The sequence below is a fragment of the Apodemus sylvaticus genome, chromosome 15 (assembly GCF_947179515.1).
Source record: "Apodemus sylvaticus chromosome 15, mApoSyl1.1, whole genome shotgun sequence".
Taxonomy (NCBI): Eukaryota; Metazoa; Chordata; class Mammalia; order Rodentia; family Muridae; genus Apodemus; species Apodemus sylvaticus.
This window is the reverse complement of record NC_067486.1, coordinates 45,569,311-45,641,399: the sequence shown is the minus strand read 5'-3', so window position 1 is coordinate 45,641,399 and position 72,089 is coordinate 45,569,311. Positions and strand designations below refer to the sequence as shown.

General features: G+C 35.1%; 1 pseudogene; it reads left to right on the top strand.

Moving 5' to 3' along the window:
* The first annotated feature begins 33,018 nt into the window (after positions 1 to 33,018).
* LOC127666412 (uncharacterized) lies at positions 33,019 to 33,140 on the top strand (annotated as a pseudogene).
* The last annotated feature ends 38,949 nt before the right edge of the window (positions 33,141 to 72,089 follow it).

Sequence of the window (72,089 nt, the reverse complement as noted above, 5' to 3'; positions counted from 1 at the left end):
TATAAAGTATGCATTTGTATTAATATAAAATAAAAGTTTATCTTTTAGACCCATGATTTTAGAAGGCAGTAAGTTAAACATATTTCAAATACAAAGAGAATAAAATTAGCAAAATTGAGAAATAATTAGAAGTTGGTAAAAGGCAATCTGTAAGTGCTATGTTAATTATTTTTCATTTCAGGATTTCATTAATTTCTAATTTCAAGATACATCATTTGAAAAATGTCTACAATTTATTTACTTAATTGTTATTATGTGGTTTTGAAGTAAAATGTTGTTTTAAGAAATAACACTTTTAAAATCGTCATAATCAACACTTAGATGCCTTTTCCCATTAAGCACAGTAAGTTTTTCTTTTTTGCTTGATTGGTTATCAGATTGTATTTTAATTGCAACACTTTTCACTACATTTTCCTACCTCGAACATCTGTCATATACCTGCTCTTCTTTAAACTCATCAACTGCTTCAAACATCACCCCCCCCCCCACATATATATACACACACGCACACACACACACACACACCCACACACACACACACACACATACTCCCAAATGTGATCATTTGAGTCCATATAATGTTATTTGTATGGATGTTTTCAAGGTTGACCCTTTGGCACTGGACAATGAACTATGGTGCTAACACAGGAAAGGGCTATCTCCCAATTTTCTCCATTTCCTATAGATATTTTGTGAAGACTTGAGGCCTTGTGAGTTCTTCCCCATGTAGGATAGCATTTTCATTGACAACTTTGCTCTGCTCACATTTGGAAATTCACGTTGGTGAGACTTAATGGGTGTGGCTTATGATATTACTAGGAGACAAAATCTCACAGCAAACTCCCAAGTCTTCTTTTATTACCACTCTGTCCCCTCTTTCAATGTTCCCTGAGCCCAGGGTGTACAAGTGTATTGTAGATGTATGCATTAGACCTGGGAAGCACAAAACTAAATATTGACTGGTTGCTTTTTCCTGTACTCGTCTCCATGTGAAAGAGAAACTTTCTTTTCATTAAAAAGGCGAGAGTTGTTGGCTTGTAGAAATCTTAGCTCTGTATCCCTAGTTTCCTAAGATCAATAATATAAAACAAATAAAATGGCTTCTTTAAACAATTATTATATGAATACAGTTTCATCAATAATTGTCCCCATATCAAAATGAAATTTTCATTCAAGAATCTCCTAACTTTTCAAAGGTGGAACAAATAATCTACAGATAAAAATCTAGATTTCACCTCATTAAACAGGGTGTGGACTAAATTAATTTTAATTGCATTCATATTATTGTAATATATGAACATCTCATAAGACTTTGGTTTTTGTCTCTAGTTTTGAAGGGGTTTTCTTTTTTCACTATGACGACACTATCGTAGATATAAATTGTAGTCCTTGTTCTACTGAGATTCTGTAGTATGTCTCTAACCCTCAGCTGTAATAGTTAGGTAGGAGTATAGTCACAGAACTAGCTTTTAGTCAGTGCTATTTGTAATGTATTTTTTTTCTTCAGGGAAAAATAGCTAACTTCTCAAGAACAAAAGGTAATATATTTGTTTCTGATTTGAAAAAGAATTATATATATATATATATATATATATATATATATATATATATATATATATATATATATATATATATACATATATACACACGTGTATATATACATACACATACACACACACACATACACACACACACACACACACATATATATATGTGTGTGTTTCACTATAGTAGTATTTTTGTTTTTCCCAAAATAAAGATTAAAGTGAAAAAAATCAGCATTCTTCCTTTGAGATAGCTATAGTTCACTATTGTTCAAAATTTCTTTCAATGCTTTGTGATATTTTTTATTTTCATTATAAGTTTTAAAAAATTTAAAGTCTCAGAGAATTCTGGTTTAATTTTTAAACCGCATCCATATACCTGTTGTTGTTGTTGTTGTTGTTGTTGTTGTATCACTAGACATTTATTTAAAGATATGGAAATGATATAGAAATGAATGTATTAAAAATTTGAGTGATTTTTTAAATTATATTTTGGTTTCTTTCATGCTTAAATTCACCATATCCAGTAAGTTTCTTATTATAAACAACATGAAGAGATTGTTTTTTGGATAGTAATAGGAAAATGTTTCATTGCTCATGGTCGTTATATCTTTTTCATTCAATTGGCTTTTATATATTTTGTTTAATTTGAATGATTCATATATGTTCATGTTGTGTGAATATGTATATGTGTGTGTGTTTGCATGTGCATGTATGTAGGAAGATCACTACTAAGCTACCTCTAAAACCATGATGTGCTGCTATGAAACAGATTGAGATAATTATTATTCATTATAATTCATAGAGTAGCATTTACTTATTTTAAACATGAACATCTGATTATTTCTTTATAATTATTTCATGCAAAGAAAATAAACATGCTTTTCCCCATAGCATAGCTAATAGAAATGTAGGGAAAAGGATACTATTGAGATACAAAGAGATGTTAAATATCAACATTACTGTATATTTCATTTAAATCTGACACAACCAATGATGTTTCTTCAGTTAAACTAGGTTGGTAAGAATAACTATTCGTGTCATTCCACCCCCAGCAATCCTATAACCAAAGAGTAGAATAAAAGCATGGTTTATTTGTTTAATGAAAAAGACAGTTTATTCTATAAGCTATTGAAATATCTAAATTATATGAAATTTATATTTGATAAAATATGTATTGATTTATATATTAATCACTATATTCAGTACTAAATATTACATATATGAATCTAAATGTCTATTTATTAATAAACATACTAAATTTAAACATATATTTATAATAAACATACTAAATTTAAACATATTTGAAATTGTCATAATATATATAAAATCAGCTATTTTCCTCAGCAGTATTTTTATTTTTTATCAGTGAGTTTACATACTGCCTTTTCAATATCATCAGATTGCAATAGTAAATGTCACTACTTATATTTTGACAGATTATTGTCTTTATTCTTTTTACCCTGAGTACTGAAATGGACTTCAAAGAAGAGTGTAAACTGCAGGGTGACTGAGAAAATGCTGCCAAGTGACAATGAAAGTCTGCAGTGCCGTAATTCTCCATACAGAAGGGGAGCAAGGAAAATGCAGGCTCTAAGGATGTGCAAGCAGACACAGATGAACAATTGTCCATCAGAAGTTATTATTGTAATATAATGTAACCCTCGGCAACACCACTCTGATGCGATTTCATCCATTAGTCATAGCCAGGAATGACATAATGCCCTCTCTTCCTGGCATCTTAGTAACTAGTAAGCTGTTCTGTCTCATTGTTTGACAACCTTACAAAAGACAATTACTAAAGTATTTCTTTATAACAGAAGGATGACATAAAGATCCAAGACAGCTGATGATACTAAATGCTTGTGTGAAGATGGAAGATGAGGTTAGAAACAAATTTTATATTAGCTCTTAGTGCCCTCTACTCTTTTCTTATCTTCCTGTCTAAACAGTATTAGAGATATAAACTGAATTTAATCAAATGTGCACATAGCAAAACCAAAAGATTCAGTAAGAAATATATGCAGACAATTTGGTACGTATATTTCTGTCTAGATAATGCTACATAGGAAAGGAAATTTAAATTAATATGTTATTCAAATCAAAAGAAGAGACCTGTAGATAAGACTACACAGGCAACGTGCCTTGCAGACATACAGACCTATGTTCAGAACTTCTAAACCCACAGTCTTCAATCGATAGTCATCATCTCTTTGGCAAACCTCTATCTCCAAAAAATATTTACATTATAATTCATAGCAGTAGCAAAGTTAAAGTTATAAAATATTAACAAAAATAATTTTATGGTTGAGAGTCACCAAAACTTTGGGAGCTCTATTAAAGGGTCATAGAATTGGGATGTTTAAGAATCACATGAGAGACCTACACAGTAGTAGAAGCCTTAGGGTTTGGTTATGCATTAACAGGAAATTGGAAAGTGGGGACAAGAAGCTATAGGAATGCATGAGGCCAGATTATACAGAGGAAGAAAGTTGGTATATGAGAAAACAAAGCTATGATGCTATATAACAAAAATATCTTGGTATTAAGAATCTGAAACCAGGACCAAGAAGTTTTCCACCATTTCTCCTTTGATGCAAGGCAGAATTACTAGTAAAAGTTGTCACTGTCATATGCTAAACTCAAATCCTACAAAATCATTAGTATTGATTTGCAAATATTTTATACCAGTATAGTAACTATTATATAATCATTATCTATGACCTAAAGAAAGAATTTTCAGTAGAATATCACAACAAGCACAATAGATACAGTATATCATTTCTTTCACTGATTTTTTTTGAGACAGCTTCTCATGTGTCCCAAACTGTACATTATCTCCTTTTCCTTTGTCTGTCTACCTCTTGCATGTCAGAATTACATGCATGTGTTGGACATAACTCTGCGGCCATAATTCCGGCGAGACTCCACCTGTACAGTCACCTGGGTACTGCCAGGTTTTTCCTGCCCAACAGTTACCTGCCAACAGCAAAGTAACCCAACCCACTTTAAAAGGAGTCTTCTTGGCCCCTCCAAGCTCTCTTGTCTCTTTTCTCTCTTGCCCTTGTTCTTTCTTATCCCCCTGTTTCGCTTCTCTCCCCATTCTTTCCCCTCTTTCACATGGTCATGGCCAGCTCTCATCCCTCTATCTTTTCTTTCTCTCTTTACTTCTCTATCTCTTTTTCTCTTCTAACTTTTCTATAACAAAGCTTTGAAACTATGGACTATGTCTTCTTATCAAAACCCATCAAAACCCACAGTGTAGGATAATGGGAACAGGCCTCAGAATCTCCAGTCACTGGAAAGGACCAAGACTCTTCCCAGCCAGGCTTCTTCTACAGGTACAGGGGAGGGGGGAGGAGAGAGGAAGTGAAAGGCACAATGGCCCAGCCTTCTGAGCAAAGACCCTGCTCCTGCTAGCCAGGCACCTTTCCCTCTACAGATACATGGTACCTGCCATCTCTATACAGGTACATGGTCCCCACCCACCTATTTTCCCCTACATGCATATCCCACCAGTTCTAGCTTTACTAATTTATTTCAACTTAAGTAACATTTTCAAGATGTTATGTTTATGTATTTGTTTAGTATGTATATGAGGGATTGTGTATGCATGTGAGCACATATGCCTTGGTGGAAGTTCAAGAACAAAAATCTGGAGTGAGAATTTGTCTTCTACTACCTATAGAGCAGGGTTTGAACTCAGCTCTCCAGACATAATGACAAAAGTTTTTATCCACTGAGCCATCTGGCCAGTGCCCTATTCTCCTTGGTGTAACAGAATAAGTGATAGGACACACCCATATTCAAAAATACTTTCTAGTGGATAGCTTACTTTTACATCTAATAATCATTAGCTGAATGCATAAGGATAATGAGAGTCTGAGGTTTAGTAAATACTTTACATATAATGTTAACTGATAGCAGTTGATTTTAGAATAAGTTTGTTGGTTAGATGTGAGCTCACATACTAATTACCAGGCAACCCAAAATGTTCAACAGTTGCACTTTTATCATGATGTCAACCCACTCACTGTACTTATGTCTGACAAATGGGAAGGGCTTCATGTTTAGTACTGTTAACCTAGCATGGTAACCAAGACTGGTTTGGCCTTGGAACCAGGGGAAAAACCATGGATACATTCCTAAACTAGTAAAATTTTACACTGTGTTCTAAATACTTACACTGAAATTAATAAATACATGTAGCTATCTCTTCTCATGCAAGAACCTTTATTTTATAGCAGAGAAATAAGTGGGCAGAAATGCACAACTTGTCAGACTGCAGAGAATTAATGTAGAACACACACAACAAATTGTATGAAACTTCATTCCAGTTGCTTAAGCAAGAGCTCAAATATCATTTGGAAAGCATGAAAATGTTCTTATATCATTCCAGTTAAGATGATTAAGATCTCCTTGCTTTAGAAAAGTCATAAAATTATGATCTATATTCAGTTGATATTTTTATAAAAATAAAATAAGATGCAGTTATTTAGCATTTTGTATACTGAAAGCACATTTTCCTACTGAATTGTTAATTCCTTCATATTAGTACCTAATCTTCTCTACTGATCAAGTCTTGAAGCAATGCCATTATTCTTTTCAATATTACTCACTAATTACTAAAGTCAAAGTATTATTAATTAAATGAAAGTACTAGGCCATTTGCACCAGGGAGCCAGGAGACTCAACATTCTGTGCATAGCACAACAGGAGGGAGTGATCTCCCAGCAGGCTTTCACTGTTGAGCACAGAGGTGAGATCTTAACCTTCTCTCTGGAGGGGACCAAGCTAGGAGCACAGGGGGCCTAAGATCAGTGGAGCAGCTGGGACAGAAGACTTCCTGCCCCCCACCATTTATACTGGGGAGCCAGGGATTTTCCACAGTCTTCAGTGAATAGCCCACCAGGAGAGAGATCTCCCAGTAGTGCTTTCACTTTTGAGCTCAGAGGAGTAAGGACACAGGCTTAGAGGCCCAAAGGAGAAACAAACTCCAGCCAGAGACAACAATACCAACTAGCACCAGATGGTGAAAGGCAAACACAAGAAACCTACCAACAGAAACCAAGGCCACATGGCAATATCAGAACCCAGTTCTTCTACCACAGCAAGTCCTGGATACCCCAACACACTGGAAAAGCAAAAGTTGGATTTTAAATCGTATCTCATGATGCTGAAGAAGGCTTCAAAAAGACTTAAGTAACTCCCTTAAAGAAATAGAGGAGAACATCTGTCAACACTTTTAAAGAGGAAACAAAAATCCCTTAAAGAAATACAGTAGATCATGAATCAATAAGCAGATGCCCTAAAAGAAGAAACTCAAAAATCTTTTAAAGAATTACAGGAAAACACACACAATCAAGTGAAGGAACTCAACAAAACCATCCGGGATCTAAAGTAGAAATAATAAAGTAGAAAATAATAGAAGTAGAAATAATAAAGAAATCACAAAGTGAGACATCTCTGGAGATAGAAAGCCTTGGAAAAAATTCAGGAATACAAAACAGAATACAAAAGATAGAAGAAGGATACCTTAGAATACATGCTCAAGATACCATAGAAAACATTGACTCAAAAGTCAAAGAAAATGCAAAATGCATAAAGCTGGTGACTCAAAATATCTAGGAACTCCAGGACACAATAAGAAGACCAAACCTAAGTATTATAGGTACAAACAAGAGAGAGGATTTACATCTTAAAGGGCCAGTAAATATCTTCAACAAAATATAGAAGAAAACTTCCCTAACTTAGAGAAAGAGATGCCCATGAACATACAAGAAGCCTTCAGAACTCCAAACAGACTCGACCAGAACAGAAAATCCTCCCAGCACATAATAATCAAAACAACAAATTCACCAAAGAAAGAAAGAATATTAAAAGCTGTAAAGGAAAAAGGGCAAGTAACTTATAAAGGCAGACCTATCAGAATCACACCAGACTTCTCACCAGAGATGATGAAAGCTAGAAGATCATGGACAAACCTCATATACACCCAAAGAGAACACAAATGCCAGCCCAGGCTACTATACCCAGCAAAACTCTCAACCATTATAGATGGAGAAACCAAGATATTCCATGATAAAACCAAATTTGCACAGCATCTGTCCACATATCCAGCCCTACAAAGAATAATTGATGGAAAATACCAACGCAAGGAGGGAAACTACACCCTAGAAAAAGCAAGAAAGTAATCTTCTTCCAACAAACCCAAAAGAAGATACCCACACAAACATAAAAATAACATCAGAAATAACAGGAAGCAACAATCACTATTCCCTAATATCTCTTAACAACAATGGACTCAACTACCCAATAAAAAGACATAGACTAACAAAATATTTCTCATGTGAATCTTCAATTTTATCAGAAAATGTTTGCAATTCCCCTTTGAATTGAGTAATTTCTTTTATGTCTACCATTTTATCTGCATTATTTTTCATGATAATCTTCAATTTTAATTCTTTTTTATAAGTCTTTTTTCATACCATATATACTATATATAATTATATATAATACTATATATAATATATGCTATATGTATATACTATATACTATATATCTATATAATTTCCATGATAATCTTTAATTTTAACATGTTTTTCTATATATTTCTACAATTTTATCAGAAATATTTTTCATGTAAATCTTCAAGTTTATCAGAAAATGTTTATAATTCCACTTTTAATCAACTTGGGATTTTATGCCTACCATTATTATATCTATATGAAATTTTCCATGATAATCTTCAATTCTACCATGTTTTTCTACATTTTCTACAATTTTATCAGAAATATTTTCCACATAAATCTTCAATTCTATCATAAAATGTTTCCATCACATATTTCAAATAATTTAGCAATGTTTTACATGTCTAACATTTTATTCCTTAATTTTCCAAGAACATTGCCAATTTTAACGTGTTTACCCAAAATATTTTCCATGTAAATCTTTAATTTTATCACAAAGTTTTTTTTACTTCCCTTTACTTTCCTTTTAAATAAATAAAAATTTAAAAATCGAACTAATATAACTATAATATGATAAATACTATTAAGTATATTTGATATTATATATATATATATATAAATAAAAATAATTATATACATTAGGACTTGAGGTAAAATAAAACTATGCTGGTATTTAAGGCAAATTTTCCAGATTTATTGGGATTAAGAAGGTACTTCAGAGTTGGAAAATTAGAGCTATAATTTCAAGTCTCCTTCTGGGAAATCACAAAATATGTCTGTTCTTCTCTACAGTTAGATAATAGATGAGTTAATTTGAAAATGGCTTAAACTTTAATATCTTTAATATTTCATTGCCTCTGACGTATTTAAAGGAACAATGGGGAAACATAACCTCCTGGTTTCTCTCACACATATTGCTAAGTATATGTCTTTACAGTGTCCATTTGTTATCCATCTACATGAATCTATTCATTTGGCAAGTACATTCTCAGTACTTTCTAATCATCTTTTAGTGTCCCGGATTCTCCCAACAAGAAACATATGTTTTAAGGTACTTGGAATCAAATAGCACAGTTCATAATGCTTCTACAACAGGTAGTTTTCACATACATAGCAGATGTGCACTTTGGTATTCATGCAGTTCTGCCAACAACTGGAGCAGGGCTGCATCTTACTCTGTAGCCTACCTGTGAATCCTGTTCTTCTAACTGGGCCCTTTAGTTTGGCCTCAGTGAGAGATGAGTGACTTGATGTGCCAGGGTGGGTTGGTGCCCGGGGGAACTTCTTCATTCTCAGAGAAGGGGAGGAAGGAGAGGAGAGAGGGCGAGGGCGTAGGTAAGGGGAAACTCAGAGGAGGGGGGCTGCAGCCAGGATGTAAACTGAGTAAACAAATGTTAGTGTGAAAAAAAGAACAACATCTTGTTCAATGTTAAGAGCACAGAGGAAGATCACTTTAACTTGGCAGAGCTCTTTTATCACTATTTGAAGAGGTGTGTTATCCAACTGTCTAGACATATTCCCTATCCCAAGGTCCCATGGGAATTTTCTTGTAGAGAAAATACATACTCACCCAGATAAGTTCCAAACATGGAACCATCTCAGTCCTTAGAATTTCTTTGTTTTCATAGTTTGCACTTAAGATTTGGTGGACTTTTCCTTTTATATGTGTGCACATATTTCAAAAAATTTTAAATAATTGCTTCTTAGCAGGGAGGGTTCAAAGTTTTCAAGAAAATGTATAGATTGTGGCATTAAAGGGTAAATTGCTCTCCTCCATTAAATCTCTCTCTCTCTCTTTCTCTCTCTCTCTCTCTCTCTCTCTCTCTCTCTCTCTCTCTCTCTCTCTCTCTCTCTGTTTTTCCCAATGTGATTTTTTAACAAGGTCTTATTTTACCTCATTTAGGTTTTGAAAGTAAGCATCCTAGTATTTATCAACTTTAATAAAGAATACTGAATTTCTGTAGACATCTATATAATGGATCCAGCTAGTGCTCAGCTGGTTTTCCCACAACATAATGGTATGATTTCATGGAGACTGTAAGATCACTCAAAGTTCTTCAGTGTAAGTGGCTATACTATAAATACAAAGCACAACTACATGGAAAAAATAAAATTACCAGAGAGTTTGAGTGCAAGAACCCTGCTTGTGGCCTGTATCAACAAGCCTCTATTTTATTTCCAATAAGCACTTTCAGTACATATTCAGAACACCAATCTTCTGTATGCAGTAGTCTTCACAGAAATGATCATTTTATAAGAACATTACATTCTCATAAATGTCAACCCAACAGATGCAAATCTAATACAAAATTCTAAGTATTGAAAATTGTTGTACTTCTAAATACTCAATGTTTACAAGACAATTGGCATAATTATTCCAAAGAATATCTATTTTTATTCATTTACACTGAACACCAAGCATGTCTTTGAATCTGTAACCTCTGGTTAAACACTGTAATTTATAATTCAATTCAGATATTGGCTTGTTTTACTTTGGGGAAAATTACTTTTCCTACTCTCAGTATTTCTTGTTTGCTTATAGTTTTTGCTAAAGGGTTGAGTACTAGTGGGCTATTTTGAACCTATTTTACTGTGTGTACAATTGTTCTTAGTGTTCATTTCATGTTTACGCAATCATGTTGGTGAGACTTAATGTATGTGACTCCTGATATTCGCAAAAAGATAAACTCACAGCAAACTGCTCCTCCTCCTCTGACTATTACAATCCTTTTACTTCTTTTTTTAGCAATGATCCTTGAGCCTTTGATCAGGGAGTGATTTGTAGATGGAACATTAGAGTTGTACTCCACAGATTTACAGTTTTATTGCTTGTGATTTCCTTTGATAAACAATATAAGTTATCCTAGTTAGTAGACATTGAACTCATTTTGGAGGTAAGGGCGAAATCGAACTGTATATCCCCCTATCTCTGCTTCTTATGTGACTGGGAATTTAGCTAGTTCTGTGACCACCAGCTGTTGTCTATAATTTTATATGTCATTATTACTAAAAGGAAAAACTGATATAAACTCTTTCAACAAGTTAAATTCACATAAGAAGAAGAGATAGTCATTTTACAAAGCAAGGTACAAACTAGCCCTAAATAGTCAATAGGTAAATTATACAAAATAATAACCCTTTTGTTCAGTAGATATACCACTAAGAAATGTTTTTACAAGAAAGTGTCATTTGCCTTAGATTAAGTAGAGTTCTTGGGTAGAGCCCATTCCTCATGGAAAAAAGTACACAGGATAATTGTTAAGGTCAGAAGGTCTAATATAAAATAACCAAAATTTCAACATTCATTTAACTATTTCATTTCTCTTTAGTTAAGAAAGTTTTCTAAATATCTTTATTGAGGAAAGCTCAATTGTTTTCTGAAGTTTCAGACATGACCTCTTTTAAAATCAGTGTTAAAATCACTAAAATATCAATTCAAAAACAGGCATTGAAAGACCTATTTTAAAAAACTCCATTTTCTCTGCACATTGTTGATTTATTTCCATTTCTTTTCAATGCTATCTACATATATATCCACCTTGTGCACCTTTACTGATGTACAATATTCCTATTCCTAATGACAATACATACCTAGTTCTAGGAGACCATACATTCTTCATAGACTTGGACACAGTCTTCATCATTCTCAGAGTTTGAAAACAGAATGATTATTATTGTATGGCTGCTAAATCTGTTAAGTGATAGAGTCTAATTCTACACACAGATAGAGTTGCATATACATACAAGATAAAATATCCCTGTAAAAATATAGATGCAATGCTCCCTATTAGGTGACAGTCAAAATCAAAATTCAGCAACTGTTTTATATTTTAACTTTCATGATGTCTCTGGAAAACATTGTAGTTCTAATAAACCTGAAGTATGTCTTTATTGAAAACATATTATGTTACATTCATAAATGGTACATGGGTCTCATGTGAATATTCTCCACATCTTTTTATATTTAAAAAAAATCACATTTTAAAAATACCTATTCAGATCATCTCAGAATAAAATAAATCTGAGATGTAGACATAAATAATGAAAATCTGAACAAACAGAACAATTAGCAATTAATAATAACCCTAAACTGACTTAAATTCCCACACAAAGGCACAGTCTAGGTGTAGGAATAAGGAAACTCATCTATTCACACCACCCACTGCTCACCAGAAAATATTCACAAGTTTGAAATTGAAAACACAGAGAATGATATTTGAAGCAAACACAGTACAAAGGCCAAAAGGTTTAGATAGAATAATTTTAACAAATCAACCTTCAAGAAAAAAGAAAGAATAAAGAAGCTTACAGCATATTACATATTAGGAAATGATAGAACTCTTTTAAAAATGCAAGAATATTCAATTACCTTGACCCACATGGGACATAACAATCACCTGTAACTCATTTCCAGGGTTCTCATAAGTGCCTATCATTTCCAGGAGACACTATGCACAAGTATAATGTGGGAACCTTATGTCCTTGATAGTCTAAATGATCATATATTAAAAATTTAAAACAAAGAGAAGCTCAACTCCAAATGGATCAAGAACCTCCACATAAAGCCAGACACACTGAAGCTAATAGAAAAGAAACTGGGGAAGACCCTTGAGGACATTGGTACAGGTGGAAAGTTCCTGAACAGAAGAGCAAGAGCTTAAGATCTAAGATCAAGAATTGACAAATGGGACCTCATAAAATTACAAAGTATCTGTAAGGCAAAGGACACCACCAAAAGGACAAATCGGCAACCAACAAACTGGGAAAAGATCTTCACCAACCCTACATCCCACAGAGGACTAATATCCAATATATACAGAGAACTCAAGAAGTTAGACCCCAGAAAACCAAATAATTCTATTAAAAATGGGGTACAGAGCTAAACAAAGAAATTTCACCTGAAGAACTTTGGATGGCTGAGAAGCATCTTTAAAAATGTTCAACTTCATTAGTCATTAGGGAAATGCAAATCAAAACAACGCTGAGATTTCACCTTACACCAGTCAGAAGGGCTAAGATTAAAAACTCAGGAGACTGGAGGTGTTGGCGAGGATGTGAAGAAAGAGGAACACTCCGCCGCTGCTGGTGGGAATGAAAATTGGTACAACCACTCTGGAAATCAATCTGGCGATTCCTCAGAAAACTGGGCACAATGCTTCTGGAGGACCCTGCTGTACCACTCCTGGGCATATACCCAGAGGATTCCCCAGCATGTAATAAGGATACATGCTCCACCATGTTCATAGAAGCCCTATTTATAATAGCCAGAAGCTGGAAAGAACCCAGGTGTCCCTCAACGGAGGAATGGATACAAAAAAATGTGGTATATATAAACAATGGAGTACTATTCAGCCATTAGAAACAATGAATTCATTTAATTCTTAGACAAATGAATGGAGCTGGAAAACATACTAAGTGAGGTAACCCAGTCTCAAAAGATCAATCATGGTATACACTCACTAATAAGTGGATATTAGCCTAGAAACTTGGCATACCCAAGACATAATCTACATATCAAATGTTGTCCAAGAAGAACAGAGGAGTAGCCCCTGGTTCTGGAAACGCTCAGTGCAGTTGTATAGGGAATACCAGAACAGGGAAGTGGGAAAGGGTAGATGGGGGAACAGGGGAGGGAAGAGGGCTTGTGTGACTTTCGGGGAGTGGGGAGCCAGAAAAGGGGTAATCATTTGAAATGTAAATAAAAAATATATCGAAGAAAAAAAGTAAAAAAAATTGAAAAAAATTAAAACAAATGATAATATTTTTAAAAGTAAGATACCTTAAATAATATCATGCTTCACTTTAAGGTACTTGGAAACAAAAAATAAATGAATCTACAACTTAAAAGATAAATAATAATAATAAAAACACAATGTGAAATTGCTAAAATATACACAAAAACCACAATGCTAAGAAAATATGAAATTACCAAAACAATAAAGTTTGAAAATCTTGAAAAACTCTCATCAAACTGACAATAAAGGGGCAAATGAAGACCTAAGATAATATATTGATAGGTAAAATGTGCTTTTTAATCCTGATTCTATTTAAATCCATATAATCATTGGAAAACATATATTTCTTCAATATATTCAAATAAATTAGAAAATCTTGAAAAATTTTTTCTCTTTCAAATATGTAAGTCTCTCTCTCTCTCTCTCACACACACACACACGGACACACACTCACACACACACATACGCACATGCATGCACATGCACATTGATGCATACAAACATATTTTTACTACCAAAAAGGAACTATGAACAGTCTAAAATCAATAATAGGCAAACTTACAGAAACAAACAATACACCCTAAAAAAGGCAAAAAACAGGCATGGAGACAGGGCTCAGCAAGTCGGCACTGGCCGCTCTTCCAGATGATACAGGCCGCATTGCTGGCACTCACTCACGTGGGAGCTCACATGCATCTGCATCCCATGATCCAAGGGATTTAACCCCTTCTTCTGGCCTCCATGTGCACTACACGCACAAGCTACACAGACCACACACTCAAAGAAATACTTACAGATTATAAAATATACCTGTATATAATAAGTATTTTTTAAATTGAAGATTTCCTATATTGAATTATACTACTACATTGCTTTTCAAAAATAAGAAATTCATTTACTCAAGTATATTTGCCTGATACCAAAGACATATAACCATACAATATAATGAAAACCATAAGCCAAGATTCATGAAGTTACAAACAATAATAAAGCACTTACCAACAACCAAGGGCATAACGCTAAAATCTTATTACTATTTTGCATTATTACATCTGTTTCTTCTTAAATGTGGTATATGGGATCACAGAGGTCTTTAGTATTTAAGCAAGCACTACACCGCTGATAAAAATCACCAGCCTGAACTTTCCCATATCATTCTGAATTAATTTTGAATATTTGACTGTTACTCTGTACAATCATACAATCCCTTCACTACATTATTACCAGTTATATTTCTCTTACATATACAGATTGAGAGAAAGTGTATGTATGTGTTTGTGTGTTTGTGTGTGTGTGTGTGTATGTGTGTGAGAGTGAGAGAGAGAGAGAGAGAGAGAGAGAGAGAGAGAGAGAATATCTGACATAAGTACTGTGAGAGATCCTAAGATTAAAAATACAGCCAGAGGACAAAGTCAATTTCCAGACTTAAGCATGTACGCAGAGCATTCCCTGTATTCTTAAAATCAAATACATAAATATGCATCTCTGAAAAATGTATCAGGTATCTCAATACATATAAAAGCTGAAGAAAGGTTACTAAAAACCACAGTATTATAAAGGAATAGATGAAAGATTGCTAATGAAAATAATGTTTAACTTTAGAAATCAATGTAATTCTAAGCAAAATAATCTTGATATTAATTAGCAAACTCATTGTAAACTCTTCCATCTGATTATTAAAATATTTAAGTTTCCTTTTCTTTGTAATGATGATATTATTCCTAATTTCCATCCTTAGCTGACTTCCAAAGTAAAATCTTTAGATATGTTTTACCACAGGAAAAATTATGAAAGCAACAAAGCAATTTCAGAACTTTCATAAGAAAGTACTCTCTTTGCCTTTATGTAGGGTATCAGTGAAATAGACTTCAGCTGAAAGACCCAGTATGAATTCTGAAATGCTTTTAGAGATGTTTTACTTATTAAATTTCTATTTCAAAATTTAACATAAACATTATTGTTATTTTTGAATACTGTAGCACAAAGTCATTTCTTATTCTAGCAACATGCAAATATAGCAAGATTTTTTTATTATAGGTAGGTCATTTTTTTAAAAAACTCAAGTGATTTTTGTATTAAGAATACTATTAACTAATTGTGTCATTGTAAATCATATGACCAATTTTAGTGTCTTAAATTATTCATGTTCATGTTTAGACTATTCAAATGTGGAAGATATAATGGGAACCATTCTAGTTGTTTTAAAAAAAGGAAACCAAGGAAGAAAACCAAAAAAAAAAAAAATGTAAGAAGTTTTGAAGTACTTATGATAGACATGAGCATCTGTGATGTGCCTGAGTTAACATCAAGGACAGTTGGCTAACAACTGAGAAAAGAAGAAGGGAAGAACTCTTCCTAAGGCTGAGCAACTTGGGATATTGGTTCAGTTCTAGTATTGCAGAAATCCATTTTCCACTTCACAAGGGGACTGGAGCCATGCAAACATCTGCAATTCTTGTAAACTTGAGAGCACAAAGACATGTTGGCCCTTGTGGGGTTGTCCTTTAAGGAACACATTTCACATGGCAAAAAAGGAAAGGGACCCTATTACGGGCAATACAGTAATTTCCAGAGAAAACAGACATGGGATTTTTCCAGAGGAGACTAACATGGGATTTGAGGGTTACAGAAAGTGACTTGCAGGGTTCAGATTATCTCCCAACTGCTGTAAATATAAATATGAAGCAACTTTGAAGCTAATGCAAAATTGTTTGGAATTTTTTCGTTCAATAAAAGTCTATAATAGCTAGAGTAAAACAGTTCTCAGATAATGCTTTCTATAAATATGGAAATATTCTGTCTCCTCTAAGATATTCTGTTACATACAGAAATAACATGTAGTCTTTTGATAATTTAAAACTTCTTAAAGCTACTAAAGATCTATAGTTTTACTTTATTTACATCATTTATAAGGCATTAACTGTAAAAAATGTGCATTTCAGATTGTACCATATACCTGTGACATAAAGGAATCATATTAATTGGCATATAAGCAAATCAATCATTTGCTCCTAAGTTATTGAAACAAAAGTTTTGTTTCAGAAATATTTTCTCTGTATTAAAAAAAGAAATTTTTGGTGAGCGATCTCTGTATGGATATATGCTAAACCTCATTGAAGAGACAGAAGAGAAAGAGAAGGTAATGAGAGAGAAAAAGAGATAATATAAGTGAAAAGGAGAAATATGACAGCACATGAAAATTCAGGTAGAAATATGTAGTTGTCTGTCACTTTATCATATATGCCTGTTCAACTTTCTTAGAGCAAAAGGCTGATTGATTAAAAGAGGAAAGAACACCTTCACAAGTTTAGCTAATCAAAGTTCTGCATGACATGGAGCTATTAAAATGAATACTTTATTCCAAAAAAATTCTGATAAAGGCTGAAAGAACAGGGAATACTCTTTAGGAATAGTCCTAAACAGAGCAAACTGTATCCTCATTGGGCTAAAGATAATAGGGTCTCATTGCTCAGGTCTTGGGCTAAAGGCTTTCTTTTTTCTTTTCCTATCTTCAATTTCTTTTCCTTTTTTGGATATATTATTTTTTTTAAATATTTTTATTTGCTAAATTCTTTGTTTACATTCCAAATGATTTCCCCTTTCCCGGATCCCCCCTCCCCATATGTTCCATAAAACTTCTTCTCTCCATCCATTCTCCAATCACCTCCCTCCTTTTTTTCTCTATCCTTATATTCCCCTCCAATGCTAGATCAATTCTTTCCAGGATCAGGACCTTCTCTATACTTCTTCATGGGAGTCATTATTTATGCGATTTGTGCCTTGGGTATTCAGGTCTTCTGAGCTAATTTATATCCACTTATCAGAGATTGCATTCCATGTGTATTCTTTTGTGACAGGGTTACCTCACTTAGGATGGTATTTTCCAGATCAAACCATTTGCCTAAAAATTTTGTGAATTCATTGTTTCTAATTGCTGAGTAGTATTCCATTGTGTAAATATACCACAATTTCTGTATCCATTCCTCCTTTGAGGGGCATCTGGGTTCTTTCCAGCGTCCTTCTATTATAAATAAGGCTGCTATGGACATAATGGAGCATGTGCATTATTGCATACTGGGGAATCCTTTGGGTATATGCCCAGGAGAGGTATAGCAGGGTCCTCCGGAAGTGTCATGTCCAGTTTTCTGAGGAACTGCCATACTGATTTCCAAAGTGGTTGTACCATCTTACAGCCCCACCAGCAATGGAGGAGTGTTCCTCTTTCCCACATCCTGGCCAACACCTGCTGTCTCCTGAGTTTTTGACCTTAGCCATTCTGACTGGTATAAGGTGAAATCTCAGGGTTGTTTTGATTTGCGTTTCCCTAATGACTAATGATGTTGAGCACTTCTTAAGGTGCCTCTCAGCCATTCGAATTTCTTCAGGTGAAAATTCTTTGTTTAGATCTGTACCCCATTTTTTAATAGGGTTATTTGGTTTAGCCCCTGGGGTCTAACTTCTTGAGTTCTTTGTATATATTGGATATTGGCCCTCTATCAGATGTAGGGTTTGTGAATATCCTTTCCTAATTTGATGGTTGCCATTTTGTCATTTTAACAGTGTCCTTTGCCTTACAGAAACTTTGTAATTTTATGAGGTCCCATTTGTCAATTCTTGATCTAACAGCATAAGCTATTGGTGATCTATTCAGGAGCTTTTTTCCCATGCCCATGTCCTCTAGGGTCTTCCCCAGTTTCTTTTCTATTAGTTTCAGTGTGTCTGGTTTTACATGGAGGTCCTTGATCCACTTGGAGTGAAGTTTAGTACATGGAGATAAGAATGGATCAATTCGCATTCTTCTGCATGATGACCTCCAATTGAACCAGCACCATTTGTTGAAAAGGCTATCTTCTTTCCACTGGATGTTTTTGGCTCCTTTGTCAAAGATCAAGTGACCATAGGTGTATGGGTTCATTCCTGGATCTTCAATTCTATTCCATTGGTCCACTTGTCTGTCACTGTGCCAATACCATGCAGTTTTTAATACTATTGCTCTGTAGTATTGCTAGAAATCAGGGATACTGATTCCCCCAGAATGTCTTTTGTTGTTGAGAATAGTTTTAGCTATCCTGGGTTTTCTTTTATTCCAGATGATTTAAGAATTGCTTTTTCTAACTCTGTGAAGAACTGAGTTGGGATTTTGATGGGGATTTCATTGAATCTGTAGATCGCTTTTGGGCAAGATGGCCATTTTAACTATATTAATCCTGCTGATCCACGAGCATGGCAGATTTTTCCATTTTCTGAGGTCTTCTTCAATTTCCTTGTTCAGAGACCGGAAGTTCTTGTCATATAGATCTTTCACTTGTTTGGTTAGAGTCACACCAAGATACTTTATATTGTTTGTGGCTATTGTGAAGGGTGTCATTTCCCTAACTTCTTTCTCAGCCTGCTTATCCTTTGAGTATAGGAAGGCAACTGATTTCTTTGAGTTGATTTTATAACCAGCCACTTTGCTGAAGTTGTTCATCAGCTGTAGGAGTTCTCTGGTGGAGGTTTTCAGGTCACTTAAGTAGACTATCATGTCATCTGCAAATAGTGATAATTTGACTTCTTCCTTTCCAATTTGTATCCCCTTGACCTCTTTACATTGTCTAATTGCTCTAGCTAGAACTTCAAGTACTATATTGAAAAGATATGGAGAGAGAGGACAGCCTTGTCTACTCCCTGATTTTAGTGGGATTGCTTCAAATTTCTCTCTGCTTAGTTTGATGTTGGCTACCGTTTTGCTGTATATTGCTTTAATGATGTTTAGGTATGGGACTTGAATTACTGTTCTTTCCAAGACTTTTAGCATGAAAGGATGCTGAATTTTGTCAAAGGGTTTTTCTGCATCTAATGAGATGATCATGTTTTTTTTTCTTTGAGTTTGTTTATGTAGTGGATAGCATTGATGCATTTCCTTATATTGAAACATCCCTGCATCCCTGGGATGAAGCCTACTTGATCATGGTGGATGATCGTTTTGATGTGTTCTTGGATTCAGTTGGCAAGAATTTTATTAAGTATTTTTGCATCAATATTCATAAGAGAAATTGGCCTGAAGTTCTCTTTCTTTGTTGGATCTTTGTGTGGTTTTGGTATCAGCGTAATTGTGGCTTCATAGAATGAGTTGGGTAGAGTTCCTTCTGTTTCTATTTTGTGGAATAGTTTGAAGAGTATTGGTGTTGGGTCTTCTATGAGGGTCTGATAGATTTCTGCACTGAAGCCATCTGGTCCCATGCTTTTTTTGGTTGGGAGGCTTTCTAGGACCCTTTTTATTTCTTCGGGACTTAGAAGAAATGTTATGGGACTGTTTAGGTGATCTATTTGATCCTGATTTAATTTTGGTGTCAGATATCTGTCTACGAAACTGTCCATTTCCTCCAGATTCTCCAGTTGTGTTGAATATAGGCTTTTGTAGTAGGATGTAATGATATTTTGAATTTCCTCAGTTTCTGTTGTTATATCTCCCTTTTCATTTCTAAGTTTGTTAATCTGGATACTGTCTTTGTGCCCTTTGGTCAGTCTGGCTAAGGGTTTATCTATCTTGTTGATTTTCTCAAAGAACCAGCTCCTAGTTTTGTTGATTCTTTGTATGGTTCTCTTTGTTTCTACTTGATTGATTTTGGCACTGAGTTTGATGATTTCCTGCCTTCTACTCCTCCTGGGTGAAACAGCTTCTTTTTGTTCCTGGGCTTTCAGGTGTGTCATTAAGCTGTTAGTGTATGCTCTCTCCATTTTCTTTTTGGAGGCACTCAGGGCTATGAGTTTTCCTCTTAGCACTGCTTTCATTGTGTCCCATAGATTTGGGTATGTTGTGTCTTCATTTTCATTAAGTTCTAAAAAGTCTTTAATTTCTGTCTTTATTTCTTCCTTGACCAAGGTATCATTGAGTAGAATATTGTTCAGTTTCCAGTTTTCTGTTGTTTTTGTTGCTATTGAAGACCACTTTTACTCCATAGTGATCTGATAGGAGGCATGGGATTAGTTTGATCTTCTTATATTTGTTGAGGTCTGTCTTGTGACCAATTATATGGTCGATTTTGGAGAAGGTACCATGAGGTGCTGAGATAAAGGTATATTCTTTTGCTTTAAGATAGAATGTTCTATACATATCTGTTAAATCTAATTCATCCAAAGGTTCAATGAGTTTCATTGTGTCCCTGTCCAGTTTCTGTTTTCCTGATCGGCCCATTGCGGAAAGTGCAGTGTTGAAGTCACCCACAATTAATGTGTTAGGTGCAATGTGTGCTTTGAGCTTTAATAAACTTTCTTTTATGAATGAGGGTGCCCTTGCATTTGGAGCATAGATGTTCAGGATTGAGAGTTCTTCTTGTTGTATTTTTCCCTTTACCAGCAAGAAGTGTCCCTCAGAGTCTCTTTTGATGACTTTGGGTTGAAAGTCAATTTTATCTGATATTAGAATGGCTACTCCAGCTTGTTTCCTGAGACCGTTTGCTTGTAAAATTGTCTTCCAGCCTTTTACTCTAAGGCAATGTTTGTCTTTGACCCTGAGGTGTGTTTCCTGTATGTAGCAAAAGGTAGGGTCCTGTTTATGTATCCAGTCGGTTAGTCTATGTCTTTTTATTGGGGCATTGAGTCCATTGATGCTAGGAGATATTAAGGAAAAGTGATTGTTACTTCCTGTCATTTTTGATGTTATTTTTTAAATTTGATTGGTTAACTTCCTTTGGGTTTGATGAGAGAAGGTTACTATCTTGCTTTTTCCAGGGTGAAGTTTCCCTCCTTGTATTGGTGTTTTCTTCCTATTATCCTTTGTAGGGTTGGGTTTGTGGATAGATATTGGGTAAACTTCATTTTGTCATGGAATATCTTCGTTTCTCCTTATATGGTGATTGAGATTTTTGCTGGGGATAGTAGTTTTGACTGGCATTTGTGTTCTCCCAGATCCATGAGATCTTCCCAGGATCTTCTAGCTTTCATAGTCTCAGGTGAAATGTCTGCTCTGATTCTGATATGTCTTCCTTTATATGTTACTTGGCCTTTTTCTCTTACTGCCTTTAATATTCTTTCTTTATTTAGTACAATTGGTGTTTTGATTATTATGTGGCGGGGGGTATTTCTGTTCTGGTCCAGTCTGTTTGGAGTTCTGTAGGCTTCTTGTATATTCATGGGCATGTTTATGTTAGGGAAGTTTTCTTCCATAATTTTATTGAAGATATTTGCTGGCCCTTTAAGTTGTAAATCTTCACTCTCCTCTATGCATATAATCCGTATGTTTGGTGTTCTCATTGTGTCCTGGATTTCCTGGATGTTTTGGGTTACAAGCTTTTTACATTTTGCATTTTCTTTAACTGTTGATTCCATGGTTTCTATGGTATCTTCAGCATCTGAGATTCTTTCTTCCTTCTCTTGTATTCTGTTGTTGATATTTGCATCTATGTCCCCTGATTTCTTCCCAAGGTTTTCTATCTCCCAAATTGTCTCCCTTTGAGTTTTCTTAGTTTTTTCTACTTCTGATTTTAGATCCTGGATGGTTTTCCTTAGCTCCTTCACTTGCTTGTTTGTGCTTTCCTTTGATTCTTTAAGAGATTTTGTGTTTCCTCTTTCACGACCTCAGCCTGTTGACCAAAGTTCTCCTGTATTTCTTTAAGTGATTTTTGTTTTTCCTCCTTATTGGCTTTTGTATTCTCCTGAATTTCTTTCAATGATTTTTGTGTTTTCCTTGTAAGGGCTTCTAATTTTTGATCCATTTTCTCCTGAATTTCATTAAGTATGTCCATGTGTTCCTGTACCAGCATCATGACCAGTGATTTTAAATCTAAATCTTGTTTTTCTGGTTTTATGGGGTATCCAGGACATGTTGTTAAAGGAGAATTGGGTTCAGATGCTGCCATATTGTCTTGATTTCTGTTAGTGATGTTCCTGCTTTTGCCTTTTGCCATCTAGTTCTCACTGGTGTTAGTTGGTCTTATCAATGTGGCCTCTGATGCACAGCTGACCTCTTGCACTGCCTGGAGACAGGGTGCTGTGGCCCAGGCTGTTCAAATCCTGAAGCAGACACTTGAAGGCTCTTGCCAGGGCCTGCTGGACTCACCAGAGCACACTGACTCCTCCCATCCAGCCTCCGGGATGCCCCTCTTGCCTCTTTTAGGGCCTGGAGATGTAGCGTTGCAGCCCACGCTGTTCTGGATCCTGAAGTGGAGATCTGAGGGCTCCTGCCATAGGCTTTAAGACTTGAACCTAAGCTCTGTGCTGCTGCAGCAAGCTGTGAGCTCGCAGTCTGCTTCCGGGTGCACACCAGGTCTCTTGCACTTCCTGGAGACCGAATGCTGTGGCCAAGGCTGTTCAGATCCAGAAGCAGACACCTGAAGACTCCTGCCAGGGGGCCTGCAGGACTTACCAGAGCACACTGACTCCTCCCAGCTGGCCTCCCGGATGCCCCTCTTGCCTCTTGCAGGACCTGGAGATGTGGTGTTGCAGCCCAGGTTGTTCTGGATCCTGAAGGGAGATCTGAAGGCTCCCGCAAGAGGCCGCAGGACTGGAACCCAAGCTCTGTGCCGCTGGAGCAAGCTGTGTGCTTCCAGTCTCGGATATATTCTTTATTTACATTTCCATGTTATCCCGTTTCCTAATTTCCCTTCTAGAAAGTCCTATTCCATCTCAACTCCTCTTCCTTCTATGAGGGTGTTTCCCTACCCACCCACCTACTCCTGCCTCCTTGCCTTGGCATTCCTCTACACTGGCGTACCAAGCCCTCACAGAACCAAGGGCCTGTCCTCCCATTGATGGCCAACAAAGCCATTTGCAACTACATATGAGGCTGGAACCATGTGTTTATCCACGTATAGTCTTTGGTTGATGGTTTAGTCCTTGTGAGCTCTGGTGATCTGGTTGGTTGATATTGTTCTTGCTATGGGCTTGCAGGCCCCTTCATCTCCTTCAGTCCTTTCTTTAAGTCCTCCATTGGGGAACCCATGCTCAGGCCAATGGTTGTCTGTGAGCATCTGCCTCTGTATTTGAAGGCTTTTAGTTTGCAGTCAGTGTGATTGAGTTCAGAAAATCTGGTTCAAGAATTTGCCATTGGCCAGTTATTACAGAAGGTGACCCTGGCAAAGGTGTCAGTCTCCTGAGAGGTTAAGGTAAAAGTGTAAGTCTCATATAGAATATGAGAAGCAAAGGTGTCAGTCTCCTGTGGAATGTAAGAGGTGAAGGTACAGCCCTTATCTAGGATCCTGAGCTATTTGTTATTTCATAATTGAAACCATTTGCTTTTTTTTCCTTTTTTCTTTTTCTTTTTTCTTTTTTCAAGGCAGGGTTTCTTTGTGTAGCATTGCCTGTCCTGGAACTCACTCTGTAGACTAGGCTGGCCTTGAACTCTGAATCTTTCTGCCTCTGCCTTCCAAGTGCTGGGATTAAAGGCATTTACCACCACTTAGTCCTCAAAAGGCTTGATGCCACAGTGTAGGGGAATACCAGGACAGGGAAGCAGGAGAGAGTTGATTGGGGAACAAGGGAAGGGAAGATGGATTATGGGATTTTTTTCAGGGGAAACAGGGAAGGGGGCAACATTTGAAATGTAAATAAAGAATATGTCTAATAAAATATATAAAGAAGAAACCATTTGCAAGCATTTAGTATTGTCACTTTAAACTAGAATTTTCTATTGCCATTAAAATTTTATAAAATGTAATTTTAATTAAAATGTATCTTAAAAATCTTAATTTACATGATCATTTTAAACTGTTCATCATGTAGTTTGATATTTAATTATTGTTGCTTTTGATTTATTTGAGCACAGTTTCAATTTTTATATGCTAATCTTCTACAATTATTTTAAAATGTTCTAATTATTTTAATGCTTTGAATAAAAACTCCTAATATTCAATCTGGAAATACTGATTAATTTCAAATCATCTGAAATATATTAGAATATGCAATGAATTACTTTATTATAAATACAGTAATGAAACAGTCCAAATTTAGGTTATAACTAATATAGTGTAAAATTAATTACATAATAAAGTTACCAGAAGAAGAGTGAGGAAAAAAACACTTAATTAATTTTAAGACAAATTGTTTGAAAGTTTAATTTTAGACAAGAAATATTTAAGCTAAAACTACATTATGGTTTTGTCTTATTTTCTAAATCAGAAAATATACTATGAACTGGTAAGATCTAGAATGCAGAATTAAGATATATGGACAAGTTATACTCAGTTTTTCAAGCAAATATGAATTTTGCTGCTGCCACGAAGGGATTTTGTAGATAATAATAACATCTGTAATGAGGAAGAAGTTCATTCTGCTTGATAACTGCATTTTTGTTATTGGCAGAGCTGCTGCCGTGGCCTTCCTGAAAACCTACTACAAGGATGGAAGGACCCTTGAACTCCACAACAGCATATGTTATCATTTCATGTTTCTTTCTGGTTCTGCTTCTTTATAATACAACATGACATGATGCTTACATTTTGTTATTATTGACATAGTTGTACATTGCTATGAGAAGTGTCAGCATACATTGTACTTCTAGAGATAATGCTTCAGTTAAATACCCTTATGTAGCTATTATCCTTTTTAACTATTTTATAGAACCCGGGTCCTAGATCTTTAACAAAGCTGAGCTGTGTTCCTCTTCTAATCATTTTGGCATTATATTTTGTGGTCTATCCATGATTTCAGTTTTGCATTCTATATCCTTCCCAATCTCTTGCCATGCTTCTTTGTTTGACTAACTCTTAACTATTGGTTAATTTTCAACATACATATATCTTTCTTAAAGTCCTTGGTGAAAAGTACAGCCACTATATATACTCATAGAATTTAATTTCTATCATAATTTCTTTCACAACTATATTTGTTATACTGGTTACTTATTCAAATAATGATCATTGAGATTCATATTTTCTTTGGGTGTAAATGTCCAAGCCTGACAAAACAGCAAAAAAAGAAATAACAAACCTGTATAATATGGACTTGTCCTTTCTACAGGCTGTTGTTGCTCTGATTAAATCCATAGATCATTTCAATTATCTAATGAAATGAAAATGACTTTCTACTAGGGAGTGAAATAGATAATTACCAGATCTGGAGCTAGGGTTCAGCTATCAAGAACACTTATGCTCCTGAAGAGGACCCAGTTCAATTCCTATACCTATATGACGCCTCAAAACTATCCATAACTTCAGTTCCTAGGGAGCTGAATCCTCTTCTGAAGAGGAATATACATATACATACACATACACACTCACGCTCATGCACACGCACACGTACAAGTACATGTACACTTACACATACACTTACATGTATACATATACATATTCATATTGGAACTATATGTTCCCAAGCATGTATCCCTTACTTGTTGAAAAAGTGCTTGGGTTTATCCCCAAAATGCATCCATATTGCATACATATGAAGATGATATAATTTCCTCAACTAAAACAAAATGATGAAGATACTTCTGAAGACTATAAGGGACAGGATGAATCAGACAAGCTAAAGGGACTACCATAGTTTACCTGTGTAAATCTCCTCCAAAAGTGTGTGATGTTTACTCCTACAAAAATTCCAGGAATTCTTTTGTTTTAGGTTGAAATGTACTATAGATATCTGTTAAATCCATTGGTAATTAACTTCTATTAATTATTTATAATTAATTATTTCACTATGTCTCAGTTTAGTTTTTGTTTCCATGATCTGTCCATTGGTGAGAATGTGGTGTTGAAATCTCCCACTGTTATTGTGTGAGGTTTGATGTGTACTTTGAAATTTAGTAACATTTCTTATTTTTTTTAAACTGCAGATTTTATCTTTCCAGTCCACCATCCCCTCCAACTGTTCCATATCCTATACCTCCTTCCCTCACTCCTGTCTCCATGAGAATGTCCTCAACCATCACCGCACCTGACACTAAACTCCTTGGGACCTCTAGTCTCTTGAGGATTTGGTGCAACATCTCTGATTGAGCCCAGACCTGGCAGTCCTCTGCTGTCTATGTGTTGGGGGGCCTCATATCAGCTTGCGTATGCTGCCTGTTATTGACTTAGTGTTTGAGAGAGCTCAGAGGTCCATAATAATTGAAACTGGTGGTCCTCCTACAGAGTCACCACCTTCCTCATCAGCTTCTTTCAGCCTTTTCCTAATTCAACCACAGAGGTCAGTAGCTTCTGTCCATTTGATGGGTGTAAATATCTGCATCTGTCTCTTTCAGCTGCTTGTTGGATCTTCTGGGGGGCAGTCATGATAAGTCATTTTGGTGAATGCTCCATAGCCTCAGTAATAGTGTCAGGTCTTGAGACCTCCCCTAGAGCTTGATCCCACTTTAGGCCTGTTGCTAAACTTTCTTTTCTTCAGGCTTCTCTCCATTTCCATCCCTCTAGTTCTTTCAGACAGGAACAATTATGGATGAGAGTTTTGACTGTGGGATGGCAACCACCTCCTTCATTTGATGCCCTGTCTTCCTACTGGAGGTGGCCTATATAAGTTCCCACTCCCCAGTGTAGGACATTTCATCTGAGGTCCCTTCTTTTGAGTCCTAAGAGTCTCTCACCTCCCTGGTCTCTGGTACATTCATACATAAAACAAATACAATAAATCTAATAGAAGAGAAAGGGAGAAAGAGACTTGATCTCATTGGCACAGGGAAATTTTCCTAAACAGAACTCTAATGGCTCATGTTATAAGATCAAGAATTGATAAATGGAACCTCACAATGCTGGATATCTTTTGTAAGGCAAAGGACATAGTCAATAAGACAAATTGGCAACCTACAGATGGGGAAAAACTTCACTAATCTGCATCTGATAAAGGGCTAGTATCCAAAATATATATAGAACTCAAGAAACTAACCGCCAAAAAAAAAACAACTACTAAAAGACAAACAAACAAACAATCTAATCAAAAAATGGCATATAGAATTAAACCAAGAATTCACAGCAGCGGAATCTTGAATGGCTGAGAAACACCTAAAGAAATGATCAAAGTCTTTAGTGATTAGAGAAGTGCAAATCTAAATGACCCTGAGATTCTATATTACACCAATCAAAATGGCTAAGCTCAGGTGACAAAATATATTTCTGAAAAGGATGTGGAGCAAAAGGAATACATCTCCATTGCTGGTGGGATTGAAAACTGGTACAACCACTCTGGAAATCAGTCTGGAGGTTCGTCAGAAATTGGAAATAGATCTACCTGAAGACCCAGCAATACCACTCTTGGGAATATACCCAAAAGATCTTCCACCATGCACAGGCTCATATTACACTGGGTTCATGAAGGCCTGATTTGTGATATCCAGAAGCTGGAAACAACCCAAATGTCCCACAACAGAAGAATGGATACAGAAAATTTGGTTTATTTATACAATGGAATACTAGTCAGCTATTAAGAATGAGAATATCCTTAGTTTGGCAGGAAAATGGATGGAACTAGAAAATATTATCCTGAGTGAGGTAACTCAGAAGCAAAATGACTTGCATGGTATGTACTCACTAATCAATGTGTATTAGCCAAAATAAATAAACAAACAACCCAGAATACACAAGTTACAGTCCACAGAACTCAAAAAGGTCAACAAGCTGAAGGGCCCAAGTGAGGCCCACTTGGGAGGGAGAAGAAAGCAATCTCAAGTGGGTACAGAGGAATTTACCTGGGAGGGAGATTTAGTATCATTTCAATCAACCAGACACCCCAGAACTCTCAAGGAATAAACCACCAACAAAGAGTACACATGGAGGGACCCATGGCTACAGCTGCATATGTAGCAGAGGATGGAGTTATGGGGCATCAATGGGAGGGATGGCCCTTGGTCCTGTGAAGGATCAATACCCCAATATAAGGGAAAGCTAGGGCTATGAGGCAGGAGTGGTTTGGTGGGTGGGTAATTACCCTCATAGATGCAGAATGGAGGGGGATGGAATAGGGAGTTTGCAGAGTGGAAACCAAGAATGGGGATAACATTTGAAATGTAAATAAATAAAATATCCAATTAAAAATACCAGGAATTGAAAAGAATTCTGCAGTGGCAATAATGGAATATTTGATCCTTACAGAAAATCAGAAAATGCCTCTTGAATGAATATTTGAATAAATATTCTTGATAAATATTTGAATAAATATTTGATTATTATCACGTAATTTGTAGAGAGCCATATTAGGGTGCTATGCCACTTGGCACAACTTGACATTCACCAAGGTGAAGTTCCTCTCCCAGTCTTTGAGGAGGAATTCCAGTGCTAGCCATAATCCCGTCCACCAAGGATGGAGTGCTCCAACCAAAGTGAAGCCCATTGTTCTCCAAGGATAGCTGCTTCCCAAGGTCACTAGCAGCCATCTGACACCAACCTCCAGTGGAGCAAGCGTTTTGCAGACCTGTTTCCAGCTTTTGGGGATAGGATCTTGCCCCACCTATATATATGTATTTGGAGACCTCCATTACTTTGAGTCTTGAGCAGGAAATCTTGTCTTGACTCCATGTTTCTCTCGCCACCCTGTTCCTATCCCAAGCTTCCTTTCAGGGAAACTGGTAACCTGTTCGAATGTAGCCGTGGGCGGCTACAGTAATTGTAATCCTTTTATTAGGAAATCATTAGATATTAGTAATATTTAAAATCTATTATGAGGAAATCATTAGTTATTGATATTTTTCAAGTGAATTCAAATTTGTATATAAGAATATATTATAATTAAAATACCATTTATTTAAGATGTACGATATCAAAATTGTGAGCTAGTCTTCATTATATAATAATACTATATAGGAATTTTGTTTATTGAAAAGTATGAATTCAAATTATTATACAACTATAATTTCTTCTTTTTACAAAGTAACAAATTATATTTAGTTTATTCCAGATCAATTTTCTAAGGAATAAAAAAAAAGATAATATTATTGCAGTCTTTCCTTAATATGCATTTGACTTATTTGAAAAATATGCAAACACTATGAGAATTTTCTTATTATCAGTAGCTAAAAATAGATAAGATTCTTCCCATGATGTATACAATGATGCAAAAAATAAAGAGAAAAATTTATACCTGAAGGGGCCAGGCAAAGATAATTTCAACTTTTTTTGTTTTGTTTTGTTTTTTTTTTAATATTTTTATATTCTATATTCTTTGTTTACATTCCAAATGATTTCCCCTTTCCCAGATTCCCCCTCCCCATATGTCCCATAAACCTTCTTCTCTCCATCCATTCTCCAATCACTTTCCTCCTTTTTCTCTGTCCTTATATTCCTCTCCAATGCTAGATCAATTCTTTCCAGGATCAGGACCCTCTCCATACTTCTTCATGGGAGTCATTTGTTATGCGATTTGTGCCTTGGGTATTCAGGGCTTCTGGGCTAATTAATATCCACTTATCAAAGATTGCATTCCATGTGTATTCTTTTGTGATTGGGTTATCTCACTTAGGATGATATTTTCCAGATTAAACCATTTGCCTAAAAATTTTGTGAATTCATTGTTTCTAATTGCTGAGTAGTATTCCATTGTGTAAATATACCACATTTTCTGTATCCATTCTTCCTTTGAGGGGTATCTGGGTTCTTTCCAGTTTCTGGCTATTATAAACAAGGCTGCTATGAACATAATGGAGCATGTGTCTTTATTGCATGCCGGGGAATCCTTTGGGTATATGCCCAGGAGAGGTATAGCAGGGTCCTCTGGAAGTGTCATGTCCAACAACTATAATTTCTTCAAAAATTTATTTTACTTCTTCCTCTTAAAACTTGTATACTCAGATTTAGGGATTACTTCCAAGGAAATCAGAAATTATATAAAATAAATAATGTAATTTTTTCTATTCACTGTTTACATTATTATCATGTACATTGCTCAGTGAAAATGCTGAATCCATATCTTTGGAGAAAATTAAAATGGTTCATTAAAATCTTCATTTTTTTGATAAGTACATAGACATAGTGGCTTTGTGGGATGTCTAGTAAGAGAACAGTCTAGACCTTGAACACACACACACACACAGAGAGAGAGAGAGAGACAGAGAGACAGAGAGACAGAGAGACAGAGAGACAGAGAGACAGAGAGAGACAGAGACAGAGACAGAGAGAGGAGACAGAGGGAGACAGAGACAGAGATACAGTGAGACAGTGAGACAAAGAGACAAAGAGACAGAAAGGGGCATAGTCAGGGAAAGACAGAAACAGAGAGACAGAGAGAGACAGAGACACAGAGAGACTCAGAGAGAGAATTACTGTAACTTTCTACCCAGGAGTTTAGTCTCTGTATAGTAATCACAACAACTCAACTCAAGTAGTCATGCTGAATTTATAGTCTGCTTGTAATCATAGAACTGTGTGGGAGATCCTATCACTTATTTTGTTAGCATCTATGTTTAGTTGATCAATAAATACTTTTTCTGTTTTCAAACATTAGTCAAATCAAAATCTGCACATAAGATGAAGCTTGATATTTTGTTACAATTCAAGAAATATTTGGAGTTCAAAGGGAGGAGAGGCCCTTGGTTCTGGAAAGGCTTAATGCTGCAGTGTAGGGGAATACCAGGACTGGGAATCTGGAGAGGGTTGATTGAGAAGCAGGGGGAGGGGAGAGGGGTTATGGTATTTTCAGCAGGGGGGCAGGAAGAACCAGGAAAGGAGACAACATTTGAAATATAAATAAAAAATATATCTAATACAAAAGAAATGTTGATTCTGGCAACAAATATTAAGATACCTGATGTTAGGAGTAACTTTAGACTGTCCTTCAGAATCTATATAGAGTTCAGTAGTATTCTCATATCCATACATATTTACCTAGAGCCCCAGAACAAAACACATTTGGAAATAGCAACTTTTAAGATATTAGTTGTTAAAATTGACATAGGTTAGATTAAGAATGAAACAATTATTAGGACTCTAATCTCTACAAAAGAGAAGTCAAATAGAGAGATAGGTACAGATAATGAAATAATGTGTCTACAAATGAACCAATATAAAAGGTTCAGCACCAGATACTACAAAAAAGGAATAGAATACCTTCTTCCTCAGCAAGTCTCAGATGATTTGACTGATCCAATCAGTGGTAAATCATACTGGAAAAATAGCTACAGAAAGCTATAAAGTCTTCTGAAAGAAAGAAAATTAGTCTTATCAGGAGCAAACATATATAAATCCTTAATTAATCCTAAGGTGTCAGCCTTGAAATCTCATACATATGAGCAACACTAAACTGAATCAGAAAGTTGCATTTATATTTTCACACAATTATAAACTTGTGTGTGTTTCTGTGTATCTCCGTGTGTATCTCTTTGTGTGTTTGTCTATGTGTTTAAAACAATACCAAGAAAAGATGGCCATGGGTTTGAAAAGAACAAAATGAGAGTCAGATGGAAGTAGCTGAGAAAATTAAGGGGAAGAAGAATGATGTATTATGTACTTATTTTTTAACTAAAAATTAAAATGAAATAAGAACACAATTATACAGCTTTTGTTATTTCTGTTACTTTTTCCTTTTTTTTAACTACCGATATTCCTGTAACGTCCATTTAGCAAATATGTGCCACAAAATGTATTAATCTAATTACTATATTGTGATGCATTAAATGCCTATGATATAATGGTTTAATAAATACTCTTCAATTTGTTCTGCTTTTTGGTTATGCATAATTTTAATGTCCATTTTGATCACTTACATGGATCTCAACTTTTCAAATGTTATCAGGACTACATGTGAAAGTTATGGATGTCAGCTTACAATGTTTCCTAGCGACAAAGTCATCCACACTGGGCTATCTGGGTGTGGCAATGAAATAATCACTTCTCTTTTGTCTTTATCAGGGAATTTCAGATACTGATAGGTCAGAACACTGAATACAGACAAAATATTTCTGTCCCCTACCTACACACATGTGACACATGGTATTAGTTAACCATGCCACACCTGTGATTATTTGTTTACAGATTTACACAGATTCGTTAGATAGACACATTAAGACAAAACCAGAACAAATGATTGTGATGTTAGGCTTGCTATGTTTCTTTTTCAACTTAGAATGAGTCATGCCTCCTAATTATGGAATGTTTGGTTGATATAGTGAGGTTTTGATCAGCTTTCTGCACTCATGGTTTGTTTGGAATATAACCTCATCCTTTATTCTGATCTCTTAGCTGTTCTTACCAATTCTTAGTGTTATATCACACACACACACAAACACACACACACACACACAATACACAAACACAAGCACATATATATGTAATTATTTTGACTTCATATTGAGTACATATTAATTATTTTGATTTGAAGTTCACAGAAAATTTTATTTGATATACCATGCTTTAAAAATAGCTCATTTTCTATACTGCTAATGGCATTGCACATGTGACTGCTGTATCCCATGTATATAGGTAGGTAGCAGAAAGTTTGTATCTATACTCAATGTTCTGACCTATGAACGTCTAAATTACTAGTACCCTAATATTTCCTGAAAAATGCAAGCTTATGACAACCACTAGTCAGTGCCAGAGGGCCTAGTGAGGGAGCTAGCCTAAGATCATCACCACCAGTTCTGAACCACTCAGGCAAGGATGGACTCTCAGAACAGGGACCAGAATACTACCTGGGACCATGGGTCCTGTGCAGGTATAAGCCCAAGGCAGACAACCCTCATAGGGAGCTAGGCAGGCCAGGCAAGGAGAGAGCCATAGATGACCACAAGACCTGTGCCATGGGGGCTGGACAGAGAGCTAGTCTGAGATGACCACCAGTCATTTGCCCTGCAGTACTTGGGAGGCAGACCATGCCCAGTGCCATAATGCATGATCCTGGTTTAGAACTCCAAAGACCATGCCTGAGATTTCCTGGGAAACTCAGAGACCACGGGGACCGCTCAGAGAAACAAGAAAGTGGTAAAGAAATGGAAGAGATAGAGGAACAGAAGGATGTGGGCACTAAGAAGAGAGGGAGAAATGGAAACTCTAGAATAGTGAGGAATAGCCTGATGTGGATGATACTACCTTGGAGATGCTGGGATCCTGGCCTGCGCTGCCCCTGGTGGCCATGTCTGGATCTATGGTACTGCAGTAGCAGATATTTGCTGCTACCAAAGGCCAGGGAAATAGTCCTGATCTGGGCTGCTTCCTGGGGAAAAGTTATTGTCTAAGGGCTGTACAGAACTGGCCCCACCCCTCAACTGGAAGTTCATCCTGGGAGAGTTGGCCTTTACTGATGAGACAAGGAGAAGTGCCCCTACCCCTAGACAGTGTTAGTACTTGAGAAAGCAAGCCCTGCACGTTGGTTGTGGGAATTGAGGGCAAGCCAACTCCTAAGGATAACTATGAAAGAGCCCTCTCCACCTATTGTCTCCCTTATACAGCTGTGAACAAAGAAGAGACACCCTCTTCCCCCTTCACCTCTCACCCACGTCACATAGGAGACAAAGACCTGGGTCGTGATAGGAAGAGAGCTTTTGCTGCCTCTCCTGAGCTGTAGCACTCAGGAGAGCTCGCCCTGCTCCTCAACTTGACAGCACCATAGATCTGGCTCGATGAGAGGATTGCAGGTAAGCTAAGACCAAGGTCATGAGTGTGGGAGAGCTGATCTTGCCTCATGTCTGCTATTTGCTGGCACTTACCAGGGAAAGCCCATGCTTCCCTCCCTTTAGATAGAATAGCAGAAGCCATAGGCGTCATACCATACTGAGTCATTGCAATGAACATTTGCAAGCAAAGAAATATGGACAAAAGACTATACTATGGGACACACTGTGACATATTACAGCTTCCAAAATGAGATTTCTTTTTCTCAGTTTGAGATAGGAGGTTTGCAAGTGGTGTTTATGGAGGTGAAGGGAGCATAGAGATGAATTAAAGTACATGATTTGAAATTTAGAAAAAAAACTAAAATATTTAAAATTAAAAAATGTTAAGTATTAAGATAACAAAGAAATAAAAGAGCTCATTTTTAGAATAACTTAAATCTTGAATGTTTAAATGATTCATTTACTATTTCTACTGTGTTTTCTATATATATATATTTCTAAATTAAGTCTCATTTTATTTTTGTTGGATTTAAATGGTCAAATTTGAGGTTGATTTCCATTCTTTTCAACTTTATTCACCTCAGTCTTCCCATTGTTCAATCATATTTACCTTGGTTAAGCTGATATAACCAATCTCTGGCTGATTTAAAGACTCTTCCATGGGCTTTATTTTACTTCTTGCTTTTGTTTGTTTGTTTGTTTGTTTGTTTGTTTTCTCAGTTTTATCATGATGGACCTGGAAATATGCTGTATCTTTCTGCATGGCTTGCATTACTTGAAGTCTTGAGACTTACAGTCTGTGCTGAACCTGTTTTGTCTTTCTCATCCTTATTAGAATATTCTGAAACATTCTGTCTTTACAGGTTTAAAATGTAGTTTTAGAGCTCCCTTTATCATGGACATTTACAAAAGACATAATAAACCTTTGAAGGGCCTTCATAAAAATTTGGTTATTTTAAAATATTTTCCCTATTGTTTTCTATCCTGGCTATGGCCCCAGACCAGAAGAATTACTAGGGTTTTTCTTTTCTACTTATTTAAATGTAACACTTAAACCAATTTTTAGGTGCTATAATATCCCATCTTATTAGCAGTATATTTAAAATAGATTTTCACATTTGAAATATTTATCATTCTGTTGTCCTGAATATTTTTATTTTTAAATGTTTCCTTAACATTTTCATGTATAAGTCAGTATTAACAATTTGATATGGCTCTTGTTTCCTCATGAATTGTTTTTTCTTGTGTTTATTCTTTTGTTCTGAGCAATTTTTTCGAAAGAACATTGGCCATTGTCAAGAAAATTTTGCAACAATATTTTTAGACTCTGGATGAACTTTACTGTACAAAGCATTTATTTTTACCTGTTATATAGCTTTGTTAGAAGTTGTGGCTATCTTCAGTTTGCTTAGTCACTTTCCTACTGCTATGAAGAGGCACCATGACCAAAGAAACTTACAGAGGAAAACTTTTAATAAAGCTTACAAGTCCAGAGTCCAGAGGCTGAGTCTATGAACGACAACGCAGCTCTAAACTACTCAAAGTAATCTCTGAACTACATGACATAGTCAATATTAAGCTGCTTTGATTTTTCTTCTGACAGTCTAATGAAATTAGTCCAAAACTTTGCAGTTCATCTTTAGCCAGATGCTTAAGACAAAGGCAAAACACATTCACTTCCACACAAGAATTGTCTCTAGCACAATTTCTAATAATGTTCTGCTCTAAATCCTCTTGAACTGAGCCCTATCAGTCCTTATTGCTCTCAACACTACAGACTTCCAAACTCCTACTAAGGTAGCAAATTAAGTGCTGCCTACAGCCTTAATCTACTTCCTAATCCAAAAGTTCCATATTCTTCCACTTTTCTCAAACAATAAAAAACCAGTATACTCAGGGCTGACATAGCAATATACCACCACCTGGTTCTGATACGTATCCTGAAATGATAGTCTTGGCTCAGATTAGCAGGACTACAGAAGGGTTTCTGCTAATTAGATAAAAGGCAATACATCTCAAGAAATTGTGACATTGGTTTTTTCCACCGAAATTAGTCATTTCTTTTCCTCTAGCTAAAGGGACATATAGTTCTCCATTGACATATCTCCATGGCTACATATCAAAGATCACACTGGCATCCAAGTACTAGCTATATGTAACAAAGCCTACACAGACATCATGGTCTGTGAGAACTGTAGAAACGATGGGGTGCAAGAGGTAATGGAGTCACATGATATATGACTCAGGAGACCAGTACCAGGGTGCGCATCTCAGTTTATTGCCCAGCCCATAAGTTTATTTACGGTGTTTGAGAAAATCCTAAGTTCCTAAACCTTTCATCAATTGTATCTTGCTATACCATCTCTATGCTCCAAGAAAATACCTGCCTGATGAGGTAACTCAGAAGTGTGTGTGTGTGTGTGTGTGCACGCGCATGGGTTTGTGGTGGGGTAAATACTGTCACCTGTGAGAATTTCTCTGAAGATAGGCCACTGCCCTGGCCTTATTTCCGTTATGCTGTCTCACCAGTGTGCCAAGAATTGTCTTAGATCTGCTGCCATGAATAGTAGATCTGGACTCTTGATGTGACTTGTTCTCCATCACACATTTTCCTTAGCAAGGTTGACTTCACATCAAACACACTGGCCCCTTTTTCCTCCTCTATGGATTCTCTACCCCACTACCGAGATTTAAACTCCCAAATTACTGAAGTCCTCAAGCTTCCTTTTGCCCAGGTTCCCACTCTATTTAAAATCACTAGATCTTGCACCACACCACACTACTCTAACCATTTTTCCTAAACTATTTCTTTCTATCAAATGTTTTTCTTTGTTATTCACCATAGTCTCTGATCCTAAGAGATAGGCCTCATCCTAGTCTGAATATTTTTCTCTGTAATATGGATTCTCCAAGATGTCTCTGAATGCAATTCTTCAAAAATAAAATCTCCCACAATTTTATATATATATATATATATATATATATATATACATATACATATATACATATAATATTTTATATATATAATTTTATATATAATAACCTAATTATATATATATGTATATATATATATATATGATATATGTGTGTATGTCTTTGCATGAATACAGGTTATATATATATATATATACACATATATTCATTTCAGAGAATGAAACCATGATAATCTTGGCAAGGATTAAGGCAGCAAACAGGCGGGCATTACACTAAAGAAGTCCTTTAGTGTAATTTATATCTCTGATCTATAAGCAAGAGACAGAAAAAAAGACTAAACTGAATGGAATGACGTTTTTTTTTTAAATCTCCAATGACACAGGTATCCCATTGAGGTCATACATCCTAATCTTTTGCAAACAGTTCTATCATCTAGGGACCCATAATTTAAATTCATTGTCTAATGGTGTTATTGTCATTCAAACTACCACATCAGCAATATTAAACAATATTGTCTTTTAGTTTCTGGTGCTCTGAAAATCAGTGTCTTAGTTATGTCCAGTTTTTTTGATGATAAGACACCACATACAAGGCAATGAACCTAAGAGTTTGAAGCTTATAACTTTAGAAAACTAGAATCTATGCTTATTATGCTTGGGAGCACAGCATTCAGAAGAATGTATTAGTCCAGAACAGTGTCTTACACAGTATATCAAGTAGAAGTCAGAAAGTGCTAACTAGAAATGGGTAGCTTTAAATAAATAAATAGATAAATAGATAAATAGATAAATAGATAAATAAATAAATAAATAAATAAATAAATAAACCTCAAAGGCTTCTCTCAGTAAAGCACCACCTCCAATAAGGTCACACCCCATAATCATTCCAAAACTGTTCTAACTAGAGATCAAGGTTTTCCAAATCTACTTTTAATAAGTATACTTAAATGCCCTAACCTCCCTTCTAGCCCACCACCTACTAGAGATAATTGAAAGGAAATGTTAATAGGGCTAAGGAGGATATGGATCTGTTTAGAAAGAGTTCTTTGGGGGAAATCTAATCTGTGTTGTCAGCAGTTCAGTTCACATGAATCAGCCATGGTAACTCAATTCACTGGCAAACACCATTTACAAATCAGCAATGGTAGTTTGATCCAAAAGAAACAGGAAGACTCTGCCAATGGGCTCAGTCTGCAGAAATGACAAGAAGCCACAGTATTCTACCAGAAGTTCTTTGCTGTATTCCTCTCTAGGAATTAATGAGAAACTATGATCAGGAAAGAGTGACAAGGCAAACTTATACCAGTCAGCTTGGTCGACTGTCTGATGGGCTATATTTTTACACTTTCCGAACATCACATGTTCTCTCAAGTGCCCTTTTTAGTAAAATGTCACATTTCCATTTTCCAGACAGATTCCAGAAAAATACTACACCAATGTTGTCAGCAAAACATCTCCCCAGATGTCTGATTCAGCAAAAACATCCTCTCATCAGTTTCCAGAAAGACATCACATGATACAAACATTAGTTGATACTTTGAGTCTCCAAAGTAACCAAAATTTTCTACTTCACAACTCTTATATTACTATAAAGAATTTTTGATAATAATGCACATAAAGGTTGCTAAAACTAAGTCAAAGTCAAGGCTGGAGAGATGTTCCAGTGCTTATAAGAGGTATGGCTGTTCTTCCAGAGGACACAGGTTCAATTCCCAGCACTGCTCTTGTGGCCCACATGCAGTTGTAAGTCTGGTACTCCTAGGTGATCTAGACCTCTCTGTGGCATCTATAGGCCTAGAATAAATATACACAGTATGCATAAAGAAAAAATACCCATACACATTAAATACAATGAAAAATCTCAAAGAGAAAAAAACAAGAAAAATAAACTAAAAGAAGACAGAGGGTATATACCTTGTAAGAAAACATTTAGTCAATTTCTAAGAATTCATTAAAAAAATCTGTTATACTGTGTTGAACTCAATTAATTTGTATTTATCTGTACAATGGTTATTTATTATTTGCATTTACCTGAGTTTTAAAAGACACCTTAGTAAAGAATGCCATATTTCAACATTATTACACAATCCTCAGGATATTCACTTTTTTTAAAATTTGATATATTTTTATTTACATTTCAAATGATTTCCCCTTTTCTGGACCGCCACTCCCTGAAAGTCCCATCAGCCCCCATCCCTCCCCCTGTTTGCCCACCCAACTCTTCCCACTTCCCTGTTCTGGTTTTGCCCTATACGGCTTCACTGATCGTTCCAGAACAAGGGGCCACTCCTCCGTTCTTCTTGTACCTCATATGATGTGTGGATTATGTTTTGGGTATTCCAGTTTTCTAGGTTAACACCCACTTATTAGTGAGTGCATACCATGATTCATGTTTTGAATCTGGGTTACCTCACTTAATATGATGTTCTCCAGCTCCACCCATTTGCCTAAGAATTTCATGAATTTATTGTTTCTAATGGCTGAATAGTACTCCATTGTGTAGATATACCACACTTTTTGCATCCACTCTTCTGTTGAGGGACATATGGGTTCTTTCCAGCTTCTGGTAATTATAAATAGAGCTGCTATGAATATAGTGGAACATGTATCCTTATTACATGGTGGGGAATCCTCTGGGTATATTCCCAGGAGTGGTATAGCAGGATCTTCTGGAAGTGAGGTGCCCAGTTTTTGGAGGAACCGCCAGACTGATTTCCAGAGTGGTTGTACCAATTTGCAACCCTACCCACGATGGAGGAGTGTTCCTCTTTCTCCACATCCCTACCAACATCTGCTGTCTCCTGAATTTTTAATCTTAGCCATTCTGACTGGTGTAAGGTGAAATCTCAGGGTTGTTTTGATTTGCATTTCCCTAATGACTAATGAAGTTGAGCATTTTTTAAGATGCTTTTCCACCATTCGAAGTTCTTCAAGTGAAAATTCTTTGTTTAACTCTGTACTCCATTTTTTAATGGGGTTATTTGATTTTCTGGAGTCTAACTTCTTGAGTTCTTTATATATATTAGATATTAGCCCTCTATCTGATGTAGGGAAGATCTTTTCCCAATTTGTTGGTTGCCAATTTGCCCAAAATTCCATTGGATGTTTTCAGCCTCTTTGTCGAGGATCAAGTGGCCATAGGTGTGTGGGTTCATTTCTGGATCTTCAATCCTGTTCCATTGATCCTCCTGCCTGTCACTGTACCAATACCATGCAATTTTTAACACTATTGCTCTGTAGTATTTCTTGAGGTCAGGGATACTGATACCCCCAGAATTTCATTTATTGTTGAGAATAGTTTTAGCTATCCTGGGTTTTTTTGTTATTCCCGATGAATTTGATAATTGCTCTTGCTAACTCTGTGAAGAATTGAGTTGGGATTTTGATGGGTATTGCATTGACTCTGTATATTGCTTTTGGCAAAATGGCCATTTTAACTATATTAATCCTGCCAATCCATGAGTATGGGAGGTTTTTCCATTTTCTGAGGTCTTCTTCCATTTCCTTCTTCATAGACTTGAAGTTCTTGTCATATAGATCTTTCACATGTTTGGTAAGATTCACCCCAAGGTACTTTATACTGTTTGTGGCTATTGTGAAGGGGGTCATTTCCCTAATTTCTTTCTCAGCCTGTTTATCCTTTGAGTATAGGAAGGGTACTTATTTGCTTGAGTTGATGTTATAACCTGCCACTTTGCTGAAGTTGTTTATCAGGGGTAGGAGTTCTCTAGTGGAGTTTTTTGGGTCACTTAGTTACACTATCATATCATCTGCAAATAATGATAGTTTGACTTTTCCTTTCCAATTTGTATCCCTTTGACCTCCTTATGTTGTCTAATTGCCCGAGCTAGTACCTCAAGTACATTATTGAAAAGATAAGGAGAAAGTGGGCAGCCCTGTCTAGTCCCTGATTTTAGTGGGATTGTTTCAAGTTTCTCTCCATTTAGTTTGATGCTGGCTACCGGTTTGCTGTATATTCCTTTAACGATGTTTAGGTATGGGCCTTGAATTCCTGTTCCTTCCAAGACTTTAAGCATGAAAGGATGCTGAATTTTGGCAAATGCTTTTTCAGCATCCAATGAAATGACCATGTGTTTTTTCTTCTTTGAGTTTGTTTATGTAGTGGATTGCATTGATGGGTTTCCAAATATTGAACCAACCCTGCATCCCTGGGATAAAGCCTACTTGATCATGGTGGATGATCGTTTTGATGTGTTCTTGGATTCGGTTGGCAAGAATTTTATTATTTTTGCATCGATGTTCATAAGGGACATTGGTCTGAAGTTCTCTTTCTTTGTTGGATTTTTGTGTGGTTTTGATATCAGCGTAATTGTGGCTTCATAGAAGGAATTGGGTATTGTTCCTTCTGTTTCTATTTTGTGGAGTAGTTTGAAAAGTATTGGTGATAGGTCTTCTTTGAAGGTCTGATAGAATTCTGCACTGAAACCATCTGGTCCTGTGCTTTTTTTTGGTTTGAAGACTTTCTATGACCCCTTCTATTTCTTTAGGGTTATGGGACTGTTTAAATGATCTATTTGGTCCTGATTTAATTTTGGTATTTGTTATCTGTCAAGGAAATTGTCCATTTCCTCCAGATTCTCCAGTTGTGTTGAGTACAGGCTCTTGTAGTAGGATCTGATGATTTTTTTTTGATTTCCTCAGTTTCTATTGTTATATCTCCCTTTTCATTTCTAAGTTTGTTAATTTGGATACTTTCTCTGTGCCCTTTGGTCAGTCTGGCTAAGGGTTTATCTATCTTGTTGATTTTCAAAAAAACAGCTCCTGGATTAGTTGATTCTTTGTATGGTTCTCTTTGTTTCCACTTGACTGTTTTTAGCCCTAAGTTTGATGATTTCCTGTCTTCTACTCCCCCTGGGTGAATTGGCTTCTTTTTGTTCCAGGGCTTTCATGTGTGTAGTTAAGTTGCTAGTGTATGCTGTCTCCATTTATATATACCATATTTTTTGCATCCATTCTTCTGTTGAGGGATACCTGGGTTCTTTCCAGCATCTGGCTATTATAAATAGGGCTGCTATGAACATAGTGGAGCATATATCCTTAATACATGCTGGGGAATCCTCTGGGTATATGCCCAGGAGTGGTATAGCATGATCTTTTGGAAGTGAGGTGCCCAGTTTTCTGAGGAACTGAGACTGATTTCCAGAGTGGTTGTACCAATTTGCAACCCCACCAGCAGTGGAGCAGAGTTCCTCTTTCTCCACATCCTCGCCAATACCTGCTGTCTCCTGAGTTTTTAATCTTAGCTATTCTGACTGGTATAAGGTGAAATCTCAGGGTTGTTTTGATCCTTTTTTTCTACAGTCCAGTTGTTATCCCTTTCCTGGTCATCCCTCTGACATTTCCTCATCACATTTCTCTTCTTCCATCTCCAAGAGGATGTCCCACCACCTACCACTCCCATAGATTCAGGCCTTCCCTTTTCTTAGGGCAAGTATTTTGACTGTTAAGTGAATCTTCTCACATTGAGGTCAGACTAGGCAGTCTTCTGTTGTATATATATATATCAGGGTCCTCATATTGCATACTAGCATTTCAATTAGAAAATATTAGATTATAGATGATGTATAGCCTAGGAATTATAGCTACCATTTTTAACTCATATACAAATAACAACATCACACATATATGCTGAGAATGGGAAAATATCTTTTCCATGGAAGAACATACCCGTTAAATATTAAATTTCAAGTCATCACCTCTGAAAATGTAGATACCAATAACATCATACAGATTAATGGAGTATTGGGACTATATATGTATAAATATATGCATATTTGAATTTGATAACAATTACTGAAAAAAGAGTTTGACTTTGAAAAAGAAAAAGTTGGATATGTTGAAGAGTTTGGCAAGAGAAAAGAAAAGGGAGAAATGTAATTATAAGCTCAAAAACTAAAACAAATTAAACAAAATACTTTTCAATATAAAGTAAACAATGTAAAGGAATCTAAAGGGAATTGCATGTTAAATCTCTGTAATATTGGAATAATATCATTTTTCCCATAAAAACAACTTCTACTTTTATTGTCATAAAAGTTTTAGCCACATTCCAGGATGGGTTTCATCCAGAAGTAATTTGGTCAACATAAAACAGACTCCATGTTTTAGATGTGTTTTTTGGTTTGGTTTGTGTGTGTGTGTGTGTGTGTGTGTGTGTGTGTGTGTTTCTTTTTGCTTGGTTCATTAGTTTAGGCTTGATTTATTATCTTTAATTTTTAGAGAGAGAAAGAGCACAAAGTTGTGGGAATCTCAAACTAGTTGTGAAGGGGAAAGACTGTTTAAAATATAGTGTATAAAATATTTAAAATGTAAAATTATTTAAAATGTTTTATCCAAAATAGGTTTTTGATAATCATGCAATTTAATTTGTTTCAGAAAGAAATTTCAAAGACTGAATTGATAATATTAATTTCACTAGAGCAACAAATTAAAATGTAATGAGACACAAAAAGGAAAATACATACCCTATATTTATGTAACTTAACTTCCAGTAAATAAGAAAAAATAGGAAATATTTGGGATTAACTGATACTTATGACAGAAATAATGTAAAAAATTACCTAACACTGACATAAATATTTTATTCCTTCATTAATATTCCTGGTAAAGAATAGACTAAAATTTAGGAATCAATTTATTCCAGTAACAGAAAATTATAATGTAGCAGCAGAATAGGAAATAGAGAAGGTAAGACAAAGATTAATATGTGAAACAAATTAACTGACAGTAGAACATTAAAAATGCTACTTGAAGCAAACACACACACACACACACACACACACACACACACACAGCACAAACTAGAGAGAAGTGTTATGCAGTGTAAATGACCTAGGAAATATGAGCACCGTCACTCAGTGCTTTTGAGAATAGGCTTTTCCAACTCAGAATCCCATTCCCATTCTCTAGAGTGTTTGCCCTGTAAAGGAATGTCCATTTTTCTATTACCTTACTAATTATTTACTTGTCCGAGTGGCTGGAAATATCAGTGGGTATTCATTCACTCACCCACAAGACTCAGATCCTTTACTATAGCACAGGCATGATAGATAAAACTGGCCAATGTTGACTGTTGTTAAAGTGAATGAATAAATGTGTCAATGTTCATTGTTCTGATCTGTGGCTTTTGAGGTTTTCTGAGGTAGCTGCATTTATATGAAAAATTCTTTTGACTGCCTAGCTGATGTACCATCATGGATAGTACTAGAATGAAACATTGAAAGCAATAATTACCTTAGACAATACTAAATCTATTAATAACCATTTGCCTTAACTGTGGTATCTGGCCTAACAGCTTATTGATTATTATATAAGCATTTATTAATGTATCATTAACCTTAGTACCCTCTAGCATCTGTCAAGCAAAGTTATAAATCTTGAAAGATAGTGCATGACACATATAGAAAATGTTTCTGCATTAGGAAGGCTCATCTTTATTCGCAACCTTATTGGGTGGAGAAACACTTAGAGCACATACCTCTCAGACCATCTTTTAAGGGTGAACTGAAAAGACCCATCCTTAGTGTGAATTATTGACAATAGACAATGCAGGGCTCTTGGATGAACAGAAACCATTGTCTTACCTTTGTTTCATCTTTAATGAGTCCTTTCGTGCTGCTGCTGTTGCTACTTCTGCCACCATCTTCTGTGACTAACAGACTCCACATGATTTCATATTCCAGTGTGGTAGATCTGATACTGACAACTCTATAGGAACTTTCCTGGACTTTTGTACCAGATGGGATTGCCAGGGCACCAAGCTTTGTGAACTAAGAAGCTACCTGTTCTCTACACCTTTTTGAAGTTGGCCTTTGTTGTACGACCCAGATTCTGAGAGACAAAATTCACTCCCTTTCCTGCAGCTTACTTTGTCATGTCAAGAGTTATAGACAAGATAAATATACTGATTATTTTTCTACTTTCTTCCAAATGATGGATTTAAAAGTTCAGGAAACTGCTCATGCATTAGGTCATGTCATTTGAGGTAACTTGAATCTGTGTTCATCATTCTTGTTTAGCTGTCTTTGTCTCAGAATAAGACACTTTTCTAATTTTCTTTGAAGCGAACTCGTTATGATAGATTAAGAGTTCTTTTTTCTGTTAATATTCAATGAAAATGAATATGCACGAATTAATGAAAATGTGCTGAATGGGGGAACAAGAGACACGTTTTAAATGTTTGTTTTCTCTCAGCATAGCTCTATGCATGTCAAATGCTACTTATTCCTTAAATACTGGAAGGAACATAATGAATATGGTTTGTGAAGCCAAAGCCATATTGTTCTGCTTAATGTTGTTCTGCTTATTCATGGTAGAAATACAATGTAACAAGATGGACAAATCAATTGTCCATGGTACATCTGTGAGAACACTAGAATAGTTTATGCCAATAAGGGCTTGCTTCTGCCAAGCTATTTAAGTGTTTGCCTGAAACATCAATGTAGGTTATGGAAGTTGAAATAAAATGCAAAATGAACTCTGCTGTGGCACTCCACCAGGGATCCATTAAGCAAATTCCACAGAGCCCTTTGGTTATTCTTTCCTTTAGAACTATGGGACCAACAAGGAATCAAGTTTTAAAGAAGCCATATGCTATTTTATTTCCACAGTTCTTGTGTGTCAAGGAATTTTCAGTCTCTGATGTAATCACATAGAAAGTATAGAAATCTAAGGATATCAATGCATGTTAACAATCAGTAAAATATAAATATCTCTACAACTAGTTCAGGATTTTTTTAAAAATACTATTTACCTTTAGGGTTAAAGATTGAAAACTGGGTTCTAAATATGTAAAGACATTCAGTGAATAGGTAGTGAGTAAATACAGGTAGCTGTTGTAGATTTCATAAAGAATACTTCATGGATACTCTAATTATACGAAAGTATAGTCAAGGATTATACTATATTAGATTATACTGTGGGCTGTGTGCCCACAGCCCCTAGATTTTTGACAAAGACAACAATACACATTGGGAAAAGGCCAACATAATAAACAAATGCTCTTTATAAAATTGGATAGCTATACATTTTCTGTCTGCTAATGAACTAATAAATGATGATTGAGGACATTTAAGTGAAGTATATATCTATTGCAAAACAAGATCCAAATACTAAGTATAATTATTGACGTAAACTTGTGATATGATTATCTGCATTTACAAGTTTTTCTTCTTTATTATTCTCTCATATATTATACCCAGTTTTCCCTCCCTCCTCTCCTCCCAGTGTCTCACCCAAAACTTATCTATCTCCCCCCAAACATATTCCTACTACATTTCTGTTCAGAAAATGGCAGCCTTCCAAGATACATCAACCAAAAATGGTATATCAAATTGCAATAGGATTAGGCATCCCCTTCCTTATATTAAGGCTGAACAAGGCAGCCCAGTAGGAGAAAAAGGGTCCCAAAATCATGCAAAAGAGTTAGAGCCTGTAACCCCCGCTATTAGGAATCTCACAACAAGAACAAGCTGCACGAACATAGCATGTATACAGGGTCTATGTCACACACATTCAGGCTCTCTGATTATTGATTCAGGTTCTGTGAGCCTCTATAAGATTAGCATAGTTGATTCTGTGGATTTTATTGTCATGTCTTTAACAACTGTCAGCTATATAATCCTTCCTTGATTCCTTGAGCTCAGCCTAATGCTTGATTTTGGGTCTCTGTGTTTGTTTCTATACTCTGTATATGGATGAAACTTCTCTGGTGACATTTTAAGGTCCAGATACATTAAGTTGTCACCCTTCACTGCCATTAAAGTAGATTCCCTTTCCTCTAACTTTAAATAAAATTTGGGTATGATCTTTTTTCTCAAATCTCTCCCCGATTCTTCACTTTGTCTGCCACTCAATTAGGTATCTGTTTTAAACCTGAGTGTTTCCTTCTAACATTAGTCACTTACATTGTTAGGGATTAAAGGTGTACTAGGAGTATGTCTATATTCCAGTCAGAACATTAAAGGTGTATGCTAATGGTGGAGGCGTACCAAAATTGGAAACAATTATTTTTCAGTAAATAACACAACCTTGGGTTTCGCAATGTGATTAAATAATCTGCAAAAATGCTCTTCTCTTTCAAGGTATGTAAAAGTTTGTTTGGAATTTTGATGGTAATCACATTGAATCAGTAAATTCCTTTTGGTAAGGGGGTCATTTTCAACATGTTAAACTTACCAATACATGAGCATGGGAAATCTTTCCAACTTCCGATATATTTCTCAGTTTATTTCATTAGAGATTTGAAGTTCCTATACAGATCTTTCACTGGTTTGTTGAGAGCTATACGAATATATTTTATATTATTTGTGGATTATATAAATAAAGGGTATAATTTCTTTCTCAGCCTTTTTGCAGAGATATTTTTGGATCAAGTAGAGTCTCCAATTTACTTGAGTTAATTTTGTTTCCAGTCACTTCCTGACTGAGATTATCAGATGTAGGAGTTCTCTGGTAGAATATTTGGAGTCACTGATATATAGTAACATATCATTTGTGAATAGCTTTATTAAACATTTTTCCCCAAATTTGTATCCCCATAATTTCATTTAATCATCTTATTGCACTAGCTAGAACTTAAAGTGTTATGTTGGCTTGATGTGGAGAGAGAGTGTAGCCTTATCTTGTCCCTGATTTAAGTGGAACTGTGTTAAGTTTCTTTCAATTTAATATAATGTTTGATATTGGCTTGCTGTAGATTGCTTTTATTGTGTTTAGGCATGCACCTTGTATCCCTGATCTCTCCAATAATAAAGAAGTTTTCACTAATAGGATGATCTAATAGGATGATGATGTTCTTTTGTCTATATTGGGATTGCATTAATTGAATTTTGTATGTAGAACCATCCCTGCATCCTTGGATAAGCCCTACTTGATCATGGTGGGGAATATTTTTGATTTATTCTTCAATTCACTGTGTGTTTATCTTACTGACTATTTTGTACATCAGTGTCATAAGGAAAAATGGTCTGAAATCACTTTCTTTGTTGAGTCTTTGTGTGGTTTAGATATCAGTTTGATTGTGGCTTCACTGAATGGGTTTGTGAGTTTGGAGATGTTCCTTCTATTTCTATCTTGGAAAAATAGTTTGAGGAACATAGGTATTAGCTCTTCTTTGCAAGTCTTGTAGAATTCTGTACTAAAACCATGTATTCCTGTTTTTGTTGTTGTTGGTTTGTTGGTTTGGTTTGGATGATGTGAAGACTTTTTTAGTGGTTACAGGACAATTTAAATTGTTTAACTAATATTAATTAACTGTGGTAAGTTGTATCATCATATCTATCTAAAAAGTTGTTTTTTTAGAATTTTTTTAATTTTATGGAGTACAGTTTAGAAGATTGAATAAGACCTAGTGATTCTTTAGAATTCCTCAGAGTCTGTTGCTATGCTCCCTTTTCTTTTCTTTTTTTTTTTTGTTAATTTTGATACTCTCTCTCTCTCTCTCTCTCTCTCTCTCTCTCACACACACACACACACACACACACACACACCCACACACACACACAAACACACACACACACATTTTCGTTAGTTTGGCTAAGGGTATTATTGATTTTTCCTAAAGAACTAGCTTTTGTTTTCAAGATTCCTTGTATTTTTATCTTTGTTTAATATTGATGGATTTTAACCTGAGTTTGATTATTTCCTACCAATTATTCCACTTGTGTGTGTTTGCTTCTTTTTGCCCTAGAGATTTCAGGTGTACTTTTAAATTGCAGGTATGAATTCTCTTCAGTTCTTCTTAAGGCACTTAATGCTCTGAACTTCCCTGCTAGCCACACTTCATTGTGTCCCACAAGTTTGTCTCTGCTTTGCCTTCATTGCCACTGACTTCTAGAAAGCCTTTGTTTTCATTCTTTAATTCTTCCATGATCAGGTAGTTACTGAGTAGATGGTCGTTCAGTTCCCATAAGTTGTGGGATTTCTGTTGTTTCTGTTGTTGTTGGAGTCTAGATTTAGTCCATGGTCATCTAATATAATACAAGAAGTTATTTCAACTTTCTTGTTTGTAACTATGTGGTCAATTTTTATGAAGGTTCCTTGAGGAGCTGAGAAGAAAGTACATTGTTTCTGTTGGAATGAAATATTTTGTAGATAACTGTTAGGTACATTTGATTCATAACATTGGTTAGTGTCATTATTTCTCTGTTTTGCTTTGTTTTGATGACCTTTCTATTGGTGAGAGTAGGGCACTGAAGTCTTTAACTAATAATGTGGGGGTACTTATTAGTGATTTAAGCTTTAGTAATACTTCTGTCTTGGGGTTTTACTGCTGTGAACATACACCATGATCAAGGCAAATCTTATAAGTGACAACATGTAATTGGGGCTGGCTTATAGGTTGAGAGATTCAGTCCATTGTCATCAAGGCAGAAGCATAGCAGCATCCAGGCAGGAGTAGTACAGGAGAAGCTGAGGTTTCTACATCTTTATCCAAAGGAAGCCAGAATAGAATAATCATCCTCAGGCATCTAAGAGTAAGATCTCTTAGCCCATCCCTACATTGACACACTTACTCCATCAAGGCAACAACTTCTAATAGTGCCACTCTCTGCGACAAGCATATACAAACCATCACAGCTTCTTTTATGAATGTGGGTAACCTTGCATTTGGACAATAGACATTTAAAACTGAGAAGTCATCTTGGTGGATTTCTACTTTGAAGAGTATGAAAGTCCTTCCCCATATCTCTTGATTAGCTTTGGTTAAATGACTATTTCATTAGATAATGGAATGGCTACACCAGCATCCTGCCTTGTCCATTTGCTTACAAATCAGTTTTCTAGCCCTTTTCTATAGGCAATGTCTATCTTGTTTTTTATGAGGTGTAGCTCTTCTATGCAGTGGTATTATAGATCATGTTTGAGCATCTGTTATGGTAGTCTGTGGATTTTTTTATTTGGGAGATTGAGTCCATTTATGTTAAGATATATTAATGGCCAATGATTGTCAATTCCTGTTAGTTTGATATAGGTGATTGTAGTGTACACATGTGAGTGTGTGTGTGTGTGTGTGTGTTTATTTCCTGTGTTTTCTTGGGTGTACTCTTAATTCTTGGATTGGAGGTTTCCTTCTAGTATATTCTGTAGGACTGGTTTTGTCCATATATCCTTAAATTTGGTTTTATCATGGAATGTCTTGTTTTCCCCATGAATGGTCTCTAAAATTTTGCTGTGTTTAGTAATTTAGGTTGACATCTGTGATCTCTTAATATATGGAAGATATCAGTTTATGCCTGTCAAAATCCCAACTCAGTTTTTCACAGAGTTAGAAAAAGTAATTCTCAAATTCATCTGGAATAACAAAAAACCCAGGATAGCTAAAACTATTCTCAACAACAAAAGAAATTCTGGGGGAATCAGTATCCCTGACTTCAAACAACACTACAGAGCAATAGTGTTAAAAACTGCATGGTATTGGCACAGTGACAGACAAGTGGACCAATGGAATAGAATTGAAGATCCAGAAATGAACCCACACACCTATGGACACTTGATCTTTGACAAAGGAGCCAAAAACATCCAGTGGAAAAAAGATAGCCTTTTCAACAAATGGTGCTGGTTCAAATGGAGGTCAGCATGCAGAAGAATGCGAATTGATCCATTCTTATCTCCATGTATTAAACTTCACTCCAAGTGGATCAAGGACTTCCATGTAAAACCATACACACTGAAACTAATAGTAAAGAAACTGGGAAAGACCCTAGAGGACATGGGCACGGGGGAAATGTTCCTGAACAGATCACCAATAGCTTATGCTTTAAGATCAAGAATTGACAAAGGGGACCTCATAATATTACAAACTTTCTGTAAGGCAAAGGACAAAACGGCAACCATCAAATTTGGAAAGGATATTTACCAACCCTACATCTGATAGAGGGCTAATATCCAATGTATACAAAGAACTCAAGAAGTCAGACCCCAGGGAACCAAATAACCCTATTAAAAAATGGGGTACAGATCTAAACAAAGAATTTTCACCTGAAGAAATTCGGATGCCTGAAAGGCATCTTAAGAAGTGCTCAACATCATTAGTCATTAGGGAAATGCAAATCAAAACAACCCTGAGATTTCACCTTATACCAGTCAGAATGGCTAAGGTCAAAAACTCAGGAGACAGCAGGTGTTGGCGAGGATTTGGAGAAAGAGGAGCACTCCTCCACTGCTGGTGGGGCTGAAAGATGGTACAACCACTTTGGAAATCAATCTGGCGGTTCCTCAGAAAACTGGACATGACACTTCCAGAGGACCCTGCTATACCTCTCCTGGGCATATACCCAAAGGATTTCCCAGCATGCAATAAAGACACATGATCCATTATGTTCATAGCAGCCTTATTTATAATAGCCAGAAGCTGGAAATAACCCAGATACCCCTCAAAGGAGGCATGGATACAGAAAATGTAATATATTTACACAATGGAATACTACTCAGCAATTAGAAACAATGAATTCTCAAAATTTTTAGGCAAATGGTTTTATCTGGAAAATATCATCCTAAGTGAGGTAACCCAGTCACAAAAGAATACACATGGAGTGCAATCTCTGATAAGTGGATATTAATTAGCCCAGAAGCCCTGAATACCCAAGGCACAAATCGCATAACAAATGACTCCCATGAAGAAGTATGGAGAGGGTCCTGATCCTGGAAAGTATTGATCTAGCATTGGAGGGGAATATAAGGACAGAGAAAAAGGAGGGAGGTGATTGGAGAATGGATGGAGAGAAGAAGGTTTATGGGACATATGGGGAGGGGGGATCCGGGTAAGGGGAAATCATTTGGAATGTAAACAAAGAATATAGAAAATAAAAATATTAAAAAAAAGAAAGTCATAATAAAATTTGTCAAGCGCAGGAAACAGTAGTATCTAAGCAGCCCAGAGAAAGTGTTTTTTTAGTCTGATGAGCTCAAGTGAAAAAAAAAAGGAGAAGAAAAGTAAAAGACAAAGGAGATACATGCTTTAAGAGACAAGTTACTGGCAATTAAAGCTCACTTTAATGTAAAGGAAATTAATTCTTAGAACACTAAAAAACAAAAAGCAAAAAAAAAAGAAAGAAAAGAAAAAGAAAATAATTTTAAAAAAGAAAAAAGTGGCCTGTAGGAAAATTTTATTATTGAATAAATATTACAAAACATTATTTAAATTTTTTAAAAATCTGTATTCCAAAAGAGAAAGTTAGAACATTTTGACATTTTAAGGTGTATGTATTGTGACATAGGGTGGAGTGGGATGGCATGAAAGCGTCTCTTAAAATATTTTTCTTACGGCCCTTAAATACCACAGATTTTATCATATAGTACTTAAGATTGGTGAACACTTTCACTTTTTTAAAAAATGAATTTTAGCTACTCTAATGCCAATTAATGCATGCTGTATCTTTTTTTTTGTCTTTTTTTGTTTGTTTGTTTGTTTGTTTTTGGTTTTTTTGTTTTTTTGTTTTTGTTTTTTTTTTTTTTGAGACAGGGTTTCTCTGTGTATCCGTGCCTGTCCTGAAACTCACTCTGAGGATCAGGCTTTGAACTCAGAAATACTTTGCCTCCCATGTGCTGGGATTTAAGGCATGTACCATCACTGCCCAGCATGTTGTATCTTGAATGTTTTTTCCATTAAGTAATCCTGGGCCATGCAAATGAAAGTGGCAATGTGCCCATGTTTGCAATCTCCAGAAATGTAACCATGGGCAATAATGAAATTTGTTTTATTGGTTTTTCTGTTAAGCCTACATAAAATGTTTAATGTGTAACTCAAAAATCTGTAGAATGAATCAGGCAAGCAGTGAAATATTAGAATCATGTTCTACATGGAATTCTAATTCATTACAATTACAAGCTTACACACATATTCAAAAAGGAAAAAAAAGCTTAATTATTATTCATTTTATCTGAAGCAAATATGACTAAAATTATGATTTTAAAAGATCCCTCTTTAGTACAATTTTTAAAGGAGCTGAGATTCATAGATCAATAAAACAGTTCGCTAGAATATCCAAATGATACATAACCTGATCTTTTTTTTTCTAGTGATGAGTATAAATCTGAGTAGTTATATGATGACTGACTTAAAATTTATGAAAATTGATAATAGGCACAAAAAGTGATCAACATTATTTCAGGTAATGAAGCAAACCTGCTATCCAAAGAATATATACAGAAATCCAATTAAAGAATATATACAGAAATCCAATTAAATGCTGTCATAGCTAGAGAAGAGCAAAATAAAACTTTTTTATTTCAATGGACTTCTGGTCTACCTTTTATTTACTGAGCAAGAAGAAAGTAGTATTTTAGTGGACAATGAGTAGAAAGTAGAGCTCTATTAATTGCAATTGATTAGATGAGCAACTGAGTTGAAATATTTATTCTCTAGCTGATACAAAACTCTCCAACAGTAGACTCATTTTACCATATTTCTTTTAATCTAGTGAATCCTGAAATCTTCCTTCATCTTTTGATACTGTAATAGAGTATAATTTTCTAGAATAAAATCTAGCTGCAAGACCTGTGTTAATAATCACATATATTAATAGTCATATATAAAAGCCAAGTACATACTTGCCACATACAGCATACTGGCTCCTTGGACTTTCAATTTATTTGTATCTATGAACTACATGAAATAGTTGAAGAATGACTTGCAATAATTGCAGGTATTGTTTTTTTGCTCTTGTTCGCTAGGTTCTGACTTTCTGATTATGCTAACTACAATTGTCTCTTTGTGTTTTGAAGCTGCATGAGACCTAGAACAATGTCCAATAATATTGACTGGGACTAGAGACTAGCGGAATGTCAGGCAAATGAGAATGGCTTTCTGAATATGTGCTATTGTCCATAATTCATACTTAGAAATACCCCATCACTTTAATAGGTATCATAGTTCCATAATTCAGGAAAAAAAAAACACTTTATAGAATGAATTACTACATCATTGATTTAGTATTACCTGAACACTGCTTGTTTTGTTTATTGATCTGTAAATTTGTTTTGTTTTGGTTTGTTTTTGAGGAAAAATCAGAAATACTTGTTTTGTTTTTTAAAAAATTAACAAGATATCATAAACTCCCCAGTTTTATTCATTTTAATTACTTTATTTTATTCTTTAATCCTTTTTTACAGTCCGGAGTTCATCCTCCTCCTGGTCTGCCCCCTTGACTGCTCCTCATCACATATTCCCCCCTGTCATATGTCTCCACCACCTCCCAGGCCTCCCAACTTACTGGGGCTTCAACTCTCTCAAAGGTTAGGTGCATCTTCTCTGACTGAAGCTAGACCAGGCAGTCCTCTATTGTATGTGTGTCTGGGGCCTCATATCAGCTAGTGTATGCTGCCTAGTTTTAAATTTTTAATGTAAATTTTCTTGTCTGTTATTGTTTGAGAGTGAAATATACAGAGAGGAAGCATAGAGTCTGAGAAGCCAACAGGAGGTGAGATAGGAGGCAGGCATCCCAAAGAGTAGACATGCTAAGGATGGACATGGGAAATGTGGCCTTTGGGGAGCAACTGTGATGATCAGAAAATCAGGCTGTGAGCACTGTAGGAAGTTTATGAATGAGAAGGTTTATGAATGAAACCCACCATAAAGAAAAGCTTATTTATACGGCAGATTATAGTATACATCCTGTCAGCTGCCGTGTATGTATATTTTACAGAGCTTGATTCACTTATTTACTGCTCAGTAGTTATATGATAACAATTACTGCTTACTGTGAAGGTTAATTTATTATATTTGTCCTCACTTTCAGCTTCAGATGTTGGCTTTCACTAATTCGCCATCCCTATAAATTCCAATGATATTTGAAACATTTTTGTTGTGCCATGAAATGAAAGATTTATCATCAAAATCCTGTGAGTGAAAGCAAAAGGGTAAAGGAATATGTGGCATGCTAAAGAATCAGTAGAAAAGTAAAGAAGGGGAGAAATATCAGCATCCTGTCTCCAATTCCTCTCCTTCACATTCATAGATAAAGCCCTGCTCAAGGCACTGAGGAGGATGTGTGCTTTTCTAAGAGAAAGCTCTGAATACAGTTTTCCCTTAGAACTAAACTATGTCATTAACTATACTTATTCTAACTTCTGTTGATGGTTTATTGGGCAACTTTAGAGATACACCATAGACATGTCAGAGTAGGTTATAGGGTCAGGAATAGCTGAGGGGACACTCTTGGCATGTGTAATTAGCACAAAGGATATATTCTCAAGAGTATGGACAAATATTTTTAAACCTGTTCTAATCAAACTTTGAATTTTAATATGAATTTGAATTGCATTTGTTCATTGCCTGATTTCTGAAAAAAATCTAGGTTTTATGATTTATTTTTATTTACTTTTTGAGAATTTTATATAGTAAATTGTTATCTTATTTATTGCTGTCTATAAAACCTTTAAGAGTTTTCTCGGTTCTGCATAGCTTTGTGTTAATTTGACACAAGCTAGAATCATATGAAAGGAGGGACAATCCATTGAGAAAATGGCTCCATTAGATCTGTAAGGCATTTTCTTAATAAGTGATTTATTGCAGTGAGCCAAGCCCATTGTGAGTCCTGTAATTTCAGAACTGATGGTCTTAGAATGTATAAGAAAGATGACTGATCAAGGCAGTAATCTGTTCTCTATTGCCTCTGTCTCCAAGGTTTTTATTTTTTTTATTGTTTGGGTTCCTCTTCTAACTCCTTTAAATGATCAACTATGAAGTGGTCCTGTAAGCCAAATAACCACCCCCTGCTCTCTAAATTGCTTTGGGCATGGTGTTTCATAATAACATCAGCAATCCTGAGGAGAACACTCTCCAGTCAAGAAATTTCATGTTCTTTATCTCAAAAATGTGAAAACATCTACAAAAATCATGAAGCCCAAAGAGTGTTGGCTAACTACTGGGAATGAGGCTTGTCCTGGAATGTGGTTGACAATCTGTTGTCATTCTGTAGATGTCAACAGGCTTTCCTTATTCCAGCAACTAACATTTGTGACTGATTTTTGCTAGGATTTCATCCAGTTTTGAGTTTGTGCAGGTCTTGTGCATGCTGGTATGTATGCATTAGGCCTTTTGTGTCTGGAAAATGTTTCTCTCTACAATTTTCAACTACCTCTCATTCTTAATATATTAAACATTGAAACAAAAACAACTTGAATACACTACATGTAGTAATATACATCAATGCTATAATTGGGTGATTGTGATATTTATGTTGTCATATGTGTTAAGCATGGTTTTGCATAAACATCTCTCCAGTGTGTTGCAATTTAATTTACTCTCACTCTTGTCTGTAAAGAGATTTTTTTGGATGGCCTGGTAATCTATTAATAATGAAAAGTTTCTGTTTAGTTTTTGGAGTACTAAACTTATACTATAATTTGCTAGAGTAGCAATTATAAAATATATTGTTAAGTCATACTACATAGTAAAATAAGAAGGATGTATAAAACTTTAAAATGAGATTGCTTATTATTGGGAGATGGAGGATAGAAAAATATATAAAGTCTAAAAAATACAAAATTATTAAAACCATCAAAATTATTTGGAGTTACTTTCATTTTAAATAGGAAAAAAAGCATAATAAGTTTTAATACAATATACCATGTTAACTAAATTTCATTGTAGAAGAAAAAATAATGAACTTAAATTATTTGTTATTCTTTAACACTAGTGAAACTCTTCCATCATAACTATAATTTCTGGTTAAACTATTAATTTGTGGCTTTGATAAAATTGAGTGAGCTATTTCTCTTGGAACTTTGAAATAAAACTATAAATAGATAGTTTTTGTATAGTAAATTTTACTATACAAATATAGTAAAGCTGTTATAAGGCAAATTTGTGTTTTAAAAAATAGCATCTTATTATGAATATAAATATAATTTATTCATTTATATATCACTTACTTTAGTCTATTAATTAAAGCAAACAAATAACAAAGTTAAATTTATATTAACTTAATGAATATGCAAATTAATTAATATACTTTTATTTTACTATTTTTCTACAATAAAATTATTTTCCGAATTTATATCAGCATCTTTCTTTAGCCAAATTTGAATAGTTCCAGATGCTCATCTATCTAACACTATATGAAAATATTTTCTTTCTGTATGTATATAAATGAAATTCTTAGTTATGCATTAAGTAATAAAATACAGGGCATGAAGTCATTGTTTTTAACCTACATTTTTAGTAATGTGTTTTTGATACTTTAAAATCTAAGTTACAATAGAATTAGTTAAAATTTATGTCTCCTTTAGCTTCTAAATAATTAATTTCATTATGTTTCAAACAAGAAGTGATTGCGACATTTCTAATTGAGAAGCTGTTCAGGAAGTAACAATTTGGGTTCTGTTAGAAAAGAACGTCACTTGTGTTTTTGAGTGGGAACAGATTTCTAATGCATTATTTACGCAGCCAACTGTAACCACTCCTTCTGTGTTCTTTCAGAATTTTTCATCAATGTTCACAGACCTCATTTTTCAAAATACATATTATTTTTCCCAATAAATCAAGCAAGGCCTGCGGGAACATATTACACTCTTTCATGTAGAAAGAATACAGGGAAACAATATTTAAAACTTACCAAGTGTAACTGATAAACTCTCTTGCCTGCTATAAATTGTAATTAGCTGTTAACCACTGTTTTCTGTATCATGCTTGGGCTTATGCAGACACAGTATTTTTTTTCCATACCACATTGTTTATTATTAGAAACTCTTCTTTCTCTCTCACTAGTCTAAAATTGTTGAAGTTAAAGATGTAAATAAAGAAAGCTTGGAGACAGATAAAGTACATGATAATATTCCATATGTGGAAGATTTTAATTATGAAACTTATTTTATTTTCTTCATAATTTAAAAGCACACTAATCCATGTCTCAGTCTCAGATATGGTTAGCACAAAGTCAGTGTGTCACAATATGGAGTTAGACAATTTGCCCTCTTATGATACAGCTGTAGAAAACCAGGAAGCTTTGATGTCTCTCTAGCAAGCTTCACTCTCTACCCTAAGTTGTGATATGACAAACTACAAGTTTCTGAATCTAACCAGGTCCCTTTAGGACAATAGTTTCACACTAGCTGATGACTAATTAGAATGGAAGCAAATCAGTTGCTTGCTGTTGTGTAAAGGAGAACGATTTTATAAGAAATGCGTTTCAGGAGAAAGAATGGCTAATGAAGACATAAAATTAGTGTGGTTTATCACTGAGTTCTAATGTCTAAGGAAGCAATGACTAGACCTGTTTTTATCAGACATGCAGTGAATAATGTTTGGCTGTTTCATTGTGAATAAAACATAATAGTGTGATCAAATTTTTCTAAGAGAAACTACATAATGAAGCTTATAGATCGACAGCTTCCTGGATAGCAACACTAAAGTAACATTTGTTTTCCACTATTTCTGATGAGACAACTTGCTCTATAATTAAAAGTTTTATTTTTCTACAAGAAAGTAGTTATCGAGATCAGCGCATACATTGGGCTGTTAACTGAAGAAAAGTAATGGGGATTACTGAGGACATTACTTTCCTAACAAGCATAATTCCATTCTCTAAAGTTTAGCCAAATTAAAAGAAAAAGGATGTAATTATTTCTTTGTATTTGCCTTAGGAATGAGAAAATTTAAGTAGACATAAAATATTTCTGTAATAAAAATATTTTTATAATGTTTATATATTTGTATAAACATTTAACATCTTTTCCAGTGGTTCAATATCTGATTTCACTTTTCAATGTCCAGTCAATATTTTTTTATATATTTTATAGTTTGATTAGTCCAAAAACAGCATAGATGGCTATATGGTTTAAATCATTTATTGTGTTTGATAGGACTGGACTTCCATTCCCAGAACAGACATGGAGGCTCACACCAATCTACAGCTTCAATTAAAAAAAAATCTAATACCCAATTCTGAAATCCCTTAGTATCAGGCATACATTTAAGTTTTTTAAGTGTCTAAATAATATTTGCTATTTCAACACACCCATAGACTTCATAGTCTGAATGTTTTTTTTCTCTCTTGGATCTTGAATAGTATAATTTTTTTTTCTAGTGATGTCATTAAAATTGAGCAACTATGTGCCAACTGAGTCAGGATAAACCAGCTAGTCTATTATGCTTACGAATTTTCATGAAGCCAGGCGGTGGTGTCGCACACCTGTGATCCCAGCACTCTGGGAGGCAGAGGCAGGCAGATTTCTTAGTTCAAGACCAGCCTGGTCTACAGAGTGAGTTCCAGTACAGCCAGAGCTATACAGAGAAACTCTGCCTTGAAAAAAAAACAAAAAAAAAAAAAAAGAATTTTCATGATACTGTACTTGATCTTCAAAGAACTGAAGACTGGAGGTGACTCCAGGGTGTGTCTTCTAAAAATCATTGTTATATTTTCCCTGTTCATAAACCCATACAATAATGAGACCTGTATGTGTATTTGCTCTCTAAAGAGTGCTGTCATTTAGGGATCTGTGTATACTAGGGGACATGAAGCCTTGTGGGATGAAAGTCCTCATGGAAATGGCATTGGGAATTTACACCTAGGCTCTGCTTGTTTTTCCATAGAAACATAGTCCTCCTGCCTTTCCTCATATATGACTTTCTTTCATTGAAATACAGACTTAAACTGTATGCATTGTAAACCTCTCTTGCTTAAATTGTTTTTGTTGAGTGTTTGTTCACTCCGATCAAATTATCTGTGCCCTGGATTACTTGTTGCCCTACTCTGTTTGCCCTCTGGGGTTGGAGGTGAGGTGGTTCAGAGTCAAAGACACAGACTGTGTGAGTAGGAGAGAAATCCTGCAGCAAGCTCATCGTAACACCGCTGCAAGCTCCTTTAATACCGTCCACCTGTGCCCCATTGGTCCCAAGAAATCATCTCTCCTAAACAGCAGTTCCCTGTTGGCTGGCATTTTCTGTGCCAGCAACCCTTGGTCTTTCAGGCAGTCCTCAATTAGGTTCTCCTGCAGGAGATGCTTTGGCTGCTGTGTGGCCCCTGGGGTTGACAAAGAGGCCTCTGCTACACACTAACAAAAAAGAAATAAAAGTAAAAAGGGGGAAAAATAAGAATCACTAATACAATCTATGGTTGAACAGGATTAAAAAACTTCAAAGGAATCCTGAAGCACAGGACTTGGTCTTTTTACCCTTTGCCTTCAGTTACATGAGGATGTTTTACTGTTTTCTCTGAGTAGCATACAACTTCCAAATAAGCAAGTTGAAAATAGGCCTATCACAGTGTGAGATCTACTAACTTGGTAAACAAACAAGTTCTAAAGAGTTAATTGATCGAATAGTTCTTTTATCTCTTCCTTTTGTTCTACATACATCAATTTGTAGTTTTTAAAGAAGTTAATGTTTTAATTGTTTCTGTATAACTATGAGATTAATTATTTACTATCAAATGTAAATTTAAAGTGGAACTTACTGAATCAGTGTTTATATAATATGTGTTCTCTTTGTTATAGAATGTTTAGATTTTTAAATTATAAAACTCAAGTACAACAGTTTTATTATTTTATTATCAGGTAATATTTAAAAGTAGAAATGATGAAAGAAAATGAGAAATAATATGAGGAAAAAAAAAGACACTGTAATTAGTAACCTTTGTAATTTCTTAGACTTTTTTTATTCAAATAATTCAAGATAAGAATTTTAAAAACTGTTTTATAGCCATAATTTTATTTCATGCATAATGTATGAGTCTGGTGTCTAAAATAGACTGAGAGTTCAATAACCAAAATAAAAAACATTGACACTAACATGTTGCTTTAGATTTTTTAAAGATCGCTATCTTCTCTCTCTTTCTCTCTCTCTCTCTTTCTTTCTCTCTCTCTCTCATGTGTGTTTGTGTATATGTGTGATTGTTGCATGTGTGTGTGTGTGTGTATGTGTGTTTGTGTGTATAAGAAAGTGAGAGTGAATGTGTAAGGATAAGTGACCAACCTCTAGTACTGATCTTCACCATAAACCTTGCATAAGACAGGATCTTTATGTTGATTCTCTGCTGCGTATATTAAGCTAGCTAGACTACCGGCTTCTAGGTTTCTTCTCTAAATTCGCTGTAGAAACACTAGAATTATAGATATCTTTGCTAAGTATCTGGTTTTTTATGTGATTTAACAATTCATGCTTATAAATACTTCTATAAAATGAGCCTTGTCCCAAACCCTCTGATATTCTATATATAACTGATTCTTCTAATATCTGTAGAAAAGTGTAAGTCATTTATATGATCCTTTAAAACACAATCAAATATACTGCATTTAAAAATGATATAAAACATTCATAATATATGTTAGATAGATAGATAGATAGATAGATAGATAGATAGATAGATAGATAGAAAGCTAGATTCACACTCATAAAACAACTTAAGGCTGAAGATGTTCATCACACACAATATTTGAGGGGAATGTATATATTAGAATGTTATTTAGACCATATCTAATCAAGTTTGGGGTATTTTTCTTTGTAGTCATATCTTAGAAGTTCAATTATTTCTCTAACAACTACATACAAATACCAGGTAAATGCTATCAGAAGCTTATCAGAAGAAAGGATTCATCATGAAACATTTGAATTGCAATAGACAGAAAAAATAAAATTCAATCCAATTATTTAAATCATGATTACATTATGAAATGGTAAATATAAAATAATTGATTATCTGAATACACGCTATGTTGAAAAAGACTTGAAACTTTTAAAATATCACCCAAAAATAGAGCAAATAGGAAAGTCAGCTTATACCCATGGTCACAGCTTTTTGATTGCTTTGAATTTCTTATGTGCAACTTATTTTATGACTTTGCAGTTCAAAGTTTGCAAAGTAGAGATCACATTTGCTGTATAGGCCCGAGTAGATATTTGTGTGCCAATGAGCTTGCTCATCAGGTATTCGGACTGGTTGACCCAAGTCTGTTGACATGAATTCAATCTTCAGGACTCACTCATAGAAAGAGGAAATAGATCTAACAAGTTGTCCTTGTCCACCACACATAGGATATGGTACATGTGTCATCCCCAAACAAATAAGTAAAATAAATAAATTAATTCAATGTTAAAATAATCCAATAGCTTTTGCCCCCCTTAAGTACCTGGATTATAAGAAGGTTAGCCTACTCAAGAGATTTGTGCTGATTGGGATGCTTGTTTCAAATTCTTCATTTACAAAGGCATTTCTAAAAATATGATTAAAATAAATTTTTACCATGACAAACAAAATAAGATTATTCTTCACAAAGTGAAATGACAGGTCCTTGCCTTAGTTGTGTATAAACACAGTTTATACAGGTTTTCTCTGCATTCTTTATCAAAGGTAAAAATAAATATAGACAATAGTTTTACAATTCCAATTTGATACAAGCAACATGATATTTGAAAAAGCCAACAATAAAGATTATGCTTGTATTGTATAATTTATTTACAGTACTGTGTTAGCACATAACTATAGTAAGATTGAAAGTATGAGAACAAACTAGTCACATAAGCTCAGTGTGTTTCATGATTGATTTTTAGGGTCAATAAAATGTATATACAAATTAAAAATATGCCTGTGTTATCAATATAATGATAATTTAGGAAACAAAACTGTTTTAAAATATTTAAAAGTGATATGAACATTTCAGGTAAATGGATATAACTAGAAAACAAACAAAAACAAATAGATATCATTAAGAAAGGGAAATACATAGATGTAGCTGGATGGGCAGGATGAATAGGAGGATCAAGGATAGAAGAGGAGGATGAGAAAGGGGAAATGGGAAGATACAGCTAAAATTAAGGGGTGCTTGAACAGTCATATGGGAACATAATGCGGTAAAAGCTCCCTAAAATTAATACATATATAATGCAATTTAAATTAAATCATCAAATAATGGGAACCCAGAGATCCAATTGGTTATAAAAATGCTTCCAGTACTATAAATGGATTATATCCCATTTATAGGAAAAAGTGGCCCTATGGGAAATCTGAAACATGCAGGCTTGGTATCTGAAATATACCAAGACTATAGATTGCTCTACAGAAAATGGCAATATGGACCCAATGTAGAAGACATGTATGCAATATGGACCCAATGTAGAAGACATGGAGATGAAGAGCTAATACTTACATAGAACCTTGTATGATATGGTTTAGTGAGAGGAAGAAGAAGAAGAAGAAGAAGAAGAAGAAGAAGAAGAAGAAGAAGAAGAAGAAGAAGAAGAAGGAGGAGGAGGAGGAGGAGGAGGAGGAGGAGGAGGAGGAGGAGGAGGAGGAGGAGGAGGAGGAGGAAGAGGAGGAGGAGGAGGAGGAGGAGGAGGAGGAAGAAGAAGAAGAAGAAGAAAAGAAGAAGAAAAGAAGAAGAAAAGAAGAGAGGAGGAGAAATAGAAACACCAACCCAGCCACAAACCCTTTGATCTGCAATGGTATCCTACCTGCATGATATGATAGGACAATTGAAGCACAGAACTTATGAGAGTAGTCACCAATATCTGATTTTCAGTCAGCTCAGATAAGTCTCTTATAGGCCCCTCCAGAATATGGAACCCATGCCCAACCATGCTTTAGAAACAAGAAAAAGACATTAAATAGCCCAGGTGTCTAGGCTAACATAAAATATGACTGCTCTAAAAAGCAAGCAAGCCAACAAATAAAAATTAGTGATGGATCATTCAGCCTTAAATGGAAAGTTCATCAAATTCCTCTTCTTAGGACTTATAGGAAAGGAGGCTCAAAGAGTGTAGAAAATAAAGTGCATAGAAGACAGCAAGAAAACAAAGCTCTCTAAATCAACATGAGCAACGCTCGTACGAATTCAAAGAGACTGCGAGACAACATTAACAGGGTATGAGGGGTTCTGCACTAGGTCCTTTGCCTACATATTATGGCTTCCAGTTCAATGGTATTACAGGACTGCTGAGTGTGGGAACAAGTGTGTCTCTGTTTCTTGAGCATTCTCTGTCTAATCCTGGCAAAATCTTGTTTAATATGTTACAAAGTAACATCAAGTTTGAAAATATTAATAGTTACTCACAAAATTAAAAGTCAGTCCGCAATTCCACAAGTGAAAATAATTTCTGATGCAAAGAGGATCATAATATTTTATTGTCTTTTCTATATTCCAATTAAGTCACACTGAATGTATTTTATTGGCCAAGGTTTTCTAGTGGAACACCACCCACAGAATACATATATATCATATATAAGAATTTGTTTACTTGGATGGGCAGCTGCTCATCGTATGCCATTTTTTGCCTGAGCATTACAAATCTGAGGTTGTCAGGGTAAAAGTTTGCTGAAAATTTGTGAGTATGTAATCCATATTGGAAGGCTGAAGGAGCTGGAGCTGAAGTCTAATGTCAAGAGATATATACCTATTTTCTTAGAAATAAAGAAAGATAGAGTTTTTCCCTCAAATTTTCCATATCTGAATGCCTTTTCAGAAGGTACAGTCTTGCTCCATTAGTCATCCTTTGAGGCGTGTTCAAAGATGAGTCTCCTAGGTCAATTCAGTGATTCTAAAGCTTCTCAAGGTGATAATCAATACTATTTACTACATGCACCATGCTGCCAATTGTTTGGGCAGCAGAAAAGAACAACAAAATCTAACATGAGAGAAAGCTATAATACAGTGAGCAGATTAAATATTAAAAATAGTATTGTAATGTTTCTTTGTGATAAATAAAAACTTCATGAGAAACGTCTCACTTCTTTTTCATCATGACTATTTTTGTGAGGTAAAATTTCCCCAATTTTTCTTTGTTATGTTGCAAATGGAATAAGTTTGATTATTATTACAACATTCTATACAATGCCTATACTAAAAACAGGCTGTTCACTAACCTACCTTTTAAACAAAAAATACATGCTTGGTCAGTTTAGTGCTTTAGTACTTTAACCTATTTTCTCTGTCTTCAATAAGTCGATACATTTATTTCTCAGTGTGTTGTCTAACACAAATCCAGCTGCTTCATTTGTTTCTGTATCAACCGTAAAAAAGTTACCGGTATTCAACATTTCAAACCTTGATGACATTTTTTTCAAGAGGATGAAATGTTACTGGATATTTTAATGAACACTTCTTAATTTTTTATAATGTGGATTAGTCAAACTTAAAAACACCAAGCTTAAAATAAGGAGATGAAATAATGATAAATTGGGTAGGCTGATTGGGGAATTAATTTACAAAGTTGAAAACATAATTACTGTCTGATTGAAATACACTTTTCTCTTATGGACATTTATTTTCAATTTATTAATTTCAATGCTCATTACACTCTGATTAAACTCTCTTTCTGAAGGAAATAAGATTTGAAGTGCCTTGCATTGTGTTCATTACTCTTTATGCAGGAACTGGAGCTGTGACATCTACTTGAATCTTTTGCATATACTCTTTGTCCTCAGTTTCTAATTTAAGCTGATTGTTTTGAATGGAAATAATCTGTTACAAGTCAGTTACTGCATGGTAAAAAATGATCAAAAGTGAATACCAAATCCACCCTGAATATCTTAATTTTAATGAAATTATACCCAAGCTTTGTGAATCACGAAAATGTAACATATATATCTGTGGCTAACATATAATATTCTCTTCTCTTCACTTGAATCTAATATTTATTGTTAGTATATTTATTATCATTGAATTAGTTTGCTAGATATTGGGTAGCATAAAAATTGCAAGCCATTAGTAAGTCCTAGATTGAACTCATTACTCTCTTCCATGCATTCTACACACAAGAATTAGCTTTTGTATTTGAATCTCCAACTTCAGTTGAAGTAAGGTACTTTTGAGCTTTGCCATCCTGTTACCACTTGACATCTGAGTCACTGTTAGGACTTTACTATAGGACAGTAATAGGAATTTTACATAGGCATATAGATATACATGTTCAGAAAACTATATATGTTGGAATACATAGCATGAGTTACTATCACTAAAAATTAGAAATAACAAAAAATATTTAAAAGTTTTACTAGATCATTTCAAAAGTTAGTAGCCCAACATCACTGGATAGGAGGTTTGGGAAAAGCCTAAACAAAGCTATTAAAAAATATTCAGAAAAGAAATATTAGATGATATTGAAGCATTTGGAAACCAAAAGTCACATGTCTACCATAATTTACAGTAATATTTAATATTATTTTTACGATTTAATTTTATTTTAAAATTATGAGCATGCAGTAGAGGGTTGTGCATAAGTGTGGGTGTCTGCTCCTGGCAAGGTGTCAGGTTCTCTGGAACTGGAGTTACACATGGCTGCGAGGTTGTAAATGATGAGTAGTGTTGTAGACATTATTAGTCCTGTCCCAGGATTCCTACAATGCCTTTGACCATTTATTCCTCAGAAACACACACACACACACACACACACACACACACACACACACATGCACCCACAAACTTTATATTTATAATTAGTATTAAATTGCACAAGAGCTGGGCAGATATCCACCCTCTATGCTATTAGACTCTATTTTCCTATTGAAGATCCCAAATTATTCCTTACTACTTACTACATTTCATCTAGGCTGTTCTTAGCTCCAATTGGCCAGCCCTTTTGGCCACTTTTTTATGACTTCTCCTTTCTCCCCATGCATCTTCTTCTCATTGCTTTCCTCTGACTCCAAGCCCTGGAAACCTAAACCCCCATCTTTGTGTCTTCTGCCCAACTCTTGTTTACTGATATCCTTATTCACTGATCAGAAATAACTTGGAGTCAGGGTCCCATATATTTGTGCAGACACTAAGTCTTGGGGGCCTGCATTTAGTATCACAATAGACAAGATCAAACCTCAACAAGTAGTGGGAAACAAAGTTGCATCCTCAGAATGAGCAGCACATGTTCTTAACTGTGAATTCAATTCTTAGCTATTATTTAATATTGCTATTAAAATTTAAAGAATTTATTATTGTTATTAATTGATTTTAATTGTCTATCAAAATTAGTTTCACATGATATTTCAATGCCTGTATATACCAGGATTTGAGTGTAGCTAAAATTCTTCTGCTTTTGTATTTTTGTCTCTTTTCTATTCCTACACCCACTAATCCTATTATTTTCTCTTCCAATTTCAAGTCATCTTTGTTTCCTATGGAGGAAAATAAACTTCAGTTTTTCAACAATACAATTTTATTTTCTGATAACTCTTTAGAGTATATGACTTTAGTCCTCTGCCTAGCTATACATTTTGGAGTACAGTCTGCATCAGGTGAGGTGAACCTTGTTGCTTTCAGGGTTATTTTTGTTAAACACAATGAAGGAAAATAATAATGCAGAGAGCATAAACTTGAGATATTACATTGCCAGAAAACCATGTTGATACATGAGAAACTTGGAAAGAACTCAAGCTGAGATCTGAGACTTAAATATTTCTTCATGATCCACAAAGGTTTGAGAAATCATTGTTCCGTTTTCCCAATTGCCCACAATGTGAGGAATCATCAAAAGTCATTGAATAGTGAGAAAAAAAGATTTGGGTGATAGTGAGATAAGTAAAAGTCTGTTAGGCTAAAAAATCTCTCAGAGATTAAGAATGTGTGTTAATTTTTACAGAAGATTAGGCCTCACTTACCAGCACTATGGAAGGGTGGCTTACAACTACCAACCTCAAGGACTTCTGGGGTAGCTGCTTTCGCATGTGTATATAGGCTCAGCACACAGATAATTAAAAACAAAATGAATTTTTAAAAGTCTATTCTTAACCTATAGGTAAAATGCTACAGGTGTATGTATGCGTGCTTATGTGGGAATGTGCATTAAAATTCATGGGATTTATTCATATTTATCCATGAGAATGATAATCTGGTACTTCTTTAGATTTTAGTTCTTTGATTGTATGATTTATTGGTCACTATCAAATAAGAGTCATATATAAACTTAAGAAAATATTAAGGATATGCAAGACACAGAGGAATGAATCTGTCAGTAAATAAATGAAAAAAAACCTACTAATATAATCACACATACTTGCAGTAAAGTTTTAAATGTGCATAACTAATCTGCTAGAGCTTATGGAGATGATTCAGTGGGTGAAATGGGTTTCATACTACAATAAGAAACTGAGTCTCCATTCCCAGTGCCTGGTTTAAAGCCATGTGCAGTAACACAGCTCTATGATCCAAACACCATGAAGCAAAAAACAAGACACATTTAAGGCCTACAGGCCAGTCCAGCAGCATCAGTGAGTTATAGATTTATTCCATGATTCTGTCTCAAAACCACTGGAAAGTTGGCTCAGAGGTTAAAAAAAACTTGATTTTTTCCAGAAAACAAAGGTTTGAATCTCAGTACACACATTGGGGGAGGGAGGGCAAAACTTTCTTTAATGCCAGTTCCAGGAGATCTGAAGACATTCCTGGATTTCCTGGGTACCAGCTACTCACAGGATGCACACTCAAAATATTTATATACATAAAATTAAAACAAGGTTGGTATTAACACAGAGACCTCTGGTATCTATGCCTGTATGCATAGATGTGTGTAATTTCACATAATGCAGCACCACACAAATATGCTACACACACACACACACAAACACACAATAACATTGAGGAGTAAGAAAATTGTAATAATAAAAATAATGCTGTGAATCCAAGTACTACAATATTTAAGATTTTTAAAATATTTGTTATTTTCACACCAAGTGTTGTCTCCTTCTTGGTCTCTCCTCCCAGAGTTCTTTATCTTCCCTCATCTCCCCTTCACCTCAGAGAGGGCGCACTCCCTCTTCCTCCTTAGGCCTCCATTTTGTCTGGGGCATACAGAGGAATACAAGCATCTTCCTTCACTGGGGCCAGAGAAGGCAGGCAGTCCTCTACCACATATGTGTCAGGGGCCTTGGATCAGCAGCCCAGGCTTGCTCTTTTGTGGGTAGCTCAGTCTCTGGTATCTCCCTAGTGTCCAGGTCAGTTGATACTGTTGATATTCCTGTGGGGTTGCCATCCACTTCAGCTAACATTTTTTTTAAACAAAATGGAACCAACTTGCAGATGATACATGTATTGAAAACAGATCAATTTCATGATTCATTCAATATTTATTGGTGAAAATTTCTTTATTTTCCTAGTGTGAATATGCTGTTTCTTAATCTTTTGGTAATTTAAAAAGGAATACTTTAAAGTCATTTAAACACCTTGGTACAATTATTTTATCAGATTATTTTGTAACTCTTATAAATGTAAAAAAATTTAAAGCTCAAAATATAAATGTAGATAAGTAAATTTGTTGTACATGTAAAATATAATACTCAGATGGAATGAACAGAATACTGCAATCCTTATTTTTTCAATTCTTGAAGATCTAGCCATTGATATAAAGTAAATCTTAGTAATTTTTTACATGAATGGATAATTATTAAAACTATCATCACAAATATATTAATATTTACACTTTTTTTATACAATTGAACTCAGGCCATGCAGGGAAGGAGAGACGCCAATTTACTCGTGGGTAAGATTATAGAGAACTTTTACTGGGTTTCAACCTTAATCTTCTTAATTATTGCATATTTACTAAAATCAAATGCAAGCTAGAAAACCTCAAATGTATGGTATATAAATAATTTCTTATTTACTTTTGTATTTTTCAACCTAAAACATTAAAATATTCCTACACACTATGCAAATATTATGTTTAACTGCAATCCTCAGCACTTATGTATTTAATTTTAAGGACATGTAACTTCTTGCTTATATGTGGACATTTTCTGTCAATTTTTGCTGTGACTCTACTTTCCTGTTTTCTATTGCTATGTGTACCTTGTTTACTTTTAAACAGTTTAAATTGCAGGGAAAGGAATAGCACATTAAATAAATACTATAATAAATTAAGTCATGTATACAAAAAATGTATGTTTATGTTCTACTGTGGTCAATTAAATTTGTAAGAGGATATCTATAAAATGATGTACGTTTTTCTTGTATGCACATTATTTTTAAGAAATGCTAATGATTATCTGAGCTGTTTGAAATATGCCCAGAGCGACTCCATTCAGAGTTGCCATAAACATTCACTTCGTCAATACTGCATTATCTGCAAAGCACAGTGAAGTGACATGCTATAAAAGAGAACGTATGGCCCTGGCAGTTTTATCTCTCTGCCTGTGCATGTCACTTGCCGACTTGTCCTTTCTGTATTAGAATCAAAGCTATGGCATTCTTTTCATATCCATTTGCTGCCCTCCTCCTTCTATCAGGTGAATGGAGATGGAAGGAAATATTGATTGGCTAAGTGCACATCTCTAAATCCCTGCATTACCTGACTTCCATCTGGTTTTAGAAGTATGTGCTAATGGGTGGAGATTGAGAAGCAGATGAAAAGAAAGGTATCCATATATTTATTTATTAGTTTCTTGGTTTGAAATCATGTTGCAGTAGCATTGCACAGCTTTTGTTTCTTACTGGGCCTCTGCATTGAATGTCGCCTCACTCCTCTGTTATACCTAACCTGGAGGGGGCATTAACTCCATGTTGTTGGTAACATCTAGGCATGTACTTTACAGAAGTAACATCAGGGAAGATCACAGTATTTCATTTGTGAATTCATTCTTACAATATATAATAAGGTGTTCAAATATGTCAAGGATATTAATACCAGTCCTGACATGGGTACTGCTAGAAATAACCATTTAGGACTCACCTCAAGGTATATGTACAGGAATTAATTTTTCTGTATGGAAGTCCAAACTCAGGACATAAAAACAGGAAACCTTCATGTTTCCAATTAGTATAAACCAAATATGAAGTGGAGTTTATATGTATGCTGTGTGAAATTATTCCAGATTCCTTATAAAAACAACTATTTACTTAAAATTCATTTTGATAATTCCTATACATAATGTTATGTCCTTCGTAATTTTATGCTTTATATGTCAACATTTGCATAAATAATACCTAAAAATTTTTGTGACTAATGCCTTACTCAAATTAGGCCAATTTTATAATTATCACATCATTTTTTATAAAAATACATTATATTTATATAGTAAGGCCCAGTTGGTTAAATTTTTTAATTGGTGTACATAATTCTATTTGAATTTAAAACGTAATTTCTAAATTTTTTCTTTTATAAACAGTGTGACAATAAACACTGTCATGTGCGTCTGCATGACCATATGTTCATAAAAGCCCTTTGGGCATAGATCTAGTATTAGATACCTCAAACCTAGAATTTATTAACTTCTAGTTTGAATGACATTTCTCAAAGTATTTATATATGCTGCCATGGAAGATTGTACAAATTTCCTTTGCCATTAAATAAACAACTTAGTAGTAAAACATTCTGAAGTTTTATTAATTTATAGATTTGATATGATGTTGCAATAATCTTTTAATTTCATTATTCTGGAAAATAAGTCTTCTTTCAAATGTTTCTGCCAGTTGGTTCATGACAGTTGACATTTTAGCTCACTATAACCAAAGTATTTGAGAGATCAGTTTAAGGAGGGAATATTTATTTGGGCTCAGTTTGTGAGTTGAGTTTACAGTTGCTTTTCCTGTGCTGGTTATTTTCTGTTTTCAGTTCCACAAAATATAGTGTGGTCTTGGAAGAGGGGAAAGGGTTTGAAAAAAATGCCCCAGTCAGATTTGTCTGAGCCATGTCTGTGAGATTTCCCTGTTTGATGAGTGACCAGGGAGGCCTTTCCCACTGAAGGCAGTGCCAGCGTTAGGTGGTGAAGTCTGGGCGGAGTAAGGAAGAAAGCTGGATAGGAGCCATTACCTAAATCACTAAGCAACATTTCTCTGTGGTTTCTGCTTAAGGTTCTGCCCTCACTTCCCTCTGCAAAGGACTTTGATGAGAAAGTATAAACCAAATAAATTCATTCTTCCAAAGGTTCTTGGTTGTCAGTGTCTTATCACAGAAACATAAAGGCAAATTAGAAAAACATCTGCTCATAACATCTGTTCATATTAAGGTAGACATGAAGACAAAACGCAAGAGAAACATGCACATATAAAATGTGCACAGGGATCAATCTCTAAAG